The 70,102-nt window shown below is 48.0% G+C and overlaps 2 protein-coding genes, 1 long non-coding RNA gene and 1 pseudogene across 5 annotated transcripts in view; all 4 read left to right on the top strand.

Annotated features, from left to right (window-relative positions):
* Window positions 1–5,266: 5,266 nt before the first annotated feature.
* LOC144369198 (ral guanine nucleotide dissociation stimulator-like) lies at window positions 5,267–13,825 on the top strand. Its single transcript, XM_078028385.1, has 6 exons — window positions 5,267–6,584; window positions 7,667–7,781; window positions 10,083–10,183; window positions 10,350–10,466; window positions 11,441–11,555; window positions 13,451–13,825. The coding sequence occupies exons 2-6, from the start codon at window positions 7,763–7,765 to the stop codon at window positions 13,657–13,659; spliced, it is 561 nt and encodes a 186-aa protein (XP_077884511.1). The 5' UTR covers window positions 5,267–6,584; window positions 7,667–7,762; the 3' UTR covers window positions 13,660–13,825.
* Window positions 13,826–30,536: 16,711 nt separating this feature from the next.
* On the top strand, window positions 30,537–37,351 carry LOC144369199 (uncharacterized). Of its 2 annotated transcripts, XR_013428681.1 has the most exons (5): window positions 30,537–30,738; window positions 30,975–31,180; window positions 32,254–33,816; window positions 33,982–34,212; window positions 35,296–37,349. It is a non-coding gene; the product is annotated as an uncharacterized LOC144369199 (long non-coding RNA). The 2 variants fall into 2 exon arrangements; XR_013428680.1 differs by having other exon boundaries at window positions 33,982–37,351.
* Window positions 37,352–37,694: 343 nt separating this feature from the next.
* LOC144369200 (ral guanine nucleotide dissociation stimulator-like) lies at window positions 37,695–41,455 on the top strand. Its single transcript, XM_078028386.1, has 4 exons — window positions 37,695–37,813; window positions 37,980–38,096; window positions 39,071–39,185; window positions 41,081–41,455. Exons 1-4 carry the CDS (start codon window positions 37,739–37,741, stop codon window positions 41,287–41,289), a joined length of 516 nt encoding a protein of 171 aa, XP_077884512.1. The 5' UTR covers window positions 37,695–37,738; the 3' UTR covers window positions 41,290–41,455.
* Window positions 41,456–61,553: 20,098 nt separating this feature from the next.
* Window positions 61,554–70,102, top strand: part of LOC144369201 (small ribosomal subunit protein uS5m-like) — a 21,188-nt pseudogene continuing 12,639 nt past the window's right edge. Inside the window, exons 1-3 of the transcript XR_013428682.1 lie at window positions 61,554–61,702; window positions 65,779–65,859; window positions 69,943–70,080. The product of XR_013428682.1 is annotated as a small ribosomal subunit protein uS5m-like (transcript). The remainder of the gene's footprint in view (window positions 61,703–65,778; window positions 65,860–69,942; window positions 70,081–70,102) is intronic.

Below are 70,102 nucleotides of genomic sequence, written 5' to 3' on the forward strand. Positions count from 1 at the left end.
GGAGGTTGGGTAAAAGGCCAGTGTGAGTTGGAGGGCCTGGGCAGATAGAGAGAGGCCAGGGCACACCCCAAAGCCTGGAGACTGCACTTGATGTCCAGGGTTGTGAAACACCACCTCCCCTCTTACTCACAACTGAGAGCAAGGGGCATTGATGAGTTCAGTTTGTGTGTGGCTGCATCCAAGGTGGCTCGGCTAGGCACCTCTGTTTCCTTGACTCAGGAGGCTGGGAGTCCAGGCTCCACTGAGGCTCGGCTGGGAGGATCGGACTCTGAGTTTATGCCTGTGTTCCTGGTAGGATCCATGTTGGCTGAGCCTCAGTGTTTTTGCAATGAGAGGATGGGTGACTGTCATGTCTTTATCACAGGACACACTTGCTAAATGGATTTGTTTGCTCTGGGGAGGAAAGAGAGAGAAGGGAGTGGTGCTGGAGACAGGGATGCAGACAGGGGTCATAGACTTGGCATAACTCAGTCTTGGAGGTGATATCCCATCACCTGTACCCACTTCAATTCCCATGAATGCAGAGGCTGAGCCCCCTTGAGGTGAGGGGTGAACCGGTTCTGGGCAGCAGGATGCTGTGGTACCTCGGAGTCTCTGTGAGACCCCAACACTAGACACACTTGGCCCTTTTGAAATCTTAGGAGAAGCCTTGGGAAGTTGTATGGCAGAGGGGAGCAGCCTCTGCATCTCAGTCCCCTCCAACTTGCCATGGTGTAGAGAGGGAACTGCAGCCACGATGGGACGGACATTGGCCACGTCCCTGTGTGGGACACAGGCCTGATTGAGTTGGGGTGCATTCTTTGTCTCTGCCCTTCTTGTGATTGTCCCATCTCTACATTTGTGCTTTAGCCACCTGTGAGTCCCATCTCTGGTTTCAGAGAGAATAGAGGGTGTTATGGGCCAATAGACACAATAAACCCTAGAGATTAGATGCTACCCTACTTTCCAGAAAAGACTGGGCACACCATGAGTTGCACAATGATGGGACCAGGGTCCAAAAGCTGCTGAGAGGGAAGGACTGGTTGTGAATGCATTTTTGAAGGCTCCAAGCTGGAACTCTAGTGGCACCAAGCAGGGCAGATGCTGGTGGGGATGTTTGGGTAGTTGTTGGTGAACACCTGCGCACCTGAGATGTTTAGGCATGGAGGAGAAATCAGCAGCTCATAGGGCTTTTGAAAGTGGTCTTATGTGAAAAGAGGCTCAGGTATGGGCACAGGAAATGACATCATTGCCTTGACAATGGATCAAACAGAACATGGAACCCTGGTATCCAGGCACCCACTTAACTGACCAAGCCATCCGAGCTCATTTGGTTGGAGAAACTGGAGTGAGAAGGATGTTCTCCTGTGGTTGCAAACAATGCCGAGCCTCAGGCTCCCAGGAATCTCAGGGGGGCCAACTAGCCCTTTTGTGGATGCACTGGGTGAGGCTTCATCTTAGACGCCAGAGCCTCTGGCGATTGTCGCAGAGGAGCTCAAGAGTAACAGTGAGTAGCACAGGGCAGGTGAGCCCAGCAGGCCCTCTAGTCTGATCCCTGATGAATGGCCCAGGACTCCTATTCTGACTGTGTGTGTGTGGGTGTGTGTGGGTGTGTGTTTGTACTGATGGGAACTGTCCCATTGTGCTTTGACTCTAGTGTATTGGCACAAGTCATTTTTCTGTTTGTCACCATTTCCATTTTAAACCAACATTCTTGGTCCCAACACAGGGTGAAAATGATGAGAACACGGAGGAGCCCTTCAGGGTACAGAGCCTTGAACCTTACAGGCAGGACCAGCTTAGGAATGAGCTCCTGCCTGTCATTTGTGGGAGGAACCTACATTTCAGCGGCAACATGGGGTTAATCTCCTGGGATTCCATCCCCACCCATCAGGTGCTGGATCTCTTGTTCCCAAGGTAAGCACCAGACCACCAAGCCCAAGTGTGTAGCCCCCTCATGCCTGGGTCTTGGGGCTGCCATGTACCTCTCAGGGACCCAAAGGTTTGTGATACCTAATGAGATAGAGGACCACACTCATAGCGGAATGTCAGTCCCGAATGGGACGAGTCCTGGAGGTGCCTGCCACAGCCTTGCAAGGGGAGTGAACTCCGCTCTCAGGCAGAGAAACCATCCTGACTCCAGCTGATCCACAGAGGTCCGTGGAGCAGTCCCCACACACTGGGCACCACAGCTCAATGGTGTGCACTGAGCTCATTCCCAGGTGGACTCAGCGAGGCCAGGTGGTCTTTCTGGTGTGATATTGGCTTTGTGAAGAACGTAGATCTGTGCCAGAGGCGTCTCAAAACTCAGGCCTTGGGAAAAGCACTTTTGGGTTAATAAAGACATGTTAATTTCCATAGTGGGACAGAGCATCCTAGCTGGGACATAGCTGGACAGGGGCTTTGGACATGGCGGCTCCCACACCCAGAGATATGTGGGAATCAGCAGTTTGGGCTCATTCACTGATGAACATGGAAAAGCACCCACTGTGTGAAGACACGTTTCCAGTCACATTTCATAATTCATTGAAAAATAGGGTGCAAATGACTGCCATTGTGTCCCTTTTCATGGGGGTCAGCCTCAAACCGCAGGTGCCATGAGTACATATCCTACATGTGACTGCATCCCTGACTCCATGGGGCATAAGTGCACGTTGTCCTCTTCAGTGACTATGGTGGACCCCTGGACCAACTTCAACATGGAATGGGCTTGGGGTCAAGAGGGTGGGCTCCTGTTTCCAGAATAGGGACCTGCAAGGTGATTTGACTTGGGAAGGCTGAGGAAAGACTGCTCTCCCCAGTGTAGGGTCAGAGGTTTTCTCTGGAGGCCGTGGTGAAGGCAAGGCCAGGGTTTTGCTGACTCCACACCTTCCTCCCCACAGTGCCTCACCTTCCTTCCTGGGGACCTGGGTGAACCTCTACTCTGAGGCTTCCCATCAGCCTCCAGGCTTTCTGAGTCTGCAGCAGCTGCTATCCATGTGGCTCCTGCTGGGAGGCTTGAACCTGGAACACCAAGCACACCACCTCCTGGCCGCAATTGAAGATGGCAAATCAAGCCAGGCAAAGCCTGAGAGCCAGGCGGACTGTGGTGAGTACCTAAGGGTATATGAGGAAAGGTCCGACTGTTGTCCCACTGCAGGGAGTCTGTATGCCTGGTGTTGGGCTGGAAATTAGGACAAGCCTTTGTCCATTCAGGAAGTGACCCCAGTCTGCAAAGAGGTCCTGTGTGGGCCAAGGGCCTGAGTTCTTCCTGGCAGCAGAGGTATTGTCTGTCTGTGGGAAGGTCAGGGCAAGGCAGTCATGTTGGCATCTTTTCTCCTCTAGCTACAAGCTCAGTTCCTGTCACGGCTCCTCAGCCAACCCCAGAGCCAGAGCCTTCTCCCAGGGAAGGGGCAGAGCCGGAGTCCAGGACATCAGGGGTCTCTACTCGGTCCTCCCCAAGGCCCCAATATAACAAGCGGATGAGAGGCAGGTGCCTCATTCACGTCTACCTGGAAAAGGAAAGGACAACACAGTATAGGAGCATCCTGGTGAGTCTTCGAGCAGGGGAGTCTCCTGGGAGCCCACAGTGGGGAAGACCGAGTCCACAGCAAACACTTTGGACTAGGCCTGTCTTCTTGAACTGGAGCTTCTGGAAGGTCAGGAAGGAGAGCAGAAAGTGAGCAAGAGAGAGGCGGGAGAGCAGCAGCATGCCAGGTCTGGGTGCGAGTGGGCCTGCGTGTTTTGGGGTGTGCAGGTCAGAAGTGCAGGAGTGAGTGCTGGGTTCAGAGGAGGTCAGAGAAATATCGAGGGTACAGGCCATCCTCTACTGACCTTGGTATTGAGGAGGAGTATATTGAACCGTGGAGGTTGAAGCACAGGAGTTGGCAGTCATTTTCTTGTGTGTGGGAGGGGATATGTTGCTGGTTGAAGGGAAGGGAGCCATTGTAGAATGATTAGGGTGGGTAGGTGTGGGTCACAGAGAACTGGGGGCCTTGGAGGGGCCCATTAGTGTCCTAGTTTGCATGTATGTGAATAGAGATTTAGCGGCTCTCTCTGCAGAATTTTCCTGGGTGTGGAGTATCCATCATGAGACTCTGGTGTCCACCTCCAGGGGAGCTATGTTGAACCACTGCACCTGCTGGGTCCGAACCTCCTGACACCCTAGCAAGCACTGACACTCTCGAGCCCAGCAGCTTCCATGCCTATCATTAAAGAGTCCTAGTGTGTGTTGTGCCCTGGCTGTCAGGACCAAAGCACCTAGGGTTTGTGCCTGGTCCATACAAAAATGCAGCTGCATCCCAGACCAGAGCAGGGATATGGAAGTGCACTGGACCATTCCTCCCATCTTGATGGGACTAGAGTGTGTCTGTACAAAGTCTTTTGGTCCTTATTCCCTTGTCCCTGCAGGGCATAGCAGGTTGAAGCAAACTCTTGTACCAAGATTGGACTAGAGGCTCATAGGAAGACCCCCACATGATCACATGAAGGCCTCAGGTAGCAGGGTATCAAGATGGTGCCCTTGTGTTGAGAGCTCACTTGTCTCTGATTGTCCTTGAGCACTGTCCTCTGGGTAGCTACTCCCAAATTCCCTCTCTGATGAGCTTTCTCCAACCCTGCTCAGGTGACCTGCCAGGACAGGGCTCCAGTCATCATCCGCAGGGCCTTAGATGCACACTTGCTCCAGCAGGAGGACCCAGAAAACTACGAGCTTCTGCAAATTCTCTCCAACCATCAGAGTAAGTGGAACCATCAGAGGGTAGGGAGCAGTGAGTCACAGTGGGCTCACGATAACTGGGAGCCAGAACACAGTGTGCATTGACCCAGTGCCCAGGATGAGTATGGTGGGACTTGTGCATAAAACAAAGTGTAATGATGGGGCATAAATCTGCAGGTTCTTCATGTTCCCCAGGGGCTGTGGACCTGCCTATCATGTGTTCTTTCCTTGGCCTGAGGAGGCATTGCAAAGCTATTATCCACAAGGGGCCAAGAAGAGAGGCTTCTTTGTCTTGTGTCAAAGAAGACAGACAACCACAGGGTGCCTACTTTGGTGGCCTTTCCTGACCTAGATGAGTACATGAGAAAAGCAGTTCAATGAAGAATCATTTCTGGCTTCCAATCTTTCTATTCATTGCAAACTGAGTTTACTTAGGACCAGAGGCCATTTCTAGAGAGAAGAGTGTGGTAGAATAGAACCCTTCACAGCTTGTAAACTCTTCTTGGAGAGAGAGAGAGAGAGAGAGAGAGAGAGAGAGAGAGAGAGAGAGAGAGAGAGAGAGAGAGAGAGAGAAGAAGAAGAAAGAGGAGGAGGAGGACGAGGAGGAGGAGGACGAGGAGGAGGAGGACAAGGATGAGGAGGACGAGGAGAAGGAGGACATGGAGGAGGAGAAGGAGAAGTAGAAAAATGAAAATAAGTTGAAGGAGGAGACCATGAATAAGAAGGTCAAGATGACTTTAAGAAGAAGCATGAGGAGAAGATGAAGAAGAACAAGAACAAGAAGGAGAAACACAAGCCGAACAAGAAGTATAACAATAAATTGATTAAAAATGTGAATGAGAATTAGACTCATGAGGAGAAAATGCAGAAGTGGGGAACTCAAGAGAAATATATATCTCTGGATGGCACAGCCCTGCTGTGGACATCCTCCACCTACGCTCAACACACCTCCAAACCATACCCCTCCAATTAGTGTAGCCCTGTATGAGTGGATGAATCCACTGGCAAGGTGGAGGCACCCACCATCAAGTGCTTTTCCATAAACTGACCTGTGATCATTGCTGCAGTGGGGAGAAAAATTTGAACACATGAGTCTTTGGGGACCAATCCAGATACAAACTCTAGCTGTTTGTCTTTGGTGGGTCCAACGTGAACTAAGAAGGTCTGGGGTACAAGGGGCTATTTCCTTGAAAGGTGTTCCTGTAGGGGACCTCCTGTGCATAGAGGGTCCTCAGGGAGGAATCAGTGGGGAGTCTTTGGTGCAACAGTAGCTGGATTCGGGGGCTCTCAGGTCTGTGTGTGAGACCTGAGCTGGCAGAGGCTCTCAGTTGTGGGGGATGTTGGGTAGTGTATTACTTGAGTGTCACCTACCACGCCTCTGCCCCTGCCTCTCCAGAGCTGAGGATCCCTGCTGATGGAAACGTATATTACGCCCTGGATGGCAGAGTGGATTATAACTTTCTTCTTCAGGAAACAGCTGCCAGCAAGTTGTTTAAAGTCAAGCCAAAGGAGGTAAACAGCCACCTTCTTCAGTATTTACTCCTGGTGCCACTCCACATCCTCCAAGGGGACAAGAACCTCAGGTTCTGGATGGATGTTTTAGAATGCCCACAGAGCCAACTGCCAGGCTGGGTGGGGTGCAGGTGCTGGGCTTTGCTGATGTTGTCATCCCCCACAGTTCTTGGAGCCTTCTGTGGCAGTGGCATCCAGGATCCCAGCAGCTGTGAGCAGCAGCTCTGCGGTGGCTGCAGGACCATTGCCCCAGGCCACCCAAACCAATGAGTGGTGCGTGAGAAAAGTCACCAGTAGCAGCTCCTCACTGCTTCACTCCAGCGACCAGGTGGAAGACATCCGCTTTGTCCACATCCTCCTAGAGGGACAGAGCCTGAGGGAGACAAAGCGCATCCTGGTAAGCCCGACAGCAGGGCTGCCTCCTGGGTGTCCCCACAGTGGAAGGCAGGAGACACAGCTAACCCTGGGGCTGTGGTGGGAAATTAAGAAGAGAGAGGTCAGTCTTAAGGGCTTGACCTGAGTGGGGAGAGCCTCAGCATGCCCAGCTGCAGCGGTGAGTGGGCCTGTGTATTGTGGGTTTGGCAGGCCAGAAGTGCAGACGGAAGTGCTGTGGACAGATGAAGGCAGAGATATGTCCAGGGTGCAGGCTGCAGTGCCTAGAACTTGGTATTCTCAATGAGTGAGGTTGGAGCAGCGGAGCTGGCAGTGACTTGTCACATGTGTAGGAGGGGGTGTGTTCCTGGTGGCAGGGAAGAAAACCTCCTTAGCATGACTAGGTGTGAAAATTTGGGGTCGGGATCACCTGGGGGGTCATGCCAAACTTCGGAATGTCAGTCTTTACATGTATGTAAATACGGAGCTAAAGGGGTTCTTGGCAGAATTTCTATGGATGTGCAGTAGACACGCTAATGCTGCAGGTGTCCAGCTGCAGAGGAGACATGTTCAGTGACTGCCAGTGCTGAGTCAAGTACATCATTAGAACCAGACCCGCACCGAGCTTCCAGAGCCCAGGGCCTCTCCAGGCTATCATGAAGCACTCAAGTGCACACTCTTGTATCTGAGTCTGTTTTGTGTAGTGGCAGTCAGGACCAAAATTTTCAGTGCATCTGCCTCTTCCACCCACAAAGGCAGCCTGCATCCCAGAGCACACTTGGTGCGCAGATCCCTGGCCCATTGCTGTCATCTCAGTGAGATGAGAGTGTGTCTGTGCATAGGCAGTTTGGTCCTTTGACCTGAGTGGAATGTGGCTCCCCAGGGGGAGGGGAGATGGCAGGTACAGGCAGATATTTGTACCAGGATTGTTCTAGTAGCACGTTGCAAGAACCCAGGCGGTATATGGAGGCCACACTCAGGTAGCAGGATAACAAGATTGTGCCCTTGTATATGTAGCTGAGATTTCTCCTCAATGTTTGACCACAGTCTTCTGGGTAGCTCCTCTAAAAGCCATTCTCTGATGACATTTGTCCCACCCTGATCTAGGTGACGTGTCAGGAGAGGGTGACAAGCCTCATCCGCAGGGCCTTGGACCAAAATTTGTTGCAGCATGAGGATGTGGACAACTTTGAGCTGCTGAGAATGATGTCTCTGCATGACAGTAAGTAGGACAATCAGACAGTGGGGAGACATGATCCACAGTGGGCTCAGGATAACTCACAGCCAAGAGAAAGTGGGCCTTGGCCCTAAAATAGCCAGAGTGTGGTGGGCCTGGTGCAGGAAACCAAGTGCAGTGATGGGCGTGTCCAGTGTGGACGAGTTCAATGAGGCCCCAGGCGGCTGCTGGACCTCTCTAAATGTGTTCTCCCCTGGACCTGGTCTGGCAATGCAAAGCTAATATCGATGAGGGCAAGGCAGAGAGAGGCTCAATCCATCATCAGTTTGGTTTATGGCTCACTGATAAGGATGCCTTCAAATGAAGAGGAGCAGAGCATGGGTCCTGATTGGATCAGCATTGCTATGGACGGAAGCCGCACAGGTCCCAATCCATGGCCAGGATATGAGAAGTCCTGCCTACTCAAGAATGTCAGGATTGCAGCAACTGGGAACAGGACTCAGTGAAGAGGAAGTCAAGGCCAGGGGACAGCCTGTTTGGGTTCTTTTTGGAACAATTCCAAGTCCTCTGTGCCTGGGTGCCCATCTCCTGAAGATATCAGAATGGCCAGGTTATTATTCCTTCCAGCAACAAAGAAGGGCATCTGAAGAACAGAGGCCACAATGCTGAGCTGTCCACAATGCCAGTGCTCTTTCCTTTCTTGTGAGCCCGACACTCCTAGCCTCCACCATCCCAGCCTGTCCACAGTAGAACCCACCATCTGTCGAGCACGTAAGTGAGTTTTCCCATTTTCACACACTGCCTCATTTGAGTTGGCTCTGTCTCACACATGAGGAAGACTGAGGTGCAAGGAGCTGGGCAAGGGGCAGTGTCTGCGAATCTCAGGGACTTGGGAGGCAGTGCAGGGGGAAGGGGATTTCCAAACAGCCTCAGAAACTTAGGGAGACCCTGTACCCAAGTCAAAAGGCCTGGGAATGGTCTCAGTGCTTAAGTGCCTCTGGCTTTATCCCTAGTAAAAAAATAAGCCAGTCAAAAGGAATTACCAAACCGAGAATCTACAAAGGTGATTTCAGAAACAGACTTTCAACCCAAGCATCAGTTGAGAGCAGGCTCCAGACCAGGGGAGGTTTGTGTGTAAAAGACGTCATAAGGGAGGACTACGGGGGGCCTGGAACCCACTAGGTGTGATGGCATCTATGCCTTATGGCAGGAGGGTGGCAGTGATGCTGGCCCTCTCCTAGATTTTGGAAACCTTGTTTTCATTGGGGAAGCTTTATGGAGGTGGAATCTATTTTAGCAATCCTGGTCCAGATGAGGTGCTGACTACCACAGGTAGAAGCCTATCCAGAATGCGGTGTCTGTTATTCAGTCTTTCCTGACTGTGACAATGACAAAGAAAGGAAGTCACTTGTCTTTGGTCTTGGTTTCACTCCTGGCCATTGATTGAGAACTGATTTCATCTTGGACTACTGAACAGAGGCTGCATCTGGGCAGAAGAGTGTGATAGATTTGAACTCCTCAGGACGCCCCACCATTGCCAGAGAAAGAAGGAGAAGGAGGAGGAGGAGAAAGAGACACTCCTGAGTGGGGAGAGGATCACACGATAAAGAGCAGGAGGCAGAAGAAGAAAAAGAAGGAGGTGAACAGAAGGAAGGGTGGAGGGAGATACACAAGAAGAAGAACAAGAAGGAATCATGTAAGAACAGGAAAAAGACCCAGAAAGAACTACAAGAAGATGCAGGACAGAAAGAAGAGCCAGAAGTAGAACAAGAACCAGAATAGAAGTACCAAGCAGACAGCTCCTGATGAGAAACAAGGGGAAGGAGAGCGATCCTAGAAAACATTGAGTTCTCCAGGGCACCACCCTGCTCAAGTCCTCCCATGTCCATGCCCAACACACCTCTGATGGATACCACCTCCCCTCCGTGTATTCATCCATGAGTGGATTCATCCAGGGCAAGGGGATGAATTCCCCCACCATCCAACGCTTCCCTGAATGCCCATGTGTGAGCATGGCTGCCCTGGGGAGAAAGGCCTAAGCACAGGAGCCTTTGCCAATCCTGATGCAGATCCTGGCAGTGTCCCTTTGGCAGATCCAACCTGCACTGAGAAGTTCTGGGCCCAAGGTGCTGTTTCCATTGCCAGGTGCTCTTTTGGTTTAGAATCCTGTACATCATCTTCTCCAGGGAAGAATCACTGAGGGAGTCTTTGGTGGCACTGTAGCTGGATAGGAGGGCTCTCAATTCTGGTGCAGGCTCGCCCTGGCGGAGACTCTCAGGGGTTGTGGGTGTTTTGTGGTCTAATCCTTGAGTGCCACCTAACAATTCTCTCCACTTTGCTCTGCAGAAATCAAGGTCCCTGACCACTCACTGATGTATCTGTCCATGAATCCACAAATCAAATATTATTTCATCGTGAGGAAACGCCGCGAGGTCAAGGGAAAGGAGGTAAACACCTACCTTATTCAAGCTGTACTTGTGCTGCCATTCCACTCCCACCTGGGGAAATGAGAAGCCTGAGCACCTGGACATATGTGCTAGAAGCCCATAGAGCCAACTGACAGGCTGGGGTGGCTTTCTGTTTCTGGGTTTGCTGATGTTCCATCCCCCACAGTTCTCAGAATCAACCTGCAAGTCCTCCAGGCCGCTTTCCCACAAGCAGGTGGGAGACACCTGCTTAATTCGTGTCCACTTAGAAACACAAAGTCCAAAGATGGCCAAGACTGTTTTGGTAAGCCTGGGAGCAGGGGTGTCCCCTGGTGCTTACACCTGGGTGGGGAGCAGACACTGGTCCAATACCATGAACTACTCATGCCCTCTTGAATTTGGAGCTTCTGGATGATCAGGAGGATAGATGGGAATCAAGAAGGAAGAGGTCAGTGTGAAGGGCTGGAGCTGAGATGAGGGAGAGCAGCAGCTTGTCCACCGCCATGTCTGAGGGAGTCTGTGTGTCAGGTGGCAGCATGCAGTCCAGAAGGGCAGAGGCAGGTATGGGTGACAGATGAGAACAGGCCAGGACCTAGGTTGCAGGTTCCTCTGTATGGGATGCTGGCCTCTATGGAGCAGGACACCAGTATGAGGTTCTGCATGTTCCTTGAACAAGGAGCTGAGAGGGTCTCTCTGCAGAGTCAGTATGGATGTGGAGCAAGCACACTAAATGTCCAGGTAACCCAATGTTTACCCTTGGCGGAACAGGTGCCCTCGTACACCCCAGCCAGCACTGAGCCTCTGGAGGCCAGGAGCTCTCATGGCTCTCTTTCGTCACTCCTGTGTGTGGTCACGTTCCTGGGTCTGATTTGGGCCCTGGCAATCCAGACCAAAGCCTCTAGGTTTTGTGCCTAGGCCATTCCCAATGCCGCCTGCATCCTCGGGCAGACCTAGGATCTTGGAGGCTATTGTCCCATTCCTCCCAACTTGTGGGATGAGATTGCATCTGTATGCAGGTAGTGGGGTCCTTTCACTTGGAGAGGAGTGCAGCTCCACAAAGAGCAATGGCAGGTCCAGGAAGTCCTATGTACAAGGATTGGGCTAGTAGCCTATGGGAAGAGCCCACGCGATGAGCAGGAGGTCAGCCTCAGGTAGTAGGGTCATGGATGTTGCCCTTGTATTTAGAGTGGAGGTGCCTCCAGAATGCCCCTGCCCACTGTCCTTGAGTAGTCACTTCAAGGCCCATTTCCTGAAGGCCTGTCTCCCATGCTGCTCCAGGTGACCTGCCACGATCGGGCTCCTGTCGTCATCCGCAGGGCCCTCGAGCTACACTTGCTTACTCAGGAGAAGCCGGAGGAATATGAGCTGGGCCAAATCATCTCTCACCGTCAGAGTAAGTGGGACAATCAGATGACAGAGAGCAAGGGTCAGGATGTGGACTCAGGTCAACTCTTAGCACCAAAGAGCATTCTCTGACCCCCAAGAACACTCTAACAGGGTGTGTTGGGCTCGTGCACAAAGCCAACTGCACTTCTGCTGGTGTAAGCTCTCCAGGTGTTTTGGTATACCCCAGTGGCTAGTGCGGCTCCCCACCAGGTGCCCTGCCCAGGACATGAAGACGCATGCAAAGCTGACATCATTGAGGAGTGAGGAGGAAAGCCTCTTTCCAGGAGCAGTATGGTTCTGTGGTCTGAGATAGGAGTGGTTTCAGAGGAACATGGGAATGCATGGGCTAAAGATGGAACTGGCATTTTGTGGACTGAAGCAGTAGGATTGAAAGCCTTCTGTGTGACCAGAAAACCACTGCCTGGGCAGAGCATTGCCAAGATTCTAGCAAGCAGTAACAGGATGAAATTGGGAAGAAAACACAGCCTGGGAGACAGCTTGAATCATCTGTTTTTGCATCAATTCCATGGTCTTCCGCACCTGAGTCCACTAGCCAAGGAGTGATCCCAATAGCCAGGTTATGATCCCTAACTAGAGTCAGATGAGGGCTTCCTGAGCACGTAGCCACAGAGCTCATCTGATAATAATGTCAGCGCTTTTTCATTGGTTGGTTGGTTGGCTTTTGTGAGCCAAACACCTCAGCAGCCATTATCCCAGCCTATGTACGCTGAAGACCACCATCCCAATGAGTTCTAGGATCACTTGTCTCCTATCTTAACCTTCTGTTAGGTTAGTAGAGTCTATGGAAGAGGAAGTCTGTCTGGGGCCTTGGTAGCCTAAGAAATTCATAGCAGAGATCCCCACATCCAACCCAGAAGGGATGGAGAACAGGCTCTAGGTTAGAGGAGGGCAACAGGAAAGAGGTGTTCAGAGGAAGGAGAAGCTGGCTGTTGTATTCCCCCACTCGGGGTCATGGCACCACTGGGCCATACACCATGTTGGAGGGAAGCAGGCCCTTTGCTGGTCTTTGGAATCATTGTTCTCAGGAGGGCAGCATTTGGAATGTGGCCTCCATTCTCAGAAGCCTGGTTCACATGGAAGCAGGCTCCACCAACGCAGAAGCGTGGCTCTAATGTGGTATCCGTGCAGGTCAGCCTGTCCTCACCGTGGCCATACTTGAGGAATCCTAGGCCTTTTCTCTGGGTTTCACAACTTTCTCTTTGGTTGTGCACTGAGGCTGTCCATAAAGCTCTAGTGTGTGGCAGTGGAGAGCTTCTCAGCCCTTGCCACAAAGGCATAGACTGGGAGAGAGAGAACAAGGCTGGGAGAGAGGGAGAGAGAGAAAGACGGAGAGGAGAAGGAGGACCTCTACTTGGAGAATGAGGATTCAGTGGAGCCAACAGGGACAAGGTACTGGTGCCCAGGGCGCACTCCTGTTTACATCTTCCACCAAGCATGCTCCACCTTTCTTCCAGTCCCTCCCACCTCCCAATAGTGTATTCATCTTGAATGAGAATTGCATGTTGACATCAGAGCACTCACCATCCAATGCTTCCTTCCAAACCCACCTGTGAAGATGGCTCATGTGGGGTCTGAATCTTCGGCACTTTTGTGGGAGATTTCAGATGCAAACCCTAGTGGTGTGCTTTGGCAGACGCAAGAGGACCTGGGATGTTTTGGAGTCCAAAGCCTTTGGTAGGAACAGACATTAGGTCTGTTGAAGTGCTCTGCCTAGTTCTTCCTCAGGGAGGACTGTGGAGGCTGTCTTGTTGGTATTGGTGCTGAATTGGAGAGCTCTCAGGTGTGTGGCTCAGTTCGTTTCTGGCACAGGCTCTCAGATGTTGGGGTGTCCCAGGGAGCACCTCCTGAGCCACCTTATTTTGTACACCCCTCTCTCCCCAGAGCTGAGGATTCCAGCGCAGGCCAACGTATTTTACGCAAAGAACCCTCACACGAAACCCAACTTCGTGCTGAGGAAAAGGAGCCTCTCCCAAAAGAATGATGAGTGGATCCAGCCTCAACCTCCCTCTCGTCCTGCAAAGAAGAAGGCTGCAGCCCTCCTGAGGATGCTTGCAAAACCATTCTGCTGCTGTGTGCCTGGGCGGGGCTGAGGCAGCCCAGGAATATTTACATTGATTACTATTTGCTTCAAAGTTTGAATCTATAGTTTGCCATTGTCTTTGACCTTGTTTAGTAACACAGTTGTTACTCTATCCTGTATTTGTTGTTCCCATTAATATATTATTATTTGAAAATATATATGTTTTTGTTACCTGATCTATTGTGATGATTTGTCACCTGATCTACTGTGATGGTTTTTGATCAAAATTGTGCATTTGATGATAATGAATGCCATGCATTTAGGAACCTGTAGACTCTAGACAATGAATGAATGTCTACTGTTGCATGGACTGGTCTGCAGAGTCCTGTAGCATTTAAGCTTGTGTGAGGGCTTCATAGGGCCTGCAAAAAGTCCGGGTCAGATGGTCCTGCATGAAGCTTAGCTCCTAGTGGTCTCCTCTACAGCATAAGGGCCAAGGAGAAACCCACTTCCACACAGAAGATGGGAAGCTACCTTATGAAGGTGATCGTAGGTGTGGGACCCTCTTGCTAGGACCCTTTTTCTATTGGGCCAAAACTGTGCTCTGAATGTGATTGCTGAGAAGAGCTTGGAATTTCCTGATTGAAACAGTTCATGCAAGCTGCTTCCACTTGCAGGAACAAAGTGCGTTCTCGTTGAGCACTTTGGGGTGTCCCAGGTTGCACTAGAGTGTGTCAGAAGCACTTGTAATGATTCGCATTCACGGTTTCATATTGAAGCCTCTGTGCCATCTCTCAACCACTGATGGCTGCAAGTGGGTACCCTGCCTTTCAATGAGTTTTCTGAAAAAGTAGGAGTTTTGAAGAACTGATCTTCTCAGCATTCCCCTTGCCTCCCCAAGTTGGGTGATGTCAATTATACAGGCTTCCTTGGGAGCACACATTTTATATTGAGCTGGAATTGGACTCTGGATGCGATTGCTGAAAATAGCTGGGGAATGGGAGAATGGAAGCTGTTTGCTGCAAGCAGTTTCAATTTGCTTTGTTGATTAACTTTGTTGTAAGTGAGCACATGCTATTTTTTTTTTCCTGTGGACCTAGAAGAATTCAAAACTGCTTCTTACAGGTGACAGGTATGCTTACACATTGAAGCCTCTGTGCCATTGATAAAAAAAAAACAGTTCACTCATGTGGGCACCTGCACTTCAAGTGAATGTTGTAAATGAGTGTGACAAATGGATGTCAGTGAGACTTTGGAGAACTGATCTTCTCAGCTGGTCCTCTTTTTCACTGCACATTGGTGATGCTAGATTCAAGAGATCTCTTTCTGGCACCCTTTGTGTTTCATGCCTGAACTGTGCTCTGAAAGTTCTTGAGGAGAACAGCTTAGAAGTGCAGAAGTGAAGCTGTTTGTTGAAGCAGCTTCAAGTGGCACAAGCTAACTTGTTCTCAGTGAGCACATGGGGATTTTCCCTGGTTGAAGCAGTGTGAATGAGAATGGCTTCTCAGAGCTGGTAGGCATGTTTGCATTTGGCAAACTTTGCCATCTGTCACCCAGAGTTCCTTGCATGAAACCTACATTTCCAGTGTTTTCAGAAAGGTGTGATGAGTGGGTTTCCATGGAATTTTGTGGAATTGATCTTCTCAGGCAGTCCTCATTGCCTTCTCAAAATTGTTGATCCTGGTGCAAGGGCTCTCTTGTCAGCCAACATTGGATTTTGGGCCTGACCTCGGCTCTGAATGTACTTGCTGTACTTCCCATCTTTCCTCTCTCTGGTCCACTCCTCAGATCCCATCCTCCTTTCAATAGGGCCTCATCCAAGAAGCCTCCCCATGTGCCTCCCACTTGATTTCAACTTCTCCAGTGCACTTATTGTCTAAGCAGGGATTCCCAGGAGAGAGGGCTCTCCATTCTGCACACTGAAATTTCTCAGCAGGGAGGACTCCTCCATGCTTGGATGGCGGGGCTGCAATCACCTGGAAGGTGGAAATAGGAGGCTGGTGGTGTTCCTAGCCAGGATGCTGGTGATTGCAGTGCATTTAATCTATGGCCCTCAAGGAGGTTTATGCTGCAGATTTGTGTACTTCTGCATCTGTATGCACACAGTTCTTCATGTGGGGAAAAAAGCAATGTTCTCAAAGTTTGCTTTATATTATACTCAACTGGTAATTTACAAACCCCAGTGTCCCATCTTAGCCCAGAGCCATTCCATCAGCCCAGGGCCAGTGGGTGGTCCAGCGGTCAGTACTATGCACAGCTCCCAGGTGGCTCCAGTGTGTAGCTGAATTTGAGAGCCAGTGTACTGTAGGATTTGCTCTTGAGGTTAGAATTCATTGACTTCCTCTTATGTCATTTCACTGGTTCACGATATTCCTTGTCTCATGGACTATTCTGTGAAATCTTCAAGTTAGCCATCTCTGGTCATTTCTTCCATTTGATGGCACCTGGTTCAACAGCTTGTTGTTGGGTGGGGTCGGTCATGGGAAGTCCTGGGTCACAGAGAGGGACAGGAAGACCCTAATGTGGAATGGTGGTGTAGAGAGTAAGGGTGGGGCCAGAGCCCACACTGTGGTTAGGGTAGGGAAGGGATCTGAAGAGAGTACCTTGAAAGCGAGCTCTGGCTGCAGTTAACCAGGAATCAGGGCCTGGAAATGGAAGCCATGACAGGGCTTCTGACTAGAAAGGACACATCTTTCTGGGCTCAGTTGGAGGTCCATCGAGGCAGAGGAAAAGAGAGAGGATGCAGGAGAGGGGGATGGTCTAGATCACAGAGCCGCTCCGTCATCATATCTTAGAGAATGGATTTTTTTCTTCCAGTTGTTGGTAAATGCTAATTCCTTCACGTGTTACATTCACATCCACCTCGTCCATTGGAAAGGCTGCTCAACCACCACAGGCAGTGGTATCTTGGTGGATGTGTGCATTCTAAAAGGAGGTGAGGTTGGCGCCAATAGAGTGTGTGGGCGCTCAGGCATTGGCAAGCTTGCTTTGGAGAGTGAATCCTCTAAATGTTATTGGGCTGTTTTTGAAAGATCGTGTGGTTTGGCTAGACCTAGAATGCTTCCACACAATTTAGCATGGTGTATATTTTAGAGAGCATGATCACTGAGGGGCAGGTTGCTGGTGTGAAGCCGTGAGCATTAACATCTATCAAGTTTCTCACCTGGAGTTGGCTACCTACAACTGGTGACAGTGTTTTGCTCCTACGGAGCAATACTGAACAAGTCTCTGGGCCAGTAATCCATTGCTGAACTCCATCACTAACAAAAAGTCCCTGAGTGAAGGTGAGGACCAGAAGAGCCTGGGAACCACCTGACAGCAGCCCTGAAGTCCTGAGCTCTGGCACATCATATGCCAACTCAACTGGGTATCAACCTCTTCCTGGGCTCATTAGAACTGTGTGCTTCAACTTTCAGAAACAAATGCAGAATGACAGAATCTTCTCTGAGGACACTTTTCTAAGTCTTGTTTGCAGCACGTGTTCTAAGTCTTATTTGCAGCATGTCTTCACTGGAATGAGTAGTCATTTGGCATTCTGTTGTACTTAAAATTTCATGAGATTCTGTCGCTCCCACCTGACAGGTCCCTTTCCAGAACAATCTTGGGGCCCTGCTGCAGGGACACCCAGTGAGGATGCTCGAGGAAACCTTTCTGTCCAGGAAAGCGGTGGGGCTGGTGAGGGCTGGGGTCCTAGGGCGAGCTGGCTGCGGCTTTTTACCTGAAGTCCCCCTGTCCCGCCCCTTGATGATCCTCCTGGAGTCGGGCCCCAAGTGACTTCTCCCTTGGCAGCCTTTGGGAGGCACCGAGGAACTGTCTGGTGCCCTGTCCCTGAGGGCGACAGGGCTTTCAGTGTTTGCTGACTTGAGTTGTAAGGATTTTGTAAGGAGGACTCCAGCCCTCCACCTCTACCCGCAGACATCCAATGGATGGCTAAAGGCAGAATTAGAAGGGCAGCATCTCTGCCTCAATATATGGCCCATCCATCCCCTTTGCCTGAGTCACCTTGGATTTGTTACTGGACCCTGCTGGCTGCATCAGTGCCCACCAGCACAAGGAACAGGCAAAAAAAAGAAATAAAAAGGAAAAAATGAAGAACTTTGATCAAACTGGGGAGAAGCAGCCAGAAGGCTTGGAAGAAGCCCCTGACCCACAGAAGTGGTTACAGTTTATAGAAACAAAACCCAAGTGATCTACATCCGTGAATTTCCTTGGCCTGAAGAAAAGCAAAAATGGGAAAAACACAGAAAATGCCTAGGCAGATGGCCTGTGCCCAGGCTTGAGGAAGGGCGGGACCCATCTTAGCTTTCCTGGCTCCTGAGGTGGGAGTAGGGTTGCAGCCCGTCTCTATTTTCAGCAGAAGAAAGTTGCTCTTAATTCAGAATCCAGACCCCCACCCCCATGCAGTCTGTTTCATGTCCCAGAAACAAGGTCTGATTGATGTGCATCTGAGAGCCAAAGCAGGTGACACAGCTCTCCTGACAAGGCACCACCTGGCCAATCCAGGGAAGATGGACAGACCTCAACTGGTCAGGACCACCTGCTTTGGCAGCTGTGCAAAGCCCAAGCCCTTGCCCTCATTCCCCTCTCTATAAAAGCTCCAAGTCATTGTCACCCCCTGAAGACAGGCTAAGATGTGGGTCCCCTGCCTTCCCCGTGTGGCTGCACTGATAAAAGTTCCTTTCTTGCTGGGCATGGTGGTGCATGCCTGTAATCCCAGAGATTCTCGGGAGGCTGAGGCAGGAGGATCACTTGAGGTCAACCTTGGTGATTTTGTGAGACCCTCAGCAACGTAGCAAGACCCCTTCTCAAAACAAGAATAAAAAGGATTGGGGTGTACTCAGTGGTAAGGCACCCGGGTTCAATTCCTAGTCCTTTACCTGGAGCTGAAGCTCCCTGCCTCCTTTTCTTTTGCGGGTTAAAGCTTCCCCTGTGCATTCAGTCTCATTGGGCTTGGAGTTACCATTGACCCAACTCATAAGTTCCCATCTCTGGTATCTCCACCTCCTCTTGGTACTGGGGATTGGACCAGGGGCTCTGCCACTGAGCTACATCCTCAGCCCTTTTAATTCTTTATCTTAAGACAGTGCCTCAATAAGTTGCTAAACCTGGCCTCAAACCCACAATCCTCCTGCCTCAGCCTCCTGAGTCACTCTATCACAGGTGGGTGGCACTGTGCTCGGCCTGTGGTTGCATTTGGATGCAGTCCAAGCTGCTGCAGGTTTGAGGAATGTTCTGTGGGCATCTATATAACAGTACCTGAAGGGGGCGCCAGACCCTCTCGCTGTTTTTTTCTGTGGATGTCTGCCTGGCCTGCAGTGGGTTGGTCACAGGACATTCAGGAGAGATCTAGGGCACTGGGCAGTGCCCTCCATCCAGCAGGTGACCTGGCAGGAAGAGCCCTTGCAGCAGGGAAGTGGGGTGGCACTCTGTAGGTGAAAGCACAGAGCTCTCTGATGACTAGTGACTAACACAATGTGAAGCAGAAACATCCCATGAATTTCATGTTCAAGTACAAATCTGGCTAGGATGACTGGATGGCATTGCAATCTCCTGAAGGTCCTTCTTGGATTCATACAAAAAGAGAGAGCGAGGGACTAAGGGGCAGGAAGGAAACACAACTTTTTCAAACACTGAGATCTGGAGTCCAGCTCCTGCCATGTAGTCAGTGAATGAATAGATAATAATTGTTTTTATGGGACCATGTGACCTGGGGCTGCTCGGCTTCCTGTGGGCCCTCAGCATCCCTATGTATAAAGCAGGGGCACAGACCAAGGGTGCTGTCAGCTTTCTGTTGCTGTGACAAAGCATCCGAGAGAATCCCCTTAAAAGGAAACAGGGTTTCTTTTGGCTCATGGCTGCATAGGTCTCAGTCCATGGCACCTTAGCCCTGTTGCTTTGGGCCTGTGACAGCACAGTAGGACATCCTGGCAGCTGGAGCACATGACAGAGGAGGCTGCTCATCTCTGGGTAACTGGGAAGAGGGTGGGTAGGACTGGGCTGGGTCCCAATATCCCCCTCAAGGTCACACCCCTAATGATCTCATTCCTTCCAGGAGGCCCCACCTACTAAAGTTTCCATTATGTCCCAAGGGCCACAGGCTGGTGACCAAGCCTTTAGCACATGGGCAATGGGGACATTTGACATCCAAACCACAATACCAAGTGATCATTAGCTGGGGGCTAACCCCCGGTCTCCGGGCCAACCCCTCCCCACAGGCCAGGCCTGGGGAGATTGACTGCATTCTGCAGGACACCCACTGTAGGCAGCTGCCTCAGCCAACATGGAAGTCCTTAGCAGAGGCTCTTTTATTTCACGGGGGGTGGTACCAGTGATTGATCTCAGGGATTCTTGACCACTGAACCCCATCCCCAGCCCAATTTTGAATTTGATTTAGGCTCAGGGTCTCACTGATTTGCTTAGTGCCTTGCCATTGCTAAGGCTGATTTTGAAATTTTTGATCCTCCTGCCTCAGCCTCCCGAGGTGCAGGGATTCCAGGAGTGCACCACTGCGTTGGCCAAGGGGCTCCTTTTGGGCAGTGGGGTTTCCTTGGAGAGAAAGCTGACCCTGTCCTGGGGTCATCCCTGATTTGCCCACACAGCAGTGCTTTGTTACTTTTTCTTTTCTCTGGAGGGCAACTCAATTCATACCTAGTAAACATAGCCCCACAGGTTCTCTGATTAAGAATAGTGCAGAGCTGGGGGGCAGTGGTACATGCCTGTAATCCCAGACACTCTGGAGGCTGAGGCTGGAGGATGGCATGTTTGAAGCCAACCTTAGCCATTTAGTGAGGCTCTGAGCAACTCAGTGAGACTCTATCTGTAATGAAGTATTTTAAAAAGGGCTGGGGATGTGGCTCAGTGGTAAAGCACCCCTTGGTTCAACCCCTGGTACCAAAAGAGAGAGAGAGAGAGAAGTGAAGAAATAAGGGAAAACAAAACTCAAGCTAAGATCTTAACCCTGCAAACGCAGCTGGTAGAGAAACGTGTTGACTTCAGGGCTATGAGGATTCACCTCACCAAGACTCAGGTAGCAAATGCTCTCCAAACCTGTCACCCTCAGGGCTGGGTGAGCTCCGCGGTAGAGCACTTGCCTAGCATGTGCAAGGCCCTGGGTTCAATGCCCAGTGCGGCAACAAAAAGAATTTCAAAACCCCATGTGATCCTCAGGTCCAGGGAGAGCAGTCAGAGCAGCTGTCTGCCCCTGAGACTGGGCCTGGGAGGACTCACTGGGAGGATGCCAGGGGGCTCATCAAAGGTCCGGGGAATTGCCACCAGTGCGGCCAAGGTCACTCCTAGATGGCAAAATGAAACCTGTGAGCCACGTTTTCTGTGACTCTCAGGAATCCCTTCCACACCTCTGTCCTTAAAACAGGGAAGAGTAATAATGTCACTCAGTCCCTTTGTACTGCTGGGACCACAGTGGTCTTTAGAGGAGATCTCATGGCTGCCCTGGGTCACCCCCTGCTTCACATCCCCTTGGTGACCAGTGGTCTCTTCCCACCTGAATGCTGTCCAGACCCGACTCCTGGGGTGCAAGCCTTCCCCTCCACCCTTTACCAGTGCTCACCAGCTGCCCTGGGGCATGGGAGGCTGTGACCCAGGCTTGGGTAGGGCTTCCCCCTTAGCCAGAGCCGTCCTGAGAGCCCCAGGCTGCAGCCCCAGCCTGGAAGTGGCTGCCTGGAACAGAGCAGGAGGTTGCTCCCTGTGGCCCCTCTGGCCCCTCTCTTCCTCCTGTGGAAGGAGCATGTGAGGAATGGCTTGTCCTTAACCCTGTGCAGAAGCTTCCAAAGAAACCGCTTCAAAGCCCTGGAGCAGGGGAGGGTTTTGAAAGGTTTGTGGAGCCATCTGAGAAGAAATGGCAGAACTTCAGAGATGAACAAGAGAGCAGGAGTTCCAAGCCTCTTTCGATGGAGTTTCTAGCAAAACAGGATGTTGGTTGCAGGAGCCAGATGCAAGCCAGGCTCAGATGACCCCATGGAGTACCATCAGGCGACCAATGGCCACTTGAAAACTGTATCGTAAAAGAGCTTCCAGTCCTGAAGCGCAAACTATGCCAGGGGCCTCCAGGCTAAATGACAGAAGCAGGCACACAATGACACATGGCCTGTGACCTCACTCATGGAGAGTATAATACAGATGTACCATAGAAGTAGAAAACATTATTGTGACCAATATTTTCATAATGATGATTGTTAGGATGGCCTTTCATGTTGGTTGTGATAATTGACAGCTGTCATTTTACAAATAATGTTGATCAAACGCTCCCTCTGGGCCATGCTCTAGGCCAGCCACTCTACCTGCCTTGCCTACCTGATCCTCACAGTGTCCCCAAGAAGCCAACACAACAAACCAGAAAGCACAATGTCCCTGCTAGCAAGTGCAGGACCTAAGTCTTGAACCCAGACACAGAGACCAACCAAATTCAATGAAATATTTACTGGAATACTGGTAGAAATCTAGGAGAAGAGGCTGTGGCCTAGAAATGGGGAGGGTTGGCTTCAATCCTCAAAACCCAAAGCTGTCAAGATGGTTCAATTGACCATCCACGTTAGAAACTACTCTCCAACGAAATATGCCCCAAACATTGTCAAAACAGAGGGACCGATTGGGAGGAAATGGCAACCCAGTAGAATAGGAGGCACGAGGAGAAACACAGATGAGCACTATGCACGGGAGGAGGTCACTGGAACACAGCTGGCAAGAAGATGAACACAGGCTCAAATGATGTGTTTTATTTATTTATTTTTTACCCAAATTAAGGATGTTGATAATATGTGCTGGGAGGGGATAGGAAGATAAGCTTTTTTCATACACTTTGGAGGCACATTTAACATTATCCATGAAACTTAAAAAATGCACGAATGCTATGCTCCCTACAACACAGAAATTCAGGTCTTGGGACGTGCCCTGGGAAGCTCCCAGAAGGAAGTTCATTTCAATGCCGTGTTAAATTATAAGACGTGTACAATGCAATGGCCATTGGCAGGAAGTCTGTGGCCACAGTGAATAAGGAGGCACGTGCTGACTGCAAGTTCTTAGGACCTGTGGGTGGAAAGAAGACCCTGGACCACATGTTTCAGCTGTGGGACACAGACACAGCCCTGAACATAGGCTGGTCCAGCGGCACTGTGCATCTCTCCAGATCCACACGGTGTGGAAACCGCAGCCATCACTTGGCTTTAGGGACAGTAGCTGAGGTGATTTTCTTTTCTGAGAGATAGGGGACCACGGGTGACTCCCTAATAGACAGATGACCAGAGCCACCTCTGGGGAGAGTCTGGGCCAGGAGGTGATGGGAGAAGAGGAATTCGATCATCTGTTTCCATTTTTCTGTGATTTGGTTCAAGTGGTAAAGCGGTGCTATTTATTAATTAATGGATCAAATAGGTTCATCATTGTTTTAGAGTACAATTAGGTGCCTTCAAACTTTAGGCTACATGGGCACATTTGAGAACGGTTCCAGCCATTCTCTCATCCTTTGGGTCATTCCCCTCCTATGTCCTGTGAGACATTTTCTATGTGAGGCTTGAAGAAGAAGAAGAAGAGAATATTCTGTAAAGAAAACCTTATGATCTGTGCATTATAAAATTGAATGGGTTCATTCAGAAATCAGAAGTTCTATTGAAAGCTCTTTGCATGAGGCAAATAAAACTTATTTTTAGGCATCCTGGTGAAGACAAGGTTTTATCTTTTTGTCTCATGTCTGTGTTTTTCTTTTTATTTGTTAGAATGAAATCCATAGGTTGGCAGACCATTCTATCAGATGTGTACCTAGATGACATTTCAATTACCCACTTTTACATGGTAGACATTTTGTACATGAACACTGCCTGTCTGCAACTTTTTTTAAAACAGGACTGGGCTCAGGAGCCCAAATACCAATGTTAGCTGGAACATGTTCTCCAGTTTGGCCTATCTGTCAGTATTCCCTGAGGTCATCTGTTCCATGAGCTTCGTTACTCCTGCTCCCTCACCAGCTTTCATAGAAACCACATGCTGTCTATGAGTCAGAGACACCAATCTCACAACATAGCATTCTTTGAGTATCCAAAGTCCCACTTTTCACTTCGCCATGCCTGACATTGTCGGTAATATTTATCGGCAAATGTGAGATTTTCAAAGATCCAATTCTATGTGCTCCTTTCTCAAAGAGCCTTAGGCAGGGCTATAGCATACATAAATATGAAGGAAAGGCCTAGTTTTTAAAATGTCATCCATCGAATAGTTGACACACATCTGAGATATTTTTTTATTTTGGAGGAGGTGTTATTTAATAGGGAAATCCAACAGCTACATGATAGTGAAATGAGAAGTCTTGCATCCATTTTATTCTTTGTGATGATTTTGATGAGTAAGGATAAGATACTTCCTTGTTCCAATGAAGATGTTGCCCACTTCTGTGAATGGATGCACCGTGTCACCCACTACTTGCATATCTGCATGTTGTGCTTGACATTACCATCGTACTCGGCAGGTGGCAGAAAGTCAATACTGAAGTTCAGCTCTGGTGTTCTAGCAGCTGTGCTGCAGATCCTTGGTGTGCCACCTTGTGCAATCCATGCTGCTCTGTTCATGTTCCTATTGACGTCCTGGTGATGAGCATCATGGTCTCCTGGTCTTGAGAATGGCCAAGCATTTCTCTGTGAATGTGGAAGGTGGGCATGTGGAAGGCTTCAGGGAGGAGGGATCATTGATCATGTACTCTAATCCATGTGCCTGTTTAATGACCTGTTTTTCTTCTTGGGTTTTAAGGGAGACACTGCCCTCAAACACTTCTGTGCAGCTGGGAATGCAGGCTTCTGCTTCACCTTGAAGGAAGCATTCATGAATCCTTTCCAGAAGACATGAGAAGAGAGAGTGAGCCTCTGGTAACATGCAGGTTCCTTGCATTGCCCATGGGCTAGAGGAGAGAAGAGTTGCTTCATGAGATTTGATCCCCTTTTTCCTGAAAAGTTCCACACGGAGGTGAGTCCCCAGCATGTTTAGACATCATTTCAGACATCTTTGTTGATGGAAATGAATCACACCCCCTGATGATGTGGAAGAGCTGAAGATGGGTTTGCTATGAATTTTCTATTTCATTTCTCAGGGCCTGAGTCAAGCCAGCCATTGTGCTGTCAGCGCATGAGCTGCTGGTCAAATGTGAGGAAGTGGTCTTGCTTTATGAAAACACCATCCTGAGTCAGTGAGCCAGAGGCAGCCTGCAGTCCCTGTTTTCCTGTAAAGGCAGATTGCTGTGGATGGCCTCTGGCCTCATAATGCAGCCCTGCTCAGAGTAGGGGATTGAGGGTCCAGGCAGATCCCAGTTCCTTTTGACCTTTATTGCCATTGGGCCACCCCAGGGTCCTTGGACTCTACCTGGTCTTCTGGCCTGGGTCAGGGGATGTGAGGTTTGGAATCCCCCTCTGTGGCAGGATCCCAGGCCCCCCAGCCACTTGAGGGCAGCACATCCTTCCCTAATTGTGTTAGAGGGGGAGGATTCTCCCGCCCATCCTCATCCATGCTCATCCCTCATTTTGTAGCTTCGCACCTTAGGACCTTTATTCATTGACTTACGCTAAGATGAGTCAATCAGCAGTCTCCCAAGGGTTTACATTGTGGTAATTGACACCGAACATCTGTTTTGTAATTAAACCATTTTGGAGGACACAGTTGAGTGGCATTAAGCATGTTCATGTTGGTGTATAGGCGTCACCACCATGCATCTCCAGAAGTCACGTGGACATACTCTTGCCATCAATGCAGAATTCTAGTGCCCTTGAGGCCCAGGAAAAGAACATTGTACTTTATCTTTTTATGAACCTGATAATTGAGAATCTGAGATAAGTGAAATCCTACAAAATTTGCCTTTCTCTGGACACGATCATTTTCAAGGGATGCAGTTCACCCCCACTCGTGGGCATATCAGGTCCACTGCTAACTCTGCGGGTGTTTCAATTGCACTCTCGGTGACAGTGGTGACTGTGTGCACATGAGCTGTGTGTCCAGCTCAGATCCCAGGATCTAGGGTCTTTGGTTCCACGCAGCCTATAGGTTGCCTGTTCCTCCAGGTGTCTGCAGGCCAGTGGCACGAAGGCCCTGGGCCTGGTGGTTTCTTTAGGTGAGTGCAATACGTGTCCACAGTGTGGTGGGACATGATGGACTATAAATAGAAGCAATGCCTGGATACTCCTGGGATCTCAGTAGGCTCAGCCTGTGTGCTGAGAATTGTTGTGACCTCCTAATTAATGGAACCCCAGAATCCCAGAGAAAAGGGCAAGTCCAGAGCAGTGGAACCTCACTGTCTCTGAGAGAACTTTTGGGGTGGGGGGCCGGGATACATTGATGTGAGGACGCTGATGCAGAGTCACGTGCTCCGAATCCAGGTAGAGGTGCTCAGGAACAGCCTGGGCTGGCACGTGGGTTCCCCACCTGCACACCTGTGGAACATCTTGGGGCTCTGATTAGCACAGCAGCCTGACCACGTGAGGGCATCTGCTGTCTCTGCGTACAGTGAGCTGGGTTTTCTTCACGTCCCTCAACAATTCCACATAACACCAGCTCTGAACCCAGAGTCCTGGGCACTTAGTTGAGGCTCCATCAGCTCCCACCTCTCTCTACCTGACAGAGCCCTCCTGGCTCCCTCTGCACTCATTACATTGAAGATGAAACCCTGGAGGGTGGGACTTCCCGTCATCCAGAAGTTCCCAAACACATTCCACTGTTCCTGGAACTCAAATGTTTGGGGGGGCCACAAGCACCCTGGCATCCATGTGTGGGAACCATGGTAGTATAATCAAGAAACAGGAAGGAGAGGGGTTGGACTGATCAGTACAGATGGCAGGGCCTAGTACAGAGTGGAACGGAGAGTTCTCACCCGGGGTGATTGTTGTGATGTGCACAAATGCTCTGCTGGTGCTGGGGTGCCCGCATGGTTTCTGGGGTCTTGAAAGGCTACAGATGCCCACAGAGTGTTCTCAGATGCACAGTGGGAGGCCCGTTGCAATATGTACATGTGGAAGAAGTAGGAGACCCCCTTAGTGTGGAGGTGCCATCTAGAAGGCAGCCTCACTTCTCTGAAAAAGTTGATTGGAAAAAAAGGGTCCGTACCTGTGCCCAAAGGGCCATATATGCTCCTGGAAGTTGGTGGTGGAAATAGTTCTCCATCCATTAATCACTCCCTCACTCACTAATGTCCTTGTGTCCTTGAGAAAGGCTCTCCCTGTCCTGGTTTTCCTGAATAGAAATCCTCTTGCCTCTTGGGTGAATAGGGTTATGGGTTGTGCAGAGGGTGGTGGTTTACTGAGCATCTTAGAGACTGTCCTTTATGGAGCCTAATGATCCCAACTGGGGAATGAGGCCAGGGTCCTAACTGTGGTTAGTGTGAGGACACCATGGGTTCAGAGAGGGAAAGAAGGACAAGGGAATCTCAGATGTCCCTTCATGGCCCCTGGAGTTAGAGGACTTACCCCTTTGCACCTGGGATCAGGAGACCTCATTTCCTCGAGGACACGCACACTCAGACGTTAATCTTGAGTGTGGGTTCCTTTCTGGGGTCCAGGGCTGTTGTTAGCCACCAGGAATGACAGTGCTCTCCATGCTGAGTGGAGCCAGTTTTTGCCAGGAAAGAGCCCGTGGTCACGCCTTGTGCAAAGCACCCCACGCCAGGGGCTCCCATCCCTACATTCCTGTCCTGAAAGGAAACCACTCAGAGGCAAGGTGGGTCCAACCACCTCCCATGTGTTCACTCATCACTGTGTTCCAGCATCACCCCAGTTCACAGTCCTGATGGGATTGGATGTGGCTCAGAATGTCACCTTCATGAGCTCTACCCTGCCACAGCTGCAGTTCTGCAGTGGGAGAAACTCAAAACCTCAAAACACATGCACATGAAAGAAAAGAGCAAGAGCCAGAGCCCAAACAGGGCCACATGTGGCAAGGACAGCTGGAGTGCCTAGGTTGGGACTCAGAATTATGTCAGTGGGGTGGCATTGCTGCTGACACCAGCATGATAACAGAGAGCCAGCCCTGCTCATTTTGCGGAGCAGTGTGTTGGGGAAGGCAGAAGAAATTGAGAGGCAGGATTGAGTTTGGCCCTAGGAGGAGGTTGGGTAAAAGGCCAGTGTGAGTTGGAGGGCCTGGGCAGATAGAGAGAGGCCAGGGCACACCCCAAAGCCTGGAGACTGCACTTGATGTCCAGGGTTGTGAAACACCACCTCCCCTCTTACTCACAACTGAGAGCAAGGGGCATTGATGAGTTCAGTTTGTGTGTGGCTGCATCCAAGGTGGCTCGGCTAGGCACCTCTGTTTCCTTGACTCAGGAGGCTGGGAGTCCAGGCTCCACTGAGGCTGGGCTGGGAGGATCGGACTCTGAGTTTATGCCTGTGTTCCTGGTAGGATCCATGTTGGCTGAGCCTCAGTGTTTTTGCAATGAGAGGATGGGTGACTGTCATGTCTTTATCACAGGACACACTTGCTAAATGGATTTGTTTGCTCTGGGGAGGAAAGAGAGAGAAGGGAGTGGTGCTGGAGACAGGGATGCAGACAAGGGTCATAGACTTGGCATAACTCAGTCTTGGAGGTGATATCCCATCACCTGTACCCACTTCAATTCCCATGAATGCAGAGGCTGAGCCCCCTTGAGGTGAGGGGTGAACCGGTTCTGGGCAGCAGGATGCTGTGGTACCTCGGAGTCTCTGTGAGACCCCAACACTAGACACACTTGGCCCTTTTGAAATCTTAGGAGAAGCCTTGGGAAGTTGTATGGCAGAGGGGAGCAGCCTCTGCATCTCAGTCCCCTCCAACTTGCCATGGTGTAGAGAGGGAACTGCAGCCACGATGGGACGGACATTGGCCACGTCCCTGTGTGGGACACAGGCCTGATTGAGTTGGGGTGCATTCTTTGTCTCTGCCCTTCTTGTGATTGTCCCATCTCTACATTTGTGCTTTAGCCACCTGTGAGTCCCATCTCTGGTTTCAGAGAGAATAGAGGGTGTTATGGGCCAATAGACACAATAAACCCTAGAGATTAGATGCTACCCTACTTTCCAGAAAAGACTGGGCACACCATGAGTTGCACAATGATGGGACCAGGGTCCAAAAGCTGCTGAGAGGGAAGGACTGGTTGTGAATGCATTTTTGAAGGCTCCAAGCTGGAACTCTAGTGGCACCAAGCAGGGCAGATGCTGGTGGGGATGTTTGGGTAGTTGTTGGTGAACACCTGCGCACCTGAGATGTTTAGGCATGGAGGAGAAATCAGCAGCTCATAGGGCTTTTGAAAGTGGTCTTATGTGAAAAGAGGCTCAGGTATGGGCACAGGAAATGACATCATTGCCTTGACAATGGATCAAACAGAACATGGAACCCTGGTATCCAGGCACCCACTTAACTGACCAAGCCATCCGAGCTCATTTGGTTGGAGAAACTGGAGGGAGAAGGATGTTCTCCTGTGGTTGCAAACAATGCCGAGCCTCAGGCTCCCAGGAATCTCAGGGGGGCCAACTAGCCCTTTTGTGGATGCACTGGGTGAGGCTTCATCTTAGACGCCAGAGCCTCTGGCGATTGTCGCAGAGGAGCTCAAGAGTAACAGTGAGTAGCACAGGGCAGGTGAGCCCAGCAGGCCCTCTAGTCTGATCCCTGATGAATGGCCCAGGACTCCTATTCTGACTGTGTGTGTGTGGGTGTGTGTGGGTGTGTGTTTGTACTGATGGGAACTGTCCCATTGTGCTTTGACTCTAGTGTATTGGCACAAGTCATTTTTCTGTTTGTCACCATTTCCATTTTAAACCAACATTCTTGGTCCCAACACAGGGTGAAAATGATGAGAACACGGAGGAGCCCTTCAGGGTACAGAGCCTTGAACCTTACAGGCAGGACCAGCTTAGGAATGAGCTCCTGCCTGTCATTTGTGGGAGGAACCTACATTTCAGCGGCAACATGGGGTTAATCTCCTGGGATTCCATCCCCACCCATCAGGTGCTGGATCTCTTGTTCCCAAGGTAAGCACCAGACCACCAAGCCCAAGTGTGTAGCCCCCTCATGCCTGGGTCTTGGGGCTGCCAGGTACCTCTCAGGGACCCAAAGGTTTGTGATACCTAATGAGATAGAGGACCACACTCATAGCGGAATGTCAGTCCCGAATGGGACGAGTCCTGGAGGTGCCTGCCACAGCCTTGCAAGGGGAGTGAACTCCGCTCTCAGGCAGAGAAACCATCCTGACTCCAGCTGATCCACAGAGGTCCGTGGAGCAGTCCCCACACACTGGGCACCACAGCTCAATGGTGTGCACTGAGCTCATTCCCAGGTGGACTCAGCGAGGCCAGGTGGTCTTTCTGGTGTGATATTGGCTTTGTGAAGAACGTAGATCTGTGCCAGAGGCGTCTCAAAACTCAGGCCTTGGGAAAAGCACTTTTGGGTTAATAAAGACATGTTAATTTCCATAGTGGGACAGAGCATCCTAGCTGGGACATAGCTGGACAGGGGCTTTGGACATGGCGGCTCCCACACCCAGAGATATGTGGGAATCAGCAGTTTGGGCTCATTCACTGATGAACATGGAGAAAGCACCCACTGTGTGAAGACACGTTTCCAGTCACATTTCATAATTCATTGAAAAATAGGGTGCAAATGACTGCCATTGTGTCCCTTTTCATGGGGGTCAGCCTCAAACCGCAGGTGCCATGAGTACATATCCTACATGTGACTGCATCCCTGACTCCATGGGGCATAAGTGCACGTTGTCCTCTTCAGTGACTATGGTGGACCCCTGGACCAACTTCAACATGGAATGGGCTTGGGGTCAAGAGGGTGGGCTCCTGTTTCCAGAATAGGGACCTGCAAGGTGATTTGACTTGGGAAGGCTGAGGAAAGACTGCTCTCCCCAGTGTAGGGTCAGAGGTTTTCTCTGGAGGCCGTGGTGAAGGCAAGGCCAGGGTTTTGCTGACTCCACACCTTCCTCCCCACAGTGCCTCACCTTCCTTCCTGGGGACCTGGGTGAACCTCTACTCCGAGGCTTCCCATCAGCCTCCAGGCTTTCTGAGTCTGCAGCAGCTGCTATCCATGTGGCTCCTGCTGGGAGGCTTGAACCTGGAACACCAAGCACACCACCTCCTGGCCGCAATTGAAGATGGCAAATCAAGCCAGGCAAAGCCTGAGAGCCAGGCGGACTGTGGTGAGTACCTAAGGGTATATGAGGAAAGGTCCGACTGTTGTCCCACTGCAGGAAGTCTGTATGCCTGGTGTTGGGCTGGAAATTAGGACAAGCCTTTGTCCATTCAGGAAGTGACCCCAGTCTGCAAAGAGGTCCTGTGTGGGCCAAGGGCCTGAGTTCTTCCTGGCAGCAGAGGTATTGTCTGTCTGTGGGAAGGTCAGGGCAAGGCAGTCATGTTGGCATCTTTTCTCCTCTAGCTACAAGCTCAGTTCCTGTCACGGCTCCTCAGCCAACCCCAGAGCCAGAGCCTTCTCCCAGGGAAGGGGCAGAGCCGGAGTCCAGGACATCAGGGGTCTCTACTCGGTCCTCCCCAAGGCCCCAATATAACAAGCGGATGAGAGGCAGGTGCCTCATTCACGTCTACCTGGAAAAGGAAAGGACAACACAGTATAGGAGCATCCTGGTGAGTCTTCGAGCAGGGGAGTCTCCTGGGAGCCCACAGTGGGGAAGACCGAGTCCACAGCAAACACTTTGGACTAGGCCTGTCTTCTTGAACTGGAGCTTCTGGAAGGTCAGGAAGGAGAGCAGAAAGTGAGGAAGAGAGAGGCAGGAGAGCAGCAGCATGCCAGGTCTGGGTGCGAGTGGGCCTGCGTGTTTTGGGATGTGCAGGTCAGAAGTGCAGGAGTGAGTGCTGGGTTCAGAGGAGGTCAGAGAAATATCGAGGGTACAGGCCATCCTCTACTGACCTTGGTATTGAGGAGGAGTATATTGAACCGTGGAGGTTGAAGCACAGGAGTTGGCAGTCATTTTCTTGTGTGTGGGAGGGGATATGTTGCTGGTTGAAGGGAAGGGAGCCATTGTAGAATGATTAGGGTGGGTAGGTGTGGGTCACAGAGAACTGGGGGCCTTGGAGGGGCCCATTAGTGTCCTAGTTTGCATGTATGTGAATAGAGATTTAGCGGCTCTCTCTGCAGAATTTTCCTGGGTGTGGAGTATCCATCATGAGACTCTGGTGTCCACCTCCAGGGGAGCTATGTTGAACCACTGCACCTGCTGGGTCCGAACCTCCTGACACCCTAGCAAGCACTGACACTCTCGAGCCCAGCAGCTTCCATGCCTATCATTAAAGAGTCCTAGTGTGTGTTGTGCCCTGGCTGTCAGGACCAAAGCACCTAGGGTTTGTGCCTGGTCCACACAAAAATGCAGCTGCATCCCAGACCAGAGCAGGGATATGGAAGTGCACTGGACCATTCCTCCCATCTTGATGGGACTAGAGTGTGTCTGTACAAAGTCTTTTGGTCCTTATTCCCTTGTCCCTGTAGGGCATAGCAGGTTGAAGCAAAGTCTTGTACCAAGATTGGACTAGAGGCTCATAGGAAGACCCCCACATGATCACATGAAGGCCTCAGGTAGCAGGGTATCAAGATGGTGCCCTTGTGTTGAGAGCTCACTTGTCTCTGATTGTCCTTGAGCACTGTCCTCTGGGTAGCTACTCCCAAATTCCCTCTCTGATGAGCTTTCTCCAACCCTGCTCAGGTGACCTGCCAGGACAGGGCTCCAGTCATCATCCGCAGGGCCTTAGATGCACACTTGCTCCAGCAGGAGGACCCAGAAAACTACGAGCTTCTGCAAATTCTCTCGAACCATCAGAGTAAGTGGAACCATCAGAGGGTAGGGAGCAGTGAGTCACAGTGGGCTCACGATAACTGGGAGCCAGAACACAGTGTGCATTGACCCAGTGCCCAGGATGAGTATGGTGGGACTTGTGCATAAAACAAAGTGTAATGATGGGGCATAAATCTGCAGGTTCTTCATGTTCCCCAGGGGCTGTGGACCTGCCTATCATGTGTTCTTTCCTTGGCCTGAGGAGGCATTGCAAAGCTGTTATCCACAAGGGGCCAAGAAGAGAGGCTTCTTTGTCTTGTGTCAAAGAAGACAGACAACCACAGGGTGCCTATTTGGTGGCCTTTCCTGACCTAGATGAGTACATGAGAAAAGCAGTTCAATGAAGAATCATTTCTGGCTTCCAATCTTTCTATTCATTGCAAACTGAGTTTACTTAGGACCAGAGGCCATTTCTACAGAGAAGAGTGTGGTAGAATAGAACCCTTCACAGCTTGTAAACTCTTCTTGGAGAGAGAGAGAGAGAGAAAGAGAGAAAGAAGAAGAAGAAAGAGGAGGAGGAAAAGGAGGAGGAGGACGAGGAGGAGGAGGACAAGGATGAGGAGGACGAGGAGAAAGAGGACATGGAGGAGGAGAAGGAGGAGTAGAAAAATGAAAATAAGTTGAAGGAGGAGACCATGAATAAGAAGGTCAAGATGACTTTAAGAAGAAGCATGAGGAGAAGATGAAGAAGAACAAGAACAAGAAGGAGAAACACAAGCCGAACAAGAAGTATAACAATAAATTGATTAAAAATGTGAATGAGAATTAGACTCATGAGGAGAAAATGCAGAAGTGGGGAACTCAAGAGAAATATATATCTCTGGATGGCACAGCCCTGCTGTGGACATCCTCCACCTACGCTCAACACACCTCCAAACCATACCCCTCCAATTAGTGTAGCCCTGTATGAGTGGATGAATCCACTGGCAAGGTGGAGGCACCCACCATCAAGTGCTTTTCCCCAAACCCACCTGTGATCATTGCTGCAGTGGGGAGAAAAATTTGAACACATGAGTCTTGGGGGACCAATCTAGATACAAAGTGTAGCTGTTTGTCTTTGGTGGGTCCAACGTGAACTAAGAGGGTCTGGGGTACAAGGGGCTATTTCCTTGAAAGGTGTTCCTGTAGGGGACCTCCTGTGCATAGAGGGTCCTCAGGGAGGAATCAGTGGGGAGTCTTTGGTGCAACAGTAGCTGGATTCGGGGGCTCTCAGGTCTGTGTGTGAGACCTGAGCTGGCAGAGGCTCTCAGTTGTGGGGGATGTTGGGTAGTGTATTCCTTGAGTGTCACCTACCACGCCTCTGCCCCTGCCTCTCCAGAGCTGAGGATCCCTGCAGATGGAAACGTATATTACGCCCTGGATGGCAGAGTGGATTATAACTTTCTTCTTCGGGAAACAGCTGCCAGCAAGTTGTTTAAAGTCAAGCCAAAGGAGGTAAACAGCCACCTTCTTCAGTCTTTACTCCTGGCGCCACTCCACATCCTCGAAGGGGACAAGAACCTCAGGTTCTGGATGGATGTTGTAGAATGCCCACAGAGCCAATGCCAGGCTGGGTGGGGTGCAGGTGCTGGGCTTTGCTGATGTTGTCATCCCCCACAGTTCTTGCAGCCTTCTGTGGCAGTGGCATCCAGGATCCCAGCAGCTGTGATCAGCAGCTCTGCGGTGGCTGCAGGACCATTGCCCCAGGCCACCCAAACCAATGAGTGGTGCATGAGAAAAGTCACCAGTAGCAGCTCCTCACTGCTTCACTCCAGCGAGCAGGTGGAAGACAGCCGCTTTGTCCACGTCCTCCTAGAGGGTCAGAGCCTGAGGGAGACAAAGCGCATCCTGGTAAGCCCGACAGCAGGGCTGCCTCCTGGGTGTCCACACAGTGGAAGGCAGGAGACACAGCTAACCCTGGGGCTGTGGTGGGAAATTAAGAAGAGAGAGGTCAGTCTTAAGGGCTTGACCTGAGTGGGGAGAGCCTCAGCATGCCCAGCTGCAGCGGTGAGTGGGCCTGTGTATTGTGGGTTTGGCAGGCCAGAAGTGCAGACGAAAGTGCTGTGGACAGATGAAGGCAGAGATATGTCCAGGGTGCAGGCTGCAGTGCCTAGAACTTGGTATTCTCAATGAGTGAGGTTGGAGCAGAGGAACTGGCAGTGACTTGTCAAATGTGTAGGAGGGGGTGTGTTCCTGGTGGCAGGAAAGAGAACCTCCTTAGCATGACTAGGTGTGGAAATGTGGGGTCGGGATCACCTGGGGGGTCATGCCACAGCTTCGGAATGTCAGTCTTTGCATGTATGTAAATACAGAACTAAAGGGGTTCTTGGCAGAATTTCTATGGATGTGCAGTAGACACGCTAATGCTGCAGGTGTCCAGCTGCAGAGGAGACATGTTCAGTGACTGCCAGTGCTGAGTCAAGTACATCATTAGAACCAGACCCGCACCGAGCTTCCAGAGCCCAGGGCCTCTCCAGGCTATCATGAAGCACTCAAGTGCACACTCTTGTATCTGAGTCTGTTTTGTGTAGTGGCAGTCAGGACCAAAATTTTCAGTGCATCTGCCTCTTCCACCCACAAAGGCAGCCTGCATCCCAGAGCACACTTGGTGCACAGATCCCTGGCCCATTGCTGTCATCTCAATGAGATGAGAGTGTGTCTGCGCATAGGCAGTTTGGTCCTTTGACCTGAGTGGAATGTGGCTCCCCAGGGAGAGGGGAGATGGAAGGTACAGGCAGATATTTGTACCAGGATTGTTCTAGTAGCACGTTGCAAGAACCCAGGGGGTATATGGAGGACACACTCAGGTAGCAGGATAACAAGATTGTGCCCTTGTATATGTAGCTGAGATTTCTCCTGAATGTTTGACCACAGTCTTCTGGGTAGCTCCTCTAAAATCCATTCTCTGATGACATTTGTCCCACCCTGATCTAGGTGACGTGTCAGGAGAGGGTGACAAGCCTCACCCGCAGGGCCTTGGACCAAAATTTGTTGCAGCATGAGGATGTGGACAACTTTGAGCTGCTGAGAATGATGTCTCTGCATGAGAGTAAGTAGGACAATCAGACAGTGGGGAGACATGATCCACAGTGGGCTCAGGATAACTCACAGCCAAGAGAAAGTGGGCCTTGGCCCTAAAATAGCCAGAGTGTGGTGGGCCTGGTGCAGGAAACCAAGTGCAGTGATGGGCGTGTCCAATGTGGAGGTGTTCAGTGCGGCCCCAGGGGGCTGCTGGACCTCCCTAAACGTGTTCTCCCCTGGACCTGGTCTGGCAATGCAAAGCTAATATCGATGAGGGCAAGGCAGAGAGAGGCTCAATCCATCATCAGTTTGGTTTATGGCTCACTGATAAGGATGCCTTCAAATGAAGAGGAGCAGAGCATGGGTCCTGATTGGATCAGCATTGCTATGGACGGAAGCCGCACAGGTCCCAATCCATGGCCAGGATATGAGAAGTCCTGCCTACTCAAGAATGTCAGGATTGCAGCAACTGGGAACAGGACTCAGTGAAGAGGAAGTCAAGGCCAGGGGACAGCCTGTTTGGGTTCTTTTTGGAACAATTCCAAGTCCTCTGTGCCTGGGTGCCCATCTCCTGAAGATATCAGAATGGCCAGGGTATTATTCCTTCCAGCAACAAAGAAGGGCATCTGAAGAACAGAGGCCACAATGCTGAGCTGTCCACAATGCCAGTGCTCTTTCCTTTCTTGTGAGCCCGACACTCCTAGCCTCCACCATCCCAGCCTGTCCACAGTAGAACCCACCATCTGTCGAGCACGTAAGTGAGTTTTCCCATTTTCACACACCGCCTCATTTGAGTTGGCTCTGTCTCACACATGAGGAAGACTGAGGTGCAAGGAGCTGGGCAAGGGGCAGTGTCTGCGAATCTCAGGGCCTTGGGAGGCAGTGCAGGGGGATGGGGATTTCCAAACAGCCTCAGAAACTTAGGGAGACCCTGTACCCAAGTCAAAAGGCCTGGGAATGGTCTCAGTGCTTAAGTGCCTCTGGTTTTATCCCTAGTAAAAAAATAAGCCAGTCAAAAGGAATTACCAAACCGAGAATCTACAAAGGTGATTTCAGAAACAGACTTTCAACCCAAGCATCAGTTGAGAGCAGGCTCCAGACCAGGGGAGCTTTGTGTGTAACAGACGTCAAAAGGGAGGACTACGGGGGGCCTGGAACCCACTAGGTGTGATGGCATCTATGCCTTATGGCAGGAGGGTGGCAGTGATGCTGGCCCTCTCCTAGATTTTGGAAACCTTGTTTTCATTGGGGAAGCTTTATGGAGGTGGAATCTATTTTAGCAATCCTGGTCCAGATGAGGTGCTGACTACCACAGGTAGAAGCCTATCCAGAATGCGGTGTCTGTTATTCAGTCTTTCCTGACTGTGACAATGACAAAGAAAGGAAGTCACTTGTCTTCGGTCTTGGTTTCACTCCTGGCCATTGATTGAGAACTGATTTCATCTTGGACTACTAAACGGAGGCTGCATCTGGGCAGAAGAGTGTGATAGATTTGAACTCCTCAGGACGCCCCACCATTGCCAGAGAAAGAAGGAGAAGGAGGAGGAGGAGAAAGAGACACTCCTGAGTGGGGAGAGGATCACACGATAAAGAGCAGGAGGCAGAAGAAGAAAAAGAAGGAGGTGAACAGAAGGAAGGGTGGAGGGAGATACACAAGAAGAAGAACAAGAAGGAATCATGTAAGAACAGGAAAAAGACCCAGAAAGAACTACAAGAAGATGCAGGACAGAAAGAAGAGCCAGAAGTAGAACAAGAACCAGAATAGAAGTACCAAGCAGACAGCTCCTGATGAGAAACAAGGGGAAGGAGAGCGATCCTAGAAAACAATAGAGTTCTCCAGGGCACCACCCTGCTCAAGTCCTCCCATGTCCATGCCCAACACACCTCTGATGGATACCACCTCCCCTCCGTGTATTCATCCATGAGTGGATTCATCCAGGGCAAGGGGATGAATTCCCCCACCATCCAACGCTTCCCTGAATGCCCATGTGTGAGCATGGCTGCCCTGGGGAGAAAGGCCTAAGCACAGGAGCCTTTGCCAATCCTGATGCAGATCCTGGCAGTGTCCCTTTGGCAGATCCAACCTGCACTGAGAAGTTCTGGGCCCAAGGTGCTGTTTCCATTGCCAGGTGCTCTTTTGGTTTAGAATCCTGTACATCATCTTCTCCAGGGAAGAATCACTGAGGGAGTCTTTGGTGGCACTGTAGCTGGATAGGAGGGCTCTCAATTCTGGTGCAGGCTCGCCCTGGCGGAGACTCTCAGGGGTTGTGGGTGTTTTGTGGTCTAATCCTTGAGTGCCACCTAACAATTCTCTCCACTTTGCTCTGCAGAAATCAAGGTCCCTGACCACTCACTGATGTATCTGTCCATGAATCCACAAATCAAATATTATTTCATCGTGAGGAAACGCCGCGAGGTCAAGGGAAAGGAGGTAAACACCTACCTTATTCAAGCTGTACTTGTGCTGCCATTCCACTCCCACCTGGGGAAATGAGAAGCCTGAGCACCTGGACATATGTGCTAGAAGCCCATAGAGCCAACTGACAGGCTGGGGTGGCTTTCTGTTTCTGGGTTTGCTGATGTTCCATCCCCCACAGTTCTCAGAATCAACCTGCAAGTCCTCCAGGCCGCTTTCCCACAAGCAGGTGGGAGACACCTGCTTAATTCGTGTCCACTTAGAAACACAAAGTCCAAAGATGGCCAAGACTGTTTTGGTAAGCCTGGGAGCAGGGGTGTCCCCTGGTGCTTACACCTGGGTGGGGAGCAGACACTGGTCCAATACCATGAACTACTCATGCCCTCTTGAATTTGGAGCTTCTGGATGATCAGGAGGATAGATGGGAATCAAGAAGGAAGAGGTCAGTGTGAAGGGCTGGAGCTGAGATGAGGGAGAGCAGCAGCTTGTCCACCGCCATGTCTGAGGGAGTCTGTGTGTCAGGTGGCAGCATGCAGTCCAGAAGGGCAGAGGCAGGTATGGGTGACAGATGAGAACAGGCCAGGACCTAGGTTGCAGGTTCCTCTGTATGGGATGCTGGCCTCTATGGAGCAGGACACCAGTATGAGGTTCTGCATGTTCCTTGAACAAGGAGCTGAGAGGGTCTCTCTGCAGAGTCAGTATGGATGTGGAGCAAGTACACTAAATGTCCAGGTAACCCAATGACCACCCTTGGCGGAACAGGTGCCCTCGAACACCCCAGCCAGCACTGAGCCTCTGGAGGTCAGGAGCTCTCATGGCTATCTTTCGTCACTCCTGTGTGTGGTCATGTTCCTGGGTCTGATTTGGGCCCTGGCAATCCAGACCAAAGCCTCTAGGTTTTGTGCCTAGGCCATTCCCAATGCCGCCTGCATCCTCGGGCAGACCTAGGATCTTGGAGGCTATTGTCCCATTCCTCCCAACTTGTGGGATGAGATTGCATCTGTATGCAGGTAGTGGGGTCCTTTCACTTGGAGAGAAGTGCAGCTCCACAAAGAGCAATGGCAGGTCCAGGAAGTCCTATGTACAAGGATTGGGCTAGTAGCCTATGGGAAGAGCCCACGCGATGAGCAGGAGGTCAGCCTCAGGTAGTAGGGTCATGGATGTTGCCCTTGTATTTAGAGTGGAGGTGCCTCCAGAATGCCCCTGCCCACTGTCCTTGAGTAGTCACTTCAAGGCCCATTTCCTGAAGGCCTGTCTTCCATGCTGCTCCAGGTGACCTGCCACGATCGGGCTCCTGTCGTCATCCGCAGGGCCCTCGAGCTACACTTGCTTACTCAGGAGAAGCCGGAGGAATATGAGCTGGGCCAAATCATCTCTCACCGTCAGAGTAAGTGGGACAATCAGATGACAGAGAGCAAGGGTCAGGATGTGGACTCAGGTCGACTCTTAGCACCAAAGAGCATTCTCTGACCCCCAAGAACACTCCAACAGGGTGTGTTGGGCTCGTGCACAAAGCCAACTGCACTTCTGCTGGTGTAAGCTCTCCAGGTGTTTTGGTATACCCCAGTGGCTAGTGCGGCTCCCCACCAGGTGCCCTGCCCAGGACATGAAGACGCATGCAAAGCTGACATCATTGAGGAGTGAGGAGGAAAGCCTCTTTCCAGGAGCAGTATGGTTCTGTGGTCTGAGATAGGAGTGGTTTCAGAGGAACATGGGAATGCATGGGCTAAAGATGGAACTGGCATTTTGTGGACTGAAGCAGTAGGATTGAAAGCCTTCTGTGTGACCAGAAAACCACTGCCTGGGCAGAGCATTGCCAAGATTCTAGCAAGCAGTAACAGGATGAAATTGGGAAGAAAACACAGCCTGGGAGACAGCTTGAATCATCTGTTTTTGCATCAATTCCATGGTCTTCCGCACCTGAGTCCACTAGCCAAGGAGTGATCCCAAAAGCCAGGTTATGATCCCTAACTAGAGTCAGATGAGGGCTTCCTGAGCACGTAGCCACAGAGCTCATCTGATAATAATGTCAGCGCTTTTTCATTGGTTGGTTGGTTGGCTTTTGTGAGCCAAACACCTCAGCAGCCATTATCCCAGCCTATGTACGCTGAAGACCACCATCCCAATGAGTTCTAGGATCACTTGTCTCCTATCTTAACCTTCTGTTAGGTTAGTAGAGTCTATGGAAGAGGAAGTCTGTCTGGGGCCTTGGTAGCCTAAGAAATTCATAGCAGAGATCCCCACATCCAACCCAGAAGGGATAGAGAACAGGCTCTAGGTTAGAGGAGGGCGACAGGAAAGAGGTGTTCAGAGGAAGAAGAAGCTGGCTGTTGTATTCCCCCACTTGGGGTCATGGCACCACTGGGCCATACACCATGTCGGAGGGAAGCAGTCCCTTTGCTGGTCTTTGGAATCATTGTTCTCAGGAGGGCAGCATTTGGAATGTGGCCTCCATTCTCAGAAGCCTGGTTCACATGGAAGCAGGCTCCACCAACGCAGAAGCGTGGCTCTAATGTGGTATCCGTGCTGGTCAGCCTGTCCTCACCGTGGCCATACTTGAGAATCCTAGGCCTTTTCTCTGGGTTTCACAACTTTCTCTTTGGTTGTGCACTGAGGCTGTCCATAAAGCTCTAGTGTGTGGCAGTGGAGAGCTCCTCAGCCCTTGCCACAAAGGCATAGACTGGGAGAGAGAGAACAAGGCTGGGAGAGAGGGAGAGAGAGAAAGACGGAGAGGAGAAGGAGGACCTCTACTTGGAGAATTGAGGATTCAGTGGAGCCAACAGGGACAAGGTACTGGTGCCCAGGGCGCACTCCTGTTTAGGTCTTCCTCCAAGCATGCTCAACCTTTCTTCCAGTCCCTCCCACCTCCCAGTAGTGTATTCATCTTGAATGAGAATTTCATGTTGACATCAGAGCACTCACCATCCAATGCTTCCTTCCAAACCCACCTGTGAAGATGGCTCATGTGGGGTCTGAATCTTCGGCACTTTTGTGGGAGATTTCAGATGCAAACCCTAGTGGTGTGCTTTGGCAGACGCAAGAGGACCTGGGATGTTTTGGAGTCCAAAGCCTTTGGTAGGAACAGACATTAGGTCTGTTGAAGTGCTCTGCCTAGTTCTTCCTCAGGGAGGACTGTGGAGGCTGTCTTGTTGGTATTGGTGCTGAATTGGAGAGCTCTCAGGTGTGTGGCTCAGTTCGTTTCTGGCACAGGCTCTCAGATGTTGGGGTGTCCCAGGGAGCACCTCCTGAGCCACCTTATTTTGTACACCCCTCTCTCCCCAGAGCTGAGGATTCCAGCGCAGGCCAACGTATTTTACGCAAAGAACCCTCACACGAAACCCAACTTCGTGCTGAGGAAAAGGAGCCTCTCCCAAAAGAATGATGAGTGGATCCAGCCTCAACCTCCCTCTCGTCCTGCAAAGAAGAAGGCTGCAGCCCTCCTGAGGATGCTTGCAAAACCATTCTGCTGCTGTGTGCCTGGGCGGGGCTGAGGCAGCCCAGGAATATTTACATTGATTACTATTTGCTTCAAAGTTTGAATCTATAGTTTGCCATTGTCTTTGACCTTGTTTAGTAACACAGTTGTTACTCTATCCTGTATTTGTTGTTCCCATTAATATATTATTATTTTAAAATATATATGTTTTTGTTACCTGATCTACTGTGATGATTTGTTACCTGATCTACTGTGATGGTTTTTGGTCAAAATTGTGCATTTGATGATAATGAATGCCATGCATTTAGGAACCTGTAGACTCTAGACAATGAATGAATGTCTACTGTTGCATGGACTGGTCTGCAGAGTCCTGTAGCATTTGAGCTTGTGTGAGGGCTTCATAGGGCTTGCAAAAAGTCCGGGTCAGATGGTCCTGCATGAAGCTTAGCTCCTAGTGGTCTCCTCTACAGCATAAGGGCCAAGGAGAAACCCACTTCCACACAGAAGATGGGAAGCTACCTTATGAAGGTGATCGTAGGTGTGGGACCCTCTTGCTAGGACCCTTTTTCTATTGGGCCAAAACTGTGCTCTGAATGTGATTGCTGAGAAGAGCTTGGAATTTCCTGATTGAAACAGTTCATGCAAGCTGCTTCCACTTGCAGGAACAAAGTGTGTTCTCGTTGAGCACTTTGGGGTGTCCCAGGTTGCACTAGAGTGTGTCAGAAGCACTTGTAATGATTGGCATTCACGGTTTCACATTGAAGCCTCTGTGCCATCTGTCAACCACTGATGGCGGCAAGTGGGTACCCTGCCTTTCAATGAGTTTTCTGAAAAAGTAGGAGTTTTGAAGAACTGATCTTCTCAGCATTCCCCTTGCCTCCCCAAGTTGGGTGATGTCAATTATACAGGCTTCCTTGGGAGCACACATTTTATATTGAGCTGGAATTGGACTCTGGATGCGATTGCTGAAAATAGCTGGGGAATGGGAGAATGGAAGCTGTTTGCTGCAAGCAGTTTCAATTTGCTTTGTTGATTAACTTTGTTGTAAGTGAGCACATGCTATTTTTTTTTCCTGTGGACCTAGAAGAATTCAAAACTGCTTCTTACAGGTGACAGGCATGCTTACACATTGAAGCCTCTGTGCCATTGATAAAAAAAAAACAGTTCACTCATGTGGGCACCTGCACTTCAAGTGAATGTTGTAAATGAGTGTGACAAATGGATGTCAGTGAGACTTTGGAGAACTGATCTTCTCAGCTGGTCCTCTTTTTCACTGCACGTTGGTGATGCTAGATTCAAGAGATCTCTTTCTGGCACCCTTTGTGTTTCATGCCTGAACTGTGCTCTGAAAGTTCTTGAGGAGAACAGCTTAGAAGTGCAGAAGTGAAGCTGTTTGTTGAAGCAGCTTCAAGTGGCACAAGCTAACTTGTTCTCAGTGAGCACCTGGGGATTTTCCCTGGTTGAAGCAGTGTGAATGAGAATGGCTTCTCAGAGCTGGTAGGCATGTTTGCATTTGGCAAACTTTGCCATCTGCCACCCAGAGTTCTTTGCATGAAACCTACATTTCCAGTGTTTTCAGAAAGGTGTGATGAGTGGGTTTCCATGGAATTTTGTGGAATTGATCTTTTCAGGCAGTCCTCATTGCCTTCTCAAAATTGTTGATCCTGGTGCAAGGGCTCTCTTGTCAGCCAACATTGGATTTTGGGCCTGACCTCGGCTCTGAATGTACTTGCTGTACTTCCCATCTTTCCTCTCTCTGGTCCACTCCTCAGATCCCATCCTTCTTTCAATAGGGCCTCATCCAGGAAGCCTGCCCATGTGCCTCCCACTTGATTTCAACTTCTCCAGTGCACTTATTGTCAAAGCAGGGACTCCTAGGAGAGAGGGCTCTCCATTCTGCACACTGAAATTTCTCAGCAGGGAGGACTCCTCCATGCTTGGATGGCGGGGCTGCAATCACCTGGAAGGTGGAAATAGGAGGCTGGTGGTGTTCCTAGCCAGGATGCTGGTGACTGCAGTGCATTTAATCTATGGCCCTCAAGGAGGTTTATGCTGCAGATTTGTGTACTTCTGCATCTGTATGCACACAATTCTTCATGTGGGGAAAAAAGCAATGTTCTCAAAGTTTGCTTTATATTATACTCAACTGGTAATTTACAAACCCCAGTGTCCCATCTTAGCCTAGAGCCATTCCATCAGCCCAGGGCCAGTGGGTGGTCCAGCGGTCAGTACTATGCACAGCTCCCAGGTGGCTCCAGTGTGTAGCTGAATTTGAGAGCCAGTGTACTGTAGGATTTGCCCTTGAGGTTAGAATTCATTGACTTCCTCTTATGTCATTTCACTGGTTCAGGATATTCCTTGTCTCATGGACTATTCTGTGAAATCTTCAAGTTAGCCATCTCTGGTCATTTCTTCCCTTTGATGGCACCTGGTTCAACAGCTTGTTGTTGGGTGGGGTCAGTCATGGGCAGTCCTGGGTCACAGAGAGGGACAGGAAGACCCTAATGTGGAATGGTGGTGTAGAGAGTAAGGGTGGGGCCAGAGCCCACACTGTGGTTAGGGTAGGGAAGGGATCTGAAGAGACTACCTTGAAAGCGAGCTCTGGCTGCAGTTAACCAGGAATCAGGGCCTGGAAATGGAAGCCATGACAGGGCTTCTGACTAGAAAGGACACATCTTTCTGGGCTCAGTTGGAGGTCCATCGAGGCAGAGGAAAAGAGAGAGGATGCAGGAGAGGGGGATGGTCTAGATCACAGAGCCGCTCCGTCATCATATCTTAGAGAATGGATTTTTTTCTTCCAGTTGTTGGTAAATGCTAATTCCTTCACGTGTTACATTCACATCCACCTCGTCCATTGGAAAGGCTGCTCAACCACCACAGGCAGTGGTATCTTGGTGGATGTGTGCATTCTAAAAGGAGGTGAGGTTGGCGCCAATCGAGTGTGTGGGCGCTCAGGCATTGGCAAGCTTGCTTTGGAGAGTGAATCCTCTAAATGTTATTGGGCTGTTTTTGAAAGATCGTGTCGTTTGGCTAGACCTAGAATGCTTCCACACAATTTAGCATGATGTATATTTTAGAGAGCATGATCACTGAGGGGCAGGTTGCTGGTGTGAAGCCGTGAGCATTAACATCTATCAAGTTTCTCACCTGGAGTTGGCTTCCTACAACTGGTAACAGTGTTTTGCTCCTACGGAGCAATACTGAACAAGTCTCTGGGCCAGTAATCCATTGCTGAACTACATCACCAACAAAAAGACACTGAGTGAAGGTGAGGACCAGAAGAGCCCGGGAACCACCTGACAGCAGCCCTGAAGTCCTGAGCTCTGGCACATCATATGCCAACTCAAATGGGTATCAACCTCTTCCTGGGCTCATTAGAACTGTGTGCTTCAACTTTCAGAAACAAATGCAGAATGACAGAATCTTCTCTGAGGACACTTCTCTAAGTCTTGTTTGCAGCATGTCTTCACTGGAATGAGTAGTCATTTGGCATTCTGTTGTACTTAAAATTTCATGAGATTCTACTCCTACTTGGTAGGTTGAGTGAAAGTGACTCGGCCTGAATGCATTTTACATCCCAAAATATGGCTTGTCTTTTCTCCTAAACCTATCAGGGCAATCAGAGCAGCCAAGGAGTACTATAAATTCAGGCACAAAATGGCCAGATAGACTGGGATCACTGTATATCTTTCTAGAACCTTCTTTCATGCTCTGGCTTCCCTGAGGTAAAATGGAGACTCTGTGATCCAGATTTGTTAGCAAGTAGTTTTCTTGGGAGGTGATGCTAGAAAACTCCAGGTGGGAACAGGAAGTGATTAGGAACTGGAAGACAGGGTGTACCAGCCAGTTGTTGTCACTGAGTGACTAAGCACAGTTCTGATAAGGAGTGCTGGGGTCCATGTAGATCATGCTACTAGTAGAAGCCCTCCTACAGGGTGAGAGAGCTGGGGTGTTCTCCACCCACTCCTGCCAGCCATGGTGGGAAGCTGCTTCTGGCCTTCACTGTAGGCAAATGGGCCATGGTGTTGGGGGATGGAGGTCAGCTGGGTGTGAAGAAATGGCATAGTGCTGGACAATGTCATCCAGCTTTGAATCCCCAGACTGGGATCTATAGCAGGGCAAGGTCAGAGACTGTGCTCAGTGCAGCGTCTACTTCTCAGCATAGTGCCAGGCACACAACGGAACTTCATCAATACCCGTGGAATGCTCTGACTCGCCCCAGCCCTTCTCTAGGCCTCTCAGCTGGGCTCTCTCTGCTGGTCCTGTCTGTTCTAGTATATTCAGCTCTTGCTTCTTCGTAATTCGCTTTCCTGAATTGTGTCCTCTTTCTCCACACTCCTTTGGTCACTCTTTCTCCACACTCCTGTGGTCCCAAATGGCTGTGTGGTGGGGCTGTGGCAGAGAGATCTCATTACTACCAGAGATGGAGTTTTTAAGCCAAATAAGACACGTGCTCTGCTGCTAAGGATGGTCTTCAGCATAACGTGAGGTAGAAGGTTTGAAATTAGGATTGTCCTCCCAATCTTAAGGCATGTCATCCCTGTGTGCAGACCAGGAAGTGCCCTGGGAAGAAAGGCAGGTATGGGTTTGGAATCAGAGACCAGCATGAGAAGAACACTTTCACTGCTTACTGGACAATGACCTTGGGCATGTTCTGTAACCTCTTGGGACCTCAGTGTTTGCATATCTGAAATGGGGATAGTTGTATGACTGACTTCAGGAGGTGGGTAGAGAGAATCCTAGAAGTAGAGGAAGAAAACACACAGCATCTGTGAAGCACCCCGCCCCCACCTTTAGTCTTTCCATGATTTTCTAAGCGTGTGTTGATTGACTGTTGGTAACAGCATGCCTGTAGAATACCTGAGGGCCCGTCTAATTTTGCCCAGTTGCCACATTTGCAAGGACACCTTCTACTAGAATCCGATCTAGGAAGCTGGGGTCCCTTTGCAGAACATACAAGATCCACAGCAAAGTTCAAGCCCCTGAGACAGAGGGCTTCTGCTGGTGTCCTCATGTCCTCGTGGGCACTGCAATGCCTTTCTCCACCGATGTTCATTGAGAGCCTGGTCCAGGCCAGGCAGGGCTCCCTGCTGAGAATGTGGCAGAGAATGAAGCACATGCCTGGCTGGCTTGTAGGGGAACAGTCGGGGGCAAGACAGGCCAGTGATGGTGAAGACAAGACCAGTTAGTTTACTTGTCCCAAGGTCTTTTAGCCAAGCACTCTTCTAAGCACCTTTTCATAAAAGCTTCCTCATCCCTCAATAGTTGCACGAGGAACAGTCCTTTGGTTGTCCCCATTTTCCATAGGTGACAACTGAGGCACTGAAAGATCAGGTCACTTGGCCAAGGTCATGGAGATAGCACAGGGGGAAGTGTTGGCTGCAAACCCTCCCATGTGGCTCCAGCTTTGGGCTCTTTATCCCCCCCGGCCTGCAACCTCTTGGTCATGCTGTGGCCCCTCTGACCTGTCTGTCACCAAATAGTGATTCACTGCAGGGCCTTTCCCGAGTCCTCTTCCACCTCAGAGTGCCTGTGTCTCACAGAGAGTTAACCAGTTTCCTGGGCCCCACTGGAGTTCCTGGTTTTGCCAATCTGGGGCGGGGTCTGAGAATGTGTGTTTGTAACAAGGTCCCAGGTGACCCTGAAGCTGATGGGTCTCAACACAGGTGACTTTCCTCCTCCCCTCAGGTCATTTGACAATGCCTAGAGACCTTCTGTGTTATCACAAGTCAGGGGTGCTGGTGCACAACTCAAGTAGAGGCCATGGGTGCTGCTAAATGTCTACCACTGCACGGGGAAGGACTCTACAGACTAAGAAGGCAGGTGTGGGTTTGGCATCTGTGAAGCACCCCACCCCCGTCATTAGTCTTTCCATGATTTTCTAAGCAAATGTTGATTGGCTGTTGGTTACAACATGCCTGCAGATCTACCTGAGGTCGTGTCTAATCCACACGGATGGAGAAGCTCACTTTTGCTCAGTTGCCACATTTGCAAGGACACCTTCTAATAGAATTGGATCTAGGGAGCTGGGGTCCCTTTGCAGAACATACAGGATCCACAGCAAATTCAAGCCCCTGAGACAGAGGGCTTCTGCTGATGTCCTCATGTCCTCATGGGCACTGCAATGCCTTTCTCCACTGATGTTCATTGAGAGCCTGGTCCAGGCCAGGCAGGGCTCCCTCAACACAGGTGACTTTCCCCCTCCCCTTGGTTCATTTGACAATGCCTAGAGACCTTTTGAGTTATCACAAGTCAGGGGTGCTGGTGCAAAACTCAGGTAGAGGCCATGGGTGCTGCTGAATGTCTACACTGCATGGGGAAGACCTCTACAGACTAAGAAGGATGTGGCCTGATGGGCCAAGGGCGCCAAGGTGAGGAACCCAGTGTGGAGTACAAGCACATGAGCTTGGGTGTGTTCAGGTATGGCCTCGGGACTTGTTTCAAATGTGGCTTCTGTCAGTGCAAAACTCCAGCACCTCTGAGTGGCAGCGTTTCTGACAAGCTCTGAGCAGCAGTGTATTCTGAAATTTTTTTGTATAAATATAATTTTACCCATTTTCACAATTATTTGATAGGTGTCATGAATGTTTTAATTGTTAGAATTTGTGTGTGTGTGTGCATGCGTGTGTGTGTGTGTGTGTGTGTGTGTGTGTGGTGTATGAGGTTTGGAAACAGGGCATAAATTTGGCCTTCTTCATGGGCCATATTAGTATACACAACTGCTAACAGATGCTTAGCAGTAATTATAAGTCACATTTCTTTCCTTTAATCTTTCCATGAAGATGTGCCTTTCATGTGTAAAAACAAGTGTTTTCAAAATTGACTCTCTGGACAGATCTTTGGGCTCAGGTGTCAGTGTTCCAAACTGTGCCAGAAAACACCAAATCTGATTTCACAGATTGGGCTGTCCTTAGCTCTGGCCTCCAAATTCATTCCCCTTCCTGGCTGTACAACCCATGAGACTTGCCAGAAAGGAAGAGCCATGGAAGATTTTAAGAAGGACAGCCACAGGATCCTCTTTGCTCCTAGCCTCTTGAGAAAATAATAAAAACAATAACATCAAGCAAACACATGGTCTAGAACCTTCTTCTGTAAATAATTAGTATTTACCATATTGATATGTGTGCTGTGGTCCAAATTGTATTTCAGAGAGAGAGAGAGAGAGAGAGAGAGAGAGAGAGAGAGAGAGAGAGAGAGAGAGAGAGAGAGAATGTGTGTGTGTTTGATTCTGAAGAATCAAAGCCAGAGAACAGAGATAATTCTATTAGCTGCATCTGGATAGCACTTGGCCTCCTTTCCTAGCAGGGAAGGACCTGAAGTCAATGGCAGAGCTTGTTCATGGTGTAGCCAAGTTGTCTCTGCAGCATTTTCAATGCTAGAGCATCTGTTCTGAGAATTTTAGTACAGCACCTATTTTTTTTATGTTTGCAGGCACTTGCAGATGTGGGTGTTGAATGAGGGGTATCCATCAGAGGAGAAAAGTTCTTGTTTTGGAGATGGGGAATGTCTAAAGGCTTGTTAGAATGAGTGGAATGAGGTCACTTAAGACTTCAATGAGACATAGCAAAAGCAGGGGTAGGGGATGGGGTTATGGCTCAGAGGTAGAGCACTCACCTCACATGTGCAAGGCCCTGGGTTCAATCCTCAGCACCACATAAATAAATAAATAAATAAAGTTATTAAAAAGAAAAGCAGGGGTGAGGGTAAATATACAACAAGCCTCTGAGATGTTCTTTCCATGTCAGGAGGTAGCAGGACATTGGAGCAATGCCTGTGCATCCACTGCTCAGTTCCATCTTGGGGGCAGACCCAGCACTGCAAGCTGATGAGGAACAGGACATAGGAAAGCCATTTACTGCAGATGACACGATTGAGCATCTGGCTCATCCCAGAGGATAGGGGGAGGCAGATGCAAGCCAGGCTTGGAGGACCCCATGGAGTACCACCAGGTGACCAACAGCCAGTTCAAAACTCCATTGTTCCTTAGAAAACTTGGATTAGAACCACCATTTGGCCCAACTACCCCACTCCTCGGTCTATACCCAAAGGACTTAATATCAGCATACTGTAGAAAGGCAGCCACACCAATGTTTATAGTAACTCAATTCACTATAGCTAAACTGTGGAAGCAACCTAGATGTTCTGCTGTGGATACAAAAACATTATCCTATATAAACACAATGGACTAATGCTCAGCATTAAAAGAAAATATAATGATACCATTTGCAGGTAAATGAATGGAGTTGGAGACTATCATGCTAAGTGAAGTAAGCCAATCCCATAAACCCAGAGGCTGAATGTTCTCTCTTAAGAACTAGATGCTGATCCAAAATGGGGGGAATGTGAGAAATGGAGAAATTTTGATCAAATGGGAGGGAGGAGAGGGAAGGATGTATGGGGCAGGATAGATGGTGGAATGAGATGGACATTATTCCCCCAGGTACATGGATGAGTAACATAGGGTGCAATGCTACATCGTGTCCAATTAGGTAAATGAAAAGTTGTGTTGCAATAGTGTACAGTGAATCCAAATGCATTCTTGCCGGGGTCCTGCCCTAGCGGGGTTCAGGGAGTCCTGAAGGATGAGTGGCGTCGGCGAAAAGATGAGACAGGAGTCGTTCCATTGGAGCAATCTCCAGAGAGAGATGCAGCTTTCTCTGGGTCATCTTTTATTACAATTTTTCTCATCATTATAGATTCAGAATACGTCATTGATTATATAATTTAAAACTTTGCCGAGACATGACATTTCCTTGACCATGATTGGGGGTACGAAAAATGTAACATTAATTTACATTTTTCCAGGATATGACCTTCAGTTGTGTAATTATTAAAAGTACAGAATCATTAATAAAATACGTCACTAATTTACATTTTTCAGATTTTCCCAGGATTTACTATTTTTCCCGAGATATGTTATATTCTTATTAACTAATGCCAAGCTACGTAACCAGACTCTAAGTCTCCTAACCAATCATTAACCTAAAGTACACTTGTACTTTATTTCTAATCTAAAATTCCCATCTAAAAAAGTCCCTTTAATTCTTATATTTAAAATATCCTAAAGTTTATGAAGCATGTGTGAGGCCCTAGGTTCCATCCCCAGTATCAAAACAAATAAAATAAAAATCCCAAAGCCATATACCCTTTGAAAGATGGAGGTGTGGATGTGGCAAGCCGTCATCAGGGCTCACCCCTTATTACACATCAGAGAATTCATGCTGGAGAGAACCTTGGGGTGTGTGTGTCGGGGGTGGAGCCATCCCTTCAGAAGCCGGAGAGCTCCCCCTGCTGGTTACAACCCTGGAATGTGGACCATGTGGGGAGCCTCTGCTGGCTCCTCTGCTCTTTGTTATACTGGATAATTTGTAGAACAGTCAACTTTTAGGCAAGTGGGTCTATCAAGCTCCTAGTCTACCATGCTAGAAGTTAGTATTATTAAGATTTTTGTTTTGAGATGGGATCCTGCTGTTTTGCCCATGCTGGTCTTGAATTCCAGCAATCCTCCTGCCTCAGTGTGTGGGACTACAGGTGCATGCCATTGTGCCTACCTCTAGAGCAACTCTTTGAATTTGGTAAAACTGAGAAAGCCCACTAGTATAACTCAGAACTCGGCATACATCAATTCTTCACCCCAGAGAAAAACCCTGGGAGCTGAAGGAATGTGAGGAAAATTCCTTTCAGATTTGAAATCCACCACATGAGCTGAAAGGAAGCTGAAAATGGCCTGCCCGGTGCCTTCTACCTGCGGAGGCCAGTGTTTAACTGTGCCTGTCCTTGGTCACCACATCCTGTGGATCATGGGGAGGGGTGTCACAGGTGCCAGAGTGACAAGGCTGAGCAGGTGGACAGCCATCAGTGACCTAGCCCAGCCATGATTAGGCTAAGAAGATGGATCTTTAGAGAGCATTGCCCTGCAGACCTTCCTGGGCTGGCCTCCTCCCGTGGGTTCAGCTGTAGTTTGGGGATGAGACTGAAGGCCCTTGCTATAGGACACCCTATGTCCTTGTTTCTCTGTAGCACATTACCTTCTCTGTGAGGCCACAAGTAGTCTGTATCTGAGCAAGAAGCAATTCCCATTGCAACTGCATGCTACTAGATTTGGAATTTTTGAAATGAAATCTTCTTTTAAGATGAAAACCACTAAAATATGGCTGTCATAAAAAAATGAAAACCTCAAAAACATTATTCTAAATGAAAGACGGCAGATATCAGAGTCCATATTATATGGTTTTATCCTTAGGAAATGTCCAGAAAAGGACATTTTTCAGAGACAAATGAGATTTAGTGGTGTCCTGAAAATGGCAAATGAGAGTGACCACAATGTTATGGGGACGGGGGGGGTGGTTCTAAAACTGAATTACGGAGATGATTCAATGTTTTGGTAAATTACAAATCTCTAAAGTGTGGAGAGCCACAATGAATGACCACACCTTCCAGAGGTTCTCTGGTCTTGTGATAACCATTTAAGTAATTTTCTGTTCATCATCTCACCACTCTTATCAGTTGCTGAAGGTCATGTCTCATGCTTCCTCTGAGAAGGGAGCTCCCAGTGGGTTCTCACCAGTTGGGAGTTACTTTGAAAAAAGAATTTGACTTTCCCACGTTGTCTCAGTGCACCTGGCTGATTTCATATTTTTGTACTAGTTGAAAAGCTTGCCTTCTAGAAAACTGCCAATTAAACATTTCCTTAGAAAAATGTAATGGTGCCTCCTGTTTTTCAAATTCAGAACTAGATTAGCATAGTTTCATCTTTAGGATAGTGTGGTGTGTTTTTGTGTGTGTGTAATAGAAATTGAGTGCTTTTAGATTTTGCACTGTAATAGTTTCTGATGCCAACTGCTCAGAATTGGGATAAACTTCATGGGTTAAAAACATGGTAGTTTACAAGGCTGCCCTCACAGATTGAGGAGTCCCCAGACCACCTTCACTTCTGAGAGCTGGCTACAAATTCAGGGCTCCCCACTACCCCTGTATGTTAGGTAACTCACTAGAATGATTCTCAGAACTCAGGACAAAAAGGTGTGTTTTTGTTGCTTGTTTTTGGTACCAGGGATTGAACCCAGGTGTGCTTAACCACTGAGTCACATCCCCAACACAACCCTTTTTTATTTTTTATCAGAGACAGGATCTCTCTAAGCTGCCTTTCTAAGATGCTGAGTCTGCCTTTGAACTTGAGAACCTCCTTCCTCAGCCTCTGGAGTCACTGGATCATGGATATGCACCACCATACAATATTACATTGTCATCATAAATTTAATGATAGCTAAAAGAGACCCAGTAGAACCAGCCTAAGGAAGAGATGCAGACTGGGCAAGGTCTAGGAACTTCCAAATGCAAAGCTCCTGTCATTTCCCAGGAGCACATTAGGCTACCTGCACACTTATGTGTGACAATACACAGAGTACTGCCAACCAGGGAGGCTCACCTGGGCATCAGGGTCCAGGGATTTAATTGGACTTTCATTACACAGATATAGTGGATTCTATCCTTGACCCCTCAGTTGAACCCAGTCACCAGCCCCCTTCCTTTCCCTAGAGGATGGACTGATACCACATGGCTCAAAGCCCCAACCCTCGAATCATTTGGTTGGTAATTCTGGCAAGGCCAGGCTGCCACTCTGCATATCATGCATGGTCCAAGGGCTCTCTTGTTGCTCAGGAAATTCCAAGGAACCAGCAACAAGGATCGGCCAAATACTTTATTACATAGCACCCACCCTAAAACAAATCAGTCAAAAATCCTTCTTCACTTATTATTCAATTAAACATGTACCGCAGTCTGTCTGGGCCAAATAACTGGGAGGTGACAAGCAACTTGAAGGTTGAAGCGGCAACTGCTTCATTTCAGGAAAACTCAGCGGGAACTGAGTGGGAACTCAAGTAGTGGGCACCCAAGGTAGTAAGAGCCGCTTTATTGCAGAACAGCAGAGGTATACATACCTAACTGATTACACACAGCTTGACTCAATTAGCATTATCTAGGTACAACAGTCAGCCAATAAGGAATCCCCACCAACTTAATGGCTCGGTGGCGTTGTCTTACAAATCACTCCTCCTGGCAAACTGCCAGGCGCCATCTTGATTTGCGGTCCCCAACAAACATGTAACAAACATGAAGATTACAGACATTCCTCAATAAACAACTGCAGTGTATCACTCCTGCTTATAGACTCCCTGTTGAGGAGACTGGAAACCAAAGTCTTTGTCTAACACAGCAGGAGTGAGCTCAGCTACAATTACTAAGGAAGAAGAGGGGGACAGGAATCTGTGCCAAATACTCCAAGACATTTGGAGGTCCCCTCGATGACCTTCTCTGGGACTTGGCTTTCTTCTCTAGAAGAGGAAGGGCTTTGCCTATGTGGAAATAAAGGCCTTTCAAATAAGAGCAGTCAGAGATGATTCAGAGGTTCCTATAACCAAGTCATCAGCCACCTCCACCTGCAGCAGACATCCAAATGCATGCAGGGAGTGAGACACCTTTACAATGGAAAAAAATAATAAAAGGAAGCTCAGGTGTGCCCCAGGTTGAGAGCTATGGGCGTGGAAAACTGGGCTGACCTAGCTGGGAGCAGGACATCTCATGTGGCTGCTTCAGGGAGATATGTGACTTTCCATGGTTGGTCCTGAGTTGGTAGTGGGGGCAAAAGACAGAGGAGCTGCAGTGATTGACCAAGTTCAGGCCATGTCTGAGATGACTGCTGCACACGTCACCTTCTGGCTTCCTGGTTGCTGAAGAAGTGTGAGCCAGACCTGTGGCTCAGTGGTGTGGCCATCTTCCGCTTGTGTGCTTATGGATCCCCCTTCTGCACATTCTCTTGCTGGAGAGAGGCCGGCCAATTCAGGGACCACTAGAGATGCTATCTTCACCACGTGGGGAATGTTCCATTGTTCATGTACACCGTAGCACATGATCTTGTTATATCATCTTCATAATATCTGATAAGAAATGGAGGCCGTGCAGAAGAATGGAGCAAATTGTTCTCTTTAATGTGACGTCTAGCCTGTTCATTGATCCAAGTTCAGAAAGAAGCGCAGATGCCACCACGTCAAGCCAATGAGAAATCCAGAGCAATGCAGCAGCCCACCACTTCCTTTGCCAATGCACAGACACAGATCTGTATCCCAGGGAGAGCTGCTGTCAATAACTTATTCCAGAGTTAGTGATACTTTTGTTAGTGGTTCCTTGAAAGGTCCTTTGCAAGGAGGTTCAACCTTTCCCCTGTGACTCTTAATAGACAAAATCTTGTGGTTTAATGTAACAAAAAGGTCTTTAGGAAGATGCTGTGGGAAGGATCTAGACCCAAGTCCTTTGCAGTACTTTTCCATGCCTGAGAATAGCAGTGTAGATTTATCATTGGAGGCAAAACCCCTAAGTAAGTGGGCCTTACTGTACCAGTACTCAGGGGAAGAACTGATGTGTCCCAAGTGAGTGAATCTTATGGCCATAAGGAATTCTGTGAGTAAAACCTTTAGCTAGGAGTTTAAGGGTTTCTGAAAAATTTGCTCATTTTAATTTAAGAATAATGTTGGTTCTTTCAAGCTTTCTGGGAGATTATGTATGGTAAAAACAGTGTCATTTTTAAACGTGGGGTAATGCCTTATGGAGTTCTAATGATTCCTGTAAAATATGTGCCTTGATCACTTGATATGAAAGTTAGGAGCCTCAGGTTGGGGGAAAAAAACCAAGCAGCTGCTAATGGTTGTAAGGACTGTGCATGTTTAACAAGGAAATGCTTCAGCTCATCCTGAAAACAGATATACATTGATGCATACATATTCCAACTCTTTAAGAATGGAAGCTGGGTAAGACCCACCCGAAGGTACGCAGGGTGACCCCGGAGGCCTTGGCTCCTGGCCATGACCCACCTTTACAGGATTTCCAGAATTATGCTGACAGGTGATCCATAATCTGAAAATAACCTGTTAAAAAGCTCCCTTTTAAAAGTTCCTTCTCCAATACTAATTTAAGATAGTGACCAAGTTGTCTGTATTGTGATGGGCAACTACATGGAGAAATTTAGATAATATCCATCTGAAATAATCTGATACCAGAAAGCAGCCATTTTGGGAGCACTAAAGATTATCCAAGTGAAGGTTATAATTTTTAATATTATTCTTTTTTCAGAACCAGGGTCTTCACGTTGATAATGTGTAATACTCTCTTTGAATCACTCTAGATTTACTCTTTGGGGTCCATTTAGGAGCATAACTTTGGCTGAGGCTGCTACTTTGGCATAACTGCTTGCTAGAGCATTTCCTTTCACATCCATGGTGCCATTTCTCATTCTGACTTTGCAGGGGCCACAGCCCTGATGATAGCCGGCCCTCTAAGAAGGAAGGAAGCTGCATCTACATGTTCCTTAATTTGTTCATTTTTATGGGGGTTCTAGCAGAGGTTAGGAAACCCTCCTTGTTTTCAAAGCATCCTAAAGTCACATGATGCTGCCAAGCAAACCTACTCTCAGTGCACATGAGTTCACAAACTCTGTGTGGTAAATGCAGTACATTTTGCCATCTGGTCTGACATCCCCTCAGGTCGACTATATTCTAAAGAGAATTCAAATTAGTGATCACGTATTCTGCTTGATAACCTCCAGTTTCAGTTCTGAGAGAGGATTCATCAACAAATAATAAGACAGGTTTCTTAATTGGAACTTCTAACAAATCCAAGTGAGCTACAGAGATTCTGTGATTAAGGAAAGACAACTGTGAGTGTCCCCTTCTGTTAAAAGCTAGAGAATGTCAGGATCCAGAGCACGAGAGTGGTAAAAAGAAATGTGAGAGGGAGAGAACAACACATGTCCTAAGAGGCTAATTAGCTAGCTGAAAGTGAAAACCTCTTTGTTCACAGATGACATGATTTTGTACACAGAAAATCCTAAGCATCCACTAAAACCTACTAGAATACAAGAGTCCCACAACATTGCTAGAATCAAGATCAATATACAAAAATCACTACTACTTCTGTACATGCACAACGGGCAATCCAAAAATGAAATTGAGAAAACAATTCCATGTATAATGTCACCAGAAAGAACAAAATACTTAGGGATAAAATAAAAAAGGAAGTGCAACATTTATATTCTGAAAGCTAAACACACTGGTTGAAAGAAATTAAAGAAGTTATAAAAGAGAAGTGGAAAAACATCCCATGTTCATGGTCAGAAGACATGCTATTGTCAAGATGACTGATCTATACAGTAAAGCACTCTCTATCAGAATCCCAGCTGTATTATTTGTGGAAATTGACATGTTGATTCTAATATTTACATGGAATTGCTAGATATCAAGAGTAGCCAGAATAACTTTTAAAAAGAAGAACACAGTAGAAAACCCCATACTTCACAACTTTGAAACCTACTACAAAGCAACAGCAGTTAAGATAGTGTGGTACAGATGTTGTAGATCAATGGAATAGAATCGAGAGCTCAGAAGTAAACCTACATGTCTATGGATGGCTAATTTTCAACAAGTGTGACAAGACCATTCAATAGGGAAAAAATAGTCTTTCCTTTCTTCTCCTTATCTTTTTCTTTCTTTTTTCCCTTCCCTTAACCAATGATGATGGAACACTTGGAGGGCCTATGCACAAGAATAAAGTTGGACCACATCTCGCCAATATGAATACAAAATAGATTAAAGACCTAAATGTAAGAACTCTTAGAAGAAAACATGGATCAAATCTTCACGACCTCAGATTTGACAGTAAATTCTTAGACATGACACCAAATGCATAAGCAATGACAATAAAATAGAAAAACACAATTGAAACTCAAGTCTTTGTGCTTCAAAGGATACTTATTAAGAAATGGAAACAAAACCTACAGAATGGAAGAAAATAATTACAAATCATGTACCAATAAGGAACTTATATCCAAAATATTCAAAGAACCAATAAAACTGGATAATAAAAGACAACCAGATTAAAACAGCAATGCTTGAACTCCAAAACTATTGGCGAGAAATCAGAATCCTAAGCACTGCTGGTAGGACTGTAAAATATTGCAGCCACTTTGAAAAACAGTCTGGCAGAGTTACCATGTGACCTAGCAATTCTGCTCTTAGGTACATATCTAAAAGAACAAAAACATGTTTACACAAAAGTTGTACATACATGTATATGGCAGCATTATTTATAATGGACAAAATGCAAAAGTAACCCAAATGTACATCAACTGACGAATGGATAAGATGTAGTGTATCCAAGCAAACAGAATGTTACTCAGCCATAAAATGTAAGGAAGTACAGATACCTGCGACAACATGGGTAAACCACAACAATGTTATACTAAGTGAAAGAAGCCAGCCACAATGGACCATGTGTGACTGCATTGATAGGAATTTTCTAGAAGAGGCAAATCTATAGAGATAGAAAGTAGACAAGCTATTGCTTCAGGCTGGGGTAGCAGATGGGGATCGGGGGAGTGGCAGAGTGTATGGGGGTTTCTCTTTGGAGTGATGAATGTGATCTAAAATTGACAGTGATGATGTTGCACAGCTCTGGGAATACACTAAAAATGGCTCCAGGGCCATGTGGATGGCTGACCACACAATGACAGATGAGCTCAACAGTAGTTTATAAAAGGAAGATACAGAATGTCCCACTGGGCAACATGGGGATGCATGTGGGTGCAGAGTGGACTAGCAGTGGCTGTGGGAGGCGCTTTTGTAGAAATGAGGATAAGGGGACCCCTGGCTCCTGGGGGAGGAAGTGACTAGCTTGTCTGAACCCTTCTGCAAGCCGACTTCAACCTCACACATCTTACAAAAAGAAAACAAAACAAAATAAAATGGATTACAGACTTAAGTGTAAAGCCCCAAACTACAAAACTTTTATAAATTAACAGGAGACAAGCTTTAGACCATGAATTAGGGATATGGTTCTTAGACACGACACCAGAAGCACAATGCATGAAGGGAAATTAATAAACTGGACTATCAAAATAAAAACCTGTTGCTTGGTGAATGGCCAAGTGGCCTTGCTAAAAGAATGAAAGGACAAACTGTGGATTGTGAGAAAATATTCGCAAATTATCTATTTGAAAATGGAATTGCCTAGAATAAATAAAGAAATGAAAAGTAACTGAACAGTAAAAGAAATCATCAGGGTGGAGCTGTAGCTTAGTGGTTAAGCTCTTGCCTAGCATGTGTGTGGTCCTGAGTTCAACCCCCAGTACTGGGGGGAAAAGAAAGAAAAAATAAACAAACAAATAATCCAACTAGAAAATGAGCAAAACATACAAACAGACATTTCACCAAAAAGGATATGCAGATAGATGTTTAAGAAAAGAACACACACACACGGAAGGAGTTCAGTGTTATTAACTCTTAGGGAAATATAAATTAAAGCCATAAGGAGATGTCACTATATACCCGCTAGAACAGCTTTTAAAATGGTGATAATACTACATGCTAGTGAGCATGCAGAGAGCATCTATCTCTTGCACGTTGCTGATGGGAATATAAAATGCTAAGACCACTTTGAATAAACAGTTTGGCAGTTTTTTTGTTTGTTGTTTGGTACCAGGGATTGAACTCATGGGTATTTAACCACTGAGTCATATCCCCAGCCCTTTTTTATATTTTATTTAGAGCTAGGATCTCACCAAGTTGCTCAGGGCCTTGCTAAGTTGCTGAGCTGGCTTTGAACTCATAATCGTCCTGCCTCAGCCTCCCAAGCCACTGGGAGAACAGGCAGATGTCACGGCACCCAGCTGGCAGTTTCTTTAAAAACAGAGCATATACCGACCATACATCTAGGAATCTTAGAACTTGGCATATTCCAGAGAAATGAAATCTTATGCCCATGCAGAAATAGGTATGGGGTTGGTATACACTTCAGAGAATTGAAAGCAGGGACTCAAAGACATGCTCATACACCCATGTTCATGGCAGCATTATTCACAATAGACAAAAGGTGGAAATAACCCAATTGTCCCTTGACAAGTGACTATATAAACACCACAGGGATGGAGTTATATATAGGCAACAGCTGTATACATGACATATATATGGAGTTATATGTGTGTGCACACGCATGTGCATGCAAATGTTATTGATCTCTAAAGGTCGATTCTGCCAAATGCTACTAAAGTGAAATCAACGAGAAAAAGGAGAAATACTATGTGACTCTACTTGTATGAGGTACTCAGAGTAGGCATACTTCTTGAGACATAAAGGGGAATGGTAGGGCTGAGAGACAGGGAGGGGGAGTTAACATTTGGTAAGTACAATTTCAGTTTTTCAAAATGTAAAGAATTTCCCCCCCAGCGCTAGGGATTGAATCCAGGGGTGATCTACCACTGAGCCGTATCACTAGCTCTTTTTATTGTTTTTATTTCAAGATGAGGTCTCATTAAGCTGCTAAGGCTGGCCTTGAATTGTGATGCTCCTGCCTTAGCTTCCTAAGCAGCTGGGATTACAGGTGTGCGCCACCACACCCAGCACAGAGGAAATGAATACTATGAACAGAAGGTGATTATGATAGCACAACAATATGAATTTATTTAATGCCAATGTTCTGCACACTTAAAATGGTTAAGATGGTAAAGTTTACATGTATTTGCTACAATTTTTAAAGTTTAAATGTCTAAAATATGTACATGAGTGTTTATGATAGCTTTGGTTGGAATAGCCCCAAACTGGGAACAAGCCAAATATGCTAGAAAGGGCAAATGGTTAAAAAAAATGGCAGTAATAATAAGTACTTAGTAATAAAAGTAAGAAACTATAAACCAACTTGAATAGACATCAACAGTCTAAAAGCCAACTCAAAACATCACACACTATGTGACTCCATTTATTTTTTTTATTTTTTATTTTTGTATTTGTTTCAGTTTAAACTTTAATGAAATACATATTTTATTTCAATTTCTTCTCTCTACATTTGAATGGTATCTATAAATAAATTTTATTCATCTTATATCAACACATGAATTTCTTCTTTTGTGAGTAGGATGGTAATAACTAAATGTTCTCAAGTTTACAAAATTATAGATATGAAGAATAGATTGGTGGTTGCCATCTTCCAGATGTTGGGAGGGTGGATGAGTGTCTCTACAGGTGAAAGGAGGGATCTTTGTGGAGATAGAAGTTTTGTACATCGATGGTGGTGGTGGTTACATAAGTCTACTTCTGCTACAATTGCATAGAACTCCACACACACACTTTCACAGATGAGTCCATGCAAAACTGATTAATCTGAACAAACTCAGTGGGTTACATCAATGCCAACTTCCTGGTTTTCACATTATAGTTCTGTAAAATATTACCATTTCGGGAAACTGGGTGAATGGTGTATGGGTATCTTTTTGTACTAATTTTGCAACTTCCTGTGAATGTATAATTATTTCAAAAGTATAGTTATTTAGGTATAAACAACATGCCAACCAAAATAAAAAACAAACTTGCTAGTGACCTTACAGCATTTGAAGGCTTGACCACAACACAGACCAGAAAGTTGCCACCGATCTGACCTGGGCTGTCCATACTGAACTGGCTTTTGTCTCACTTAGCCCCAAAGGTCAGCAGTGCACAACAACTGTGTCACTTTTTTTCTTGTAAATATATACTTTTTAGTTGTGGTTGGGCACAATACCTTTGTTTTATTTATTCATTTTTCCGTGGTGCTGAAGATCGAACCCAGGGCCTTGCATGTGCTCTACCGCTGAGCCACAACCCCAAGCCAACTATGTCAGTCTTGGTAGGCTCTGCCACGATTTTTACTTTTCTGTATATCTCAACATTCTAACCTTGATCCGATCGATCGTTAAAGACTATCTGAGCAGGAGTCCGTTTCTCACAACACATTCCTGCCGTCCTTTGTGGCAGGTTTGTGCATCATTTGTGCAAGAACAGACTGCATAAAGCGGAGCCTGAGATGAACGGGAAAACCCTGGGATACGCGTGTGTGACGACCACACGTTGGAATCAGAATAAATGCAGAAATGCCTGTGAAACTCGAGCAAAGTACTTCATCTGCAAAACTCCAGGGCTTTCCTGGAGCGGGTTTCAATCTCTCCACCCTGTCTTATCCACCCTGTGGATCCTCCCTACACTTCGTGGGTCCCGGCCAGGGGTAGCTTGGAGAGCTCGCTGCGCCAGCCCGACCTCCCAGGCGCTCACAAGCGGCCGCCTCCAACTCGCCGACCCGCGCCCGGGGCTGGCCCCGCCCCAGCCCCGCCCCCGGGCCCTAGCGCGAGGACCCCGCGGAGCTGTCCGCGGCTACGCCTGATCCAACCTACCCTGTGGCCCAACCGGATAATCCTTCCAACGCGATATGGGCTACGGCGTGGTCCTCGGGTCTCGCACCTCCAGCCCAGGGCTGGGGCCCGCCGTTTGACGAGGAGCCTCGTGGCAGGCGAACGACCGGCTGCCCCGGAGGGAGGAGGCGGGGCTCGCGCTTCAGCATGGCGGCGGCGGTGCGCGCTGAGGGCCGCTTTCCTGCGGTGTGCGGTGTGTCGACCGGTGAGCGCGGGGAGGGGGCGCGGGAGCCGGGGGTCGCCAGGGCTTGAGGGAGTCCGGGCGGAGGGAAGTGAGCAGCGTCCCGCGGCTCTCCCTTCCAGCCCGGGACCGCTGGGTGACCTTGCGCGCGTTCCCTGCCTCTCTGGCGTCGGGGCGCTTGGCTGTAAAGTGACGTGAAGTGTAGTCGGTTCTTCACGGTTCGTTTTGGTGAAGAGGAGGGAACTGGCGAGCCTTGCTTTCCCGGCGGGCAGGCGCGACCCCCCGGGTCACATGGTGATGCCCACCGGGTTCGGGGCTGAGAGGCGCCCGCGGGGCTCTGAAGGTGATGGTGGTTGTCCAGGTGGAGTCGGAGAGCACTGGCCTCCGTCAGCTGAATTCCAGCTGGCCGGTGGCCTCCGTGCAGAGACGGATGACTCGGACGTCAGCCCTCAGTGTCGCCTTTCCTGTCCCCCGGGGCCCTGGTGGGTTGTGTGCACCCTAGGAAGGCGCCCTGCTGCTGTGTTGCCTAAGGTTGGCTCCAGGGCCGCTGCGTGGCCGCCGCCTGCCTTCTCTGCCCTATTTTGTTGTTAAGTCCACAGTTCAGCATTTCCAATTGTGGAACTCAAAGCCCCCTAAAACTCTCAAAGTCCTTTTTTTTTTTTTTTTGGTAACTCATTTTGTAGCAAAAAATTTCACCAGCAATCTTGGCAGAAAATCTGACCTTAATATTCTTTTCTTTTGTCTTTATGATTGTCTCTTCCCTTTTATTTTTCTTTCCCCATCTCCTAGTATTTCAAGGCTGTCTTCCTTCATGAGTCTAAACTGTGTGCCAGCCACTGTCTTCCTCTGTTCATGCGTTTTCCCTCACTGCCTTCCCAGTCCCTTTATGGAGTAGATTCTGTTATTATACTCTTTATACAGGTGGTGGAGGGAGCCACATAGATTGAGCAAGGGACATAGGTTTTTGCACCCAAAATTCCTGACACCAAAGTGTGTTTCCCCGTCCCCCCCTTTTTTGTCTTCTTGTGTATAACTATTTTTTTTTGGTTTTTTTTTTTCAGCTTTCTTGAACTATAATTCACATACCATACAGTTCATCTATTTGAAGTGCACAATATTTGCACAAACCTGTGCATTTATCATTATAATCTAATTAGAACATTTTTATCACTCCAAGAAGGAAGCTTTTTAGCTGTAGCCACCACTGATCTATTTTCCACTCTTCTTAGCTCTCCTGTTCTAGACATTTCATGTAAGTAGAACCACATACATGGCTGGCTTATTCAGTGCAAGGTCATCAAGATTCATCCACATTGTAACATGTATCATCCTGAATTTCTTAGGGCTGAATTGTAACGTGTCCATCACCACACTTTATCTGCTCATCAGTTGAGGGACACTTGGGTTGTTTTCCATCTTTTGGCTATTATGCCTAATGTTGCTGTAAACATCAGCATGCCATGTTTTTACATTGTGTGTCTATTTTCTTTTCTCTTGAGTATGTGCCTGGGAATGGAGTTGCTGGATAAAATGGTAATTCCACACTTGAGGGATGGCCAGAATGTTTTCAAAGTACCTGAGGGTACAGTGAGGGTTTTGATTTTTCTTTAGCAACATTTCTTATTATCTGTTCTTTTGATTATAGCCATCCTAGTGAGTATGAAATGGAATTAATTTGAAATTTTGATTTGCATTTCCCTGATGGATAATGAATGTATTTTCATGTGCTTATTAGCCATTTTTACATGTTTTTTTGAGAAATGTCTGTTCAAGTGTTTTGGCTCTTTTAAAATTGGGTTTTCATTTTATTATTGAATTGTAAGGAGTTCTAAAGATGTCTAATCAGATGTATGATTTGCAGAATTTTATTCCATATGTTGTTTTTTAACTTTCTTAATAGTTTGTGGGTTTTTTGTTTTTTTGTTTTTTTTATTTTGTACTGAGGGTTGAACCCAGGGGTGCCTAATCACTGAGACACATTTTCAACCCTTGTTTATATATATATTTTTAGAGACAGGGTCTCACTGAGTTGCTTAGGGGTTTTCTAAGGCTGGCTTTGAACTCAACAATCCTCCTGCCTCAGCCCCTAGAGCTGCTGGGAATATAGGCATGCACCACGAAGCCTGGCTTGATAGTGTTTTTTTGAGGCATACAAGGTTTTTGTTTATTTGTTTTTGTAGTGCTAGAGACTGAACCCAGGCATGCTGGTTCTTCTACCGCTGAGCTGAGCTTTATCCCCATCCCCGAAACACAGGTTTTAAATTTTGGTGAAGTCTGGTTTATGGGTTTTTTCTTTTTTTTTCTTTTTATCACTTGTACTTTTGGAGTTATGTTTAAGAAACATTGCTAGACCCGAGGTCATGATAATTTACCTCTGTTTTTCTTCTAGGAGTTTTATAGTTGTAGCTCTTACCTTCAGGTCTTTAGTCCATTTTGAATTAAGTTGTACATAAGGTGTGAGGTAGGGCTCCAACTTCATTCTTCTTCTTTTTTTTTTTTTTTTAAAGAGAGAGAGAGAGAGAGAGAATTTTTCATATTTATTTTTTAGTTCTCGGCAGACACAACATCTTTGTTGGTATGTGGTGCTGAGGATCGAACCCGGGCCGCTCGCATGCCAGGCGAGCGCGCTAATGCCTGAGCCACATCCCCAGCCCCAAATAATTAAGTTGTATTTTTTTAAATATCTTTTTTATTGTTGTTGTTTATTTTTTTTTTTTATGTGGTGATGGGGATTGAACTCAGGACCTCATGTGTGCTAGGCAGGCACTTTACCACTGAGCTATCTCCCCAGCCCCCCAACTTCATTCTTCTATGGGTTGACCCCCTGTTATTCCAACACCATTTATTGAACACATTCCTTTTCCCCTATTGAATGGTCATGGTCCCTCTGCCAAAAACCAGTTGCCCACAAATGCTGTCTAAGTGTGTTCTGGAGAACCACACTGTATGAAGGGTTGCACAGGGAGGTACAGTCAGCCTGGTGCTGTGGGGGCTCCAGAGGGTGGAGGTTTCACAAGAGCTGCTGAGCATCCAGGATCTGGTGGATCCAGGATCTCATATACAAAAGTGTATGAGAGCGAATTCAAGACTAACTGTGTGTTTGGATGGCTATGGGGAGGGTGGGGCAGGGGCAGCAGGAGGCTGGTGTGGAAGCCTGGGGCCATGTGGCAGTCCTGCAGGCTGTGCCCAGAATTTGTAACTTGGCAGCAGGAAGCCAGGGAAGGACATGTCAGGGCTGTTAATTGATGAAGCCTCTTACTGTAGAAAGGTGGTAAATACAAGGGGAGAGGTGGGAGACCCATTAAAAAACCTTGAACCTGTGTCTGAGTGATGCTAAGGCCTGAACAAAGAAGTGGCAACAGGACCACAGCAGAGGTGTGGCCCACGGCAGAGGGATTTTTAAGGTGACTGCCAAGCATGAAGCCTGGTTGATGGGAGGGTGAAGAGAAGGTGCAGCATGATGGCAGCTACCTGGCCAGTGGTCACTAAGCCTGGAAATCACTCATCCACTTCTCTTAGTTCTTTAATTCTGTGGATGGTATTATTCTGTGAATGTTACTGTTTTATTTATTTTTGGGGTACTGGGCATTGCACCCTATTGTGCTTTACAGAGCCACATCCTCAACCCTTTATATCTCCAGACCTGAATTTGCACTTCCCCTGCCTTAGCCTCCTCGGTATCTGTGGTTGCGGGTTTGTGCCACAGTAGGTGGCTCACCTTATTATTTTAAATGTCCCTCTTCATGTAGGAATGTATCTTTAAAATTTATTTATTCTTGTTGGAGGCCTGTGGACATAGCTAAGTGGTAAAGCACTTGCCCAGCATATGTGAGGCTCTGGGTTCTATTGCCCACACCATAAAACAACTCCACTTTTTGCTGAGTGCAGAGGCCTTCATCTGTAATCCCAGCAACTTGGGAGCCTGAGACAGGAGAATTGCAAGTTGGAAACCAGTCTGGGCAACTTAGGGAGACCCTTTCTCAAAAAACGAAGAGGGGATGTGGCTCAGTGGTGAAGCACGTGCCTGCAGGCTCCGGGCCCTGGGTTCAACCCCAGCACTGGAACCAAAAAATATTTATTTACTTATTTTTAATTGACAGGTCATTTCTGGTGCTGGCAGCTTTCCCTGAACACCTTTCCAACATCTTCTGTTTTGGCGCTGAAGACCACTCTCAGCAATGGTGAGATTCATTTGGGAAGTATCTGTTCTCATAAGATTTAATAAGAGTTTCTGTAGATTTGGAAATGTGAATGGACAAGGCATGTCCTTGATGATGGTATTGTACCGTCTTGAGTATTTTTCAAATTTTTTATGAGTGCAATTGTTGTAGTTCAAGGCTTTAAAAAATAATGGTTGCCATTTTTGAGTAGGTATTGTGCACTAGGCTTGAAACATATCACCTTGTTCAGCCCTCACACTGGCTTTCATGAGCTTATTCGCATTTTAGAGATGATAAGGTGAATCTCTGAGAAGCCAAGTGACTTGTTCAAGATCATGCAGCCAGGCCAGGCACAGTAGTGCACACTTGTAATCCCAGTGACTTCGGAGGCTGAGGCAGGAGGTTGCAAGTTCAAGGCCAGCTCTGTCTTAAAATAAAAATAAAAAGGACTAGGGATGGGGCTCAGTGGTTAAATACCCCTGAATTCAATGCCCAGTACCTTCCCCCAAAAAAGAATGAAAGAAATCACACAGCCAGTGAAGCAGGGCTGGTCCCAGAGCTTTCTGGCTGTTGTGATGCCCCCTCCTGTGGACACAGACTTCCTTGACATAGTGCAGGGCCTCTGTTCAGCTGCCTTCTGGGAAGTCCAGGCCAACCTTGCTGTGCAAGGAAGCCTGGCCCTTTCACCTTGAGCTTCTGGGACTCCTGAGTGCTGGGCTTCCCTGTGGGTCTCCTGCCTTTTCCTCTTGTAGACCCACCTGTGAGATGCCTTGGAGATCCTGGGAGAAGTCCAGCTGACAGGGCTTTCTCCCTAATGGCAGATTTCCTACGACCTGTCACACCCACTGTGAATCAACCAGTTTGATTTGTTGCTTGGTTGATTCACTCACTGATTTATAAACAGTTTATTTACCCCTTAACATGTGCCAGGCACTGCCCTGACCTGAGCCGGTGTAGGGCCTGATAGGGATAGCTGTCCTCACTGCAGGTTGCTGTGCTATTCATTAAAATATTAACTTTCAGGCTGGGGGTGCGGCTCAGAGGTTGAGCCTTGCCTAGGGTGCCCAAGGCCCGAAATTGAATCCCCAGCTCCACACCGGAAGTAAAAAAAAAAAAAAAAAAAAAAAAATTGAGTTTCCAAAAGGTCGTAAAAGGCTCAGAGCTTTCATTCCTAGTCCTTTTCTGCTCCTTCCCATCATCTAGGAACACTAATTCTTTCACCTTCCTCTGGTTATATTTCTAAATACACTCAGTCTTCTTTAAACAACATTGTTATGCTAATTGGAGATGTAACAGTCTATCCTTACCCTTACTTTCTTCCAGTATAGGTAGAAGCCGAGTTTGGACTGAATCTCTGGGCATTGTTTTTGTTATTAAATTATGTGCACATTCAGAGTGGAGCTAGGTAGTATTCTACTGTTACATTTTTTCCTGAAATTCATAATTGCCTGACTTTTAAGAAGTTGATTGCTTTCCTTATCACTCTATTTTTCTAAATGCTGCAACAAATTAGTCAGAAACATAGTAATAAATTTTCTAAAATCTCTCACCAACCAGTTTTCCTAGAAGAGACCCAAGTGAGAAGGAAGGAGTTCTTGGTGTAGAACGTGATGTGTGCTGAGGTAGAACCCTGGGGGCCTCTCCGTCCCCACCTGAGGGGTTGTGGCCTATCCCACTTTAGGCTGCAGGGTTGTTGCTTCCTGAGTCTGGGGTCTCATGACCTAAACTTAATAAGAACTCAAAGGATCAGAACAGAGTTGATAAGTGAGGTGGATTGTGATCTGTAAGTGAGCTTCAGAACGTGACTCAGCCTGAACTACTGAACTTTCTTCTTTAAAAAATCATAACACGGGGCTGGGGATGTGGCTCAAGCAGTAGCACACTCCCCTGGCATGGGTGCGGCCCGGGTTCAATCCTCAGCACCACATACAAACAAAGATGTTGTGTCTGCCGAAAACTAAAATGTAAATAAAATATTAAAAAAAAAATCGTGACACAATGTAAGCAAAACCATTTATACAAGTGTGCATGAAAATTGACTGTTGTTTTGGTGGTACTGAGGATTGAACTGAGGGGCACCCTATCACTAAGCTACATAACCAGCCCTTTTGATATATTTTTTCTTTGTTTATTTTTTTGATGGTGCTGGGGATTGAATCCAGGGCCTTGTGCATGCAAGGCAAGCACTCTACCAACTGAGGTATATCCCAGACCTATGTTTTATTTTGAAACAGGTTCTTGCTAAGTTGCTAAGGCTGGCTTCGAACTTGCAATCCTTTGCCTCAGTCTCCTGAGTCACTGGGATTACAGCCATGTGCCATGCACCCAGAAAAAGTGACTATTTCTAATGTGTACAAAGCCCTGGGTTCAATCCCCAGTTCTTCCCTGCCTCCCATTAAAACAAACAAACAAAAAACAAGTGGCTATTTCTAAATTCTAAAGTTGATTTCTTTTTATTTTTGACAGTTGGTTTCTTTTAGGCTGGGTACATTATTAGCTATGAGTGATATTTCAGTCTTTCCAAAAAATCTGTTAATAATTTTTACACTTCTTGAACTACATTAAAGATTATAATGCTGAACAGAGCAAGATGAAATGTTTTAATATTAGATATGTGTTGAAGATGAAGGTGTTTACAAGAAAGGCTGTGTATAGCAGAATGAGATTTGTAATGATAAAGTTCTGGTTTGTTAAACAATGAAGACCCAGGGCTGGGGTTGTAGCTCAGTAGCAGAGTGCTTGCCTAGCATGTGAGGCACTAGGTTTGATCCTCAGCACCACATATAAATAAATAAAGATCCATCAACAACTTCAAAAAAAATGAAGACCCAATGTTTTCTGGCTACATTTTATTTGGTAGTTCATCAGGTGGGCTACAGGTCTAGAGGACATCTGTGTGCTAGGTGCGATCTCCCTCCCCACAGGTGAGCAAATCATCTGGAATCGAAATTAGTGTTGAAATCTCATCCAGTCATCCAGTTCCTTGTGGCATTGGCAAATGTATCTCATAGGCCTACATTTGAAACAAAATGGTCGTATTAAGTGCTGTCCAGTAATCAAAGATTATCCCTTTGTGTTTGGGTCTCTGTATTCAGTGGAAGTATTTCGATGGCTTCCTACCACCCTTAGATGTCACTCTCCCTGTCCTTACCCGCTTTCTTTCTCTGGTCCTGTGAGTCATGGTTGATGCTGCTGATGAATCTGCAGTTACTGTCCTCTGCATGGCTTCACTCAGACTTGAAAACAGCTGTTGTCAGGTTTTTGTTTTGTGTTTATCAAGCCAATACCCTAAAGGCCACTTTCCCTCCAGGGCTGTTTGAATCCTGTCACTTCTCTAGTGAAGCACAGAGCTCAAGAATCTGTGCATGCACTGATCTTGCCAGCACTGTCCCACTCCTTCATCACCACCTGTTCCTGTCACCTCTGCCTTCTTCCTCACGTGAAACCGCCATCCCTGGGACTGGTCAGATGGCTTCCTCTCAGACATGGCTGTTCTAAAACCTTTTCTCAAGTAATAGATGCATGTGGTTAAAAAAAAAAAAATCCCTCAAAATACAAAAATGCGGGTCTTTCACATCCAACCTTAAGTGCCCCTGTTTTCTTCCACAGAGGCAGCCGCTCCTCAGTCTCTTGCCTGATCTTCTGGAGCTGTCTACAGCATGCCTTCCCTGCTTCCCTGTGTTTTGAACATAAAGGGCAGGGTACCCTCTACACATTGAGTCTTGTTCTTCTGAAGAGTTTCACTTGAAGGTCTTTCCTCATCTGTCCACTGCCCAGCTGCATACAGCAGAGGGCGCCATTTGCCCAGAGCAGCCCAGGAGCTTGGGCTGGATAATGCAGGACAGAAACCCTGGCTGTACAGAGCTTTCTTGAGACTGGGACATCCACTGTGGAAATGAACCATGACCTCTCTAGGAAGGGCATTTAGGTGGCTTTCATTCCTAAAAGTTTGGTTTTATTTTTTAAATAACAATTGTCCTCAAAATATGATTCTTAAAAGATTAGAATTTTTAGAGACTTATTTTCATCAAGTCACAGTTATTTGGTGCTGGCAGCTCCACAGCCAGGGAGCATCTAACTTGGTTTTGTTTCATCTCTCTGTAGGCCCTTTGTCACTGCAGGGAACCAGAGACAGCCGACACTTCACCAGCTTGAGTCATGCGCTACAGACACAGTGCTGTATCTCTCCTCCCACCAGCCGGTCAGGCCAGCAGTACAGACCCTACAGCTTCTTCACTAAATGTAGGTAGACTGGCACACACTT

The sequence above is a fragment of the Ictidomys tridecemlineatus genome, chromosome 12 (assembly GCF_052094955.1).
Source record: "Ictidomys tridecemlineatus isolate mIctTri1 chromosome 12, mIctTri1.hap1, whole genome shotgun sequence".
Taxonomy (NCBI): domain Eukaryota; kingdom Metazoa; phylum Chordata; class Mammalia; order Rodentia; family Sciuridae; genus Ictidomys; species Ictidomys tridecemlineatus.

What these genes read in the sequence shown, in the direction of transcription:
- LOC144369200 (XM_078028386.1), top strand. Translation starts at nt 37,739, where the DNA reads ATGTATCTGTCCATGAATCCACAAATCAAATATTATTTCATCGTGAGG. An exon ending in GCGAGGTCAAGGGAAAGGAG is followed by an intron (nt 37,814 to 37,979) that starts GTAAACACCTAC and finishes CATCCCCCACAG; the next exon opens with TTCTCAGAATCAACCTGCAA. An exon ending in AATCATCTCTCACCGTCAGA is followed by an intron (nt 39,186 to 41,080) that starts GTAAGTGGGACA and finishes CTCTCTCCCCAG; the next exon opens with AGCTGAGGATTCCAGCGCAG.
- LOC144369198 (XM_078028385.1), top strand. An exon ending in AGATGGCCAAGACTGTTTTG is followed by an intron (nt 10,467 to 11,440) that starts GTAAGCCTGGGA and finishes ATGCTGCTCCAG; the next exon opens with GTGACCTGCCACGATCGGGC. An exon ending in AATCATCTCTCACCGTCAGA is followed by an intron (nt 11,556 to 13,450) that starts GTAAGTGGGACA and finishes CTCTCTCCCCAG; the next exon opens with AGCTGAGGATTCCAGCGCAG.